The sequence below is a fragment of the Apium graveolens genome, chromosome 2 (genome assembly GCF_009905375.1).
Source record: "Apium graveolens cultivar Ventura chromosome 2, ASM990537v1, whole genome shotgun sequence".
NCBI classification, from domain to species: domain Eukaryota; kingdom Viridiplantae; phylum Streptophyta; class Magnoliopsida; order Apiales; family Apiaceae; genus Apium; species Apium graveolens.
In genome coordinates, this window is record NC_133648.1 from 135,785,523 (window position 1) to 135,857,611 (window position 72,089).

At 34.3% G+C, this 72,089-nt stretch overlaps 1 long non-coding RNA gene across 1 annotated transcript; it reads left to right on the forward strand.

Moving 5' to 3' along the window:
• The first annotated feature begins 16,439 nt into the window (after window positions 1-16,439).
• Window positions 16,440-20,454, forward strand: LOC141706087 (uncharacterized). The gene is made up of 8 exons (XR_012568616.1): window positions 16,440-16,734; window positions 16,817-16,935; window positions 17,023-17,249; window positions 17,340-17,462; window positions 17,961-18,640; window positions 18,733-18,873; window positions 19,828-19,988; window positions 20,293-20,454. It is a non-coding gene; the product is annotated as an uncharacterized LOC141706087 (long non-coding RNA).
• Window positions 20,455-72,089: the final 51,635 nt, after the last annotated feature.

Below are 72,089 nucleotides of genomic sequence, written 5' to 3' on the forward strand. Positions count from 1 at the left end.
ACCATGCCCTTGCCTCAACTGGGTCGGTTGATCCGTGGAACTCAGGGGGCTTAAGGGACTTGAAAGCCCTGAAAGAGTTTGCCACAACATTGTTATTTCCTTGAGGGGGTGGGTTGGGTTGACGTTCCAAGTTCTTCCTTAGTAGTTGCATGAACTATCCTATGGGATCCATGCCTGGGTTTGGTACTGGTTGCTCAACCTCAGTTTCTCCTTCTTCAGCCTCTATCTCAAATCCCTCGACATCATATGTTTCCTCCTCCTCTTCATACAGGGAGTCATCCTGTTTAACATAATCCTCATCTTCCTCTTCACTTTGTTCTTGGTTCCTATCGTCCTGGTTATGGCTTCCCTGGTCCTCAGATGCAAGGTTCGCCCTAGTTCCAATCTTTCTTGGCGGCATGATACTGATAAAATTTTTGGGAAATTCAACGTTAGGTCACAATCATACACAAAATTGTGCCTTGCACAGTTCTATAATGGGGAGAATGTATCTCATAATTCTATTATTTTATGACAGTTCTAATAAGAAGTGCAGTAATAATAATGATAAAAACAGTGATCTCGTATCTAAGGAACTGAACTGAAAGGAAACAAATATATACATAATGCGAGAGATACATAGTTTGATCTGGTCAAAAGTACAACAGTGCTACAGCCATCTGCCCAAAAGTGATACACAAGACTCTATCTGTCTAGTTAGAAAAAGGGATGCTATATACAAGTCAACTATCCCGAAAAATTGGCTCTTACTATGGCCTTGACTAACTAGACAACTAGACTATCCCATCTTCGGTCCTGAATCACACACCGGAACGGGTCAGCTCCCATACCCTTTCCATCGCACGACGAAAGATATAGTCGGCCTGCCGCCTGGAGATCCTACCATGCCTGTCCCCCTGGAGCGATCGGAGTCTCGCTCAGGATGTGAGCTCTATCCCCGTCAGCTCCCTCCTCAAGGATCGGGGTATAGTAGCCCTAGTCTCATAAGCTCGGGCACGCCTACCCGCCCTCTCCGCATCCAACTCCCTCCTGACCTCATCCAGCCGGGCCTCAGCAACAGCCACTCGGGTCCTCAGTACATCCTGAACATAGCCATGACTAACAAAGACTGCCTATGGGCAGGGTCGAGAGGTGGTGAATCCGGAGCCGCTGGGGGTGCCTCCTCGGTCTGCCTAGGCTCGGGAGTATGGGTCTCTGAGCTGTCATCATAGGGGCTCCAAGATAGTGGTGGAGAGGTAGGAGCTCTGACCACCGGGAGTGAGGGTAAAGGGGTACCAGTATACTCCACTATAGCTCCGACACGCTCCTCAGCTACTGGGACCTCATCCGGGTCCTCCTCATCTGAAATAACAATAACCTCTGTCTCTGACTCCTCTGAGGGGTCCTCCTCATCCTCCTCCATCTCAGGCTTCTCCTGATCCTCGGCATCTAGCAGTGCCTCATCATGCTCACGCTCGAACATCTCAGGGTCCTCTATCTCATGTGCCTACACATTAAACGAGCTAAGTTAGTATCATGATACTTATAAGGGTTCCCGTAAGGGTTTTATCTGTCAATGCTACTTTAAGTAGTCTGACTATGAACTTGGCAAGAGTTCTTATTATCTTTGTGAGTTGATTATTATATCGCCGCATCATCACTGAGGTTTATAACACTTGGCTCTGATACCTTTATGTAACACCCGCAGATCCGGGGTCGGGGATCTGGGTCGTCACGGTCTTTCTTTCCACAATATCACTTAACTTAATTAATAATAAATAACCTCATGTTGTGACCCCACACTAACACACACCACAACCCGTTATAGTCTCAGAGATGAAATTGAAATAAGTACAAGTCCTTGAATCCACAATTTAAAAGTTATTACAACCCAAAATGATTACTTGATAAGTTTACAGTTATTTGCCATTATCTGCCACAAGTTATAATTATACAATATTTGGTTCCCAAAAGTAGAATGCCGGATCTACCAATAGATCTACCTTTGCAGCTATAGCAGCTACAACATCAACGGGAAGACGCAGGACGCTTCCCATGCGCTTGCGCTGGGTCTGCTTGAGTCTGGCCATCTTTCCTAACTGTTGTTGTGTGATGAAGAAATGAAGCAAGAGTGAGCATTACAGCTCACAAGATAATATATAGTGTAAACAATAATGCAAGTATCTAAATGGATATCTTACTGGAAACCTTTATCAAGTGTAAGGTAGATACTTACTGGATATAAGCTTAAAGGAAGATGAAGTTACCAATTACTTCTCTATACTTATACCATTTTATAAAGCTACTTGAACTACCATTGTTCAAAGTATTATAGGTTTCAAAAGGTCATCCCATAGATGAGACCACAAGTTAAGACTTGAATAGATTCAATCTTTGATATATTATTGAATGAAATGAAGTTACGAGATACTTTATTCAGTCCCGATATATATATCCACATATATATCTTTTATACATTTCCTGGAAACCTCTGTTATGTAAAGTATGAACAGAGTTTGTAACATCCAATGAATTTTGGAAAGGAAAAGAATTTTGGCATAAACCCGATATTTTGCTGATCAGGCAAAGATACCAATAAGTAACCTTTTCTACTAGTAGATGGACGAATTCCCCACTGGTCATCACCCTGGCCGCAATAAGAACTTATGCTGGACTGCCACTCAGCCACTTACGCATTTGATGGACTCCCACTGAGCCACTTACACTTTCATGGACGCCCACTGGGCCCATGTTGCTTATGCCGACTTAAGTAGATGGACTTACTTCCCGAACGTTGGGTAAGTAATCAAAAATGTTTTCTCAAAACAGCAAACTCGTTGCGAATATAAAATACACCACAGAGCCGGATCCCACAGGTTTTGAGCGAGTATTTAAATCCCCTTCGAAAGGAAGATTTTAAATATAAAATGAGTTTTGGGATCCGCTCTAACTTTAAAAATCATTTTGAAGACTCGAAAACATCTTTAAGAATGTTTGGAGTAATACTGATTTAATGAAATAAATCAGTCCCGATATATTAGAAAATATCTGAATATTATTATTAAATAATATTCCCATAAAGGATAATCTTTATAAAAATAATTTAAGTAGAAGTTTTAAAAAAACTCATACTTGAAATGAATATTAAATAACCAAAGATATACTTATACGAAAGTAATATCTTTATTTGAATAATCAAAAGTGAGTTTGATTATCGACACATTATTCTTTAATAAAATAAAGAATATTAATTAGTAAATAAAGAGAGTCATAAGCCCTCGAATGAATATTCGAAATAATATTCATTAATAAAATAAACGGAGTCATAAGCCCTCGAATGAATATTCAAAATAATATTCAGTAATAAAATAAAGTTATCGAATAAACCTTATTCGATTCATAGTTTTGAAAACTATATCTATATATATATAAATATATATAATATACTCGGGAACATCGACTCCCGGTTTTAGAAAAATGTCCACCTTTGGGTCCCCTATACTAAGGGTATACGCAACTACTGCTTATCTCTAGCATAGGTATTATGCAACTTATAAGCAATTGAATCAACAATATATATCAAGATTACAAAACAGACATGCATATATACCATATCACATGCTCCAATATATCACAAGATTTGCTAATTAACCACCATGCATCTATCACAAGATAATGCATATACATATGTATACATCACAACAACAGTATAACGGGTAGAAAACTTGCCTGAGCGACTGGGGGTGATAAATGGCTTGGGACGAGTCTGGTGACCTATAAACAACATATAAGTTGGAATTAAACCAAAGTCGCTTATGAATCTATACTTTAACCAATTAGACCCTAACGTTCGCTTTTGCGCTTAACGATTCACTTAAGTCGCTCGAGTACCCTCAGCTCCACCATTTTTAATAAATTAACCATTAAGGGTTTAAGGCGATTCTTTCGCGAGTGCCTTACCAACTGTCTAATACAATTTACATAAATGATTCATACTCCAATTAGTCCTTTAAGGTCTTTAACCTATGTTTCAAAGTAAGGCGAAATGCCGTTACTTAAAACGGTCATTTCTCCTAAACCGTATATCGGATTCAAACGAACCACATATCAAAACGAAGCTCGTAACATGAACTATCTAATCATAGTAATGGTCAAAACCTAATAGTGAGTTCTCGGGTCCTGATGTTAAGAACAAAAACAGTCTATAGTAAATCGGACATTACGACGGCTATGTTTACGCGATTACCAATTTTTATTCTACTCCAAATCAACCAAACCAACCACAATTCAACCATTCAACCAAACTCCATCCATACCTCACTACAACAGCCCCAACAACTCAATATTTCTAAATTTATAGTACTTCCCAACATGAACTAAAAGCTTTACTTAAGTTCTTTAACTAATCAACAAGATTTACAACTCCAAACACATCACAAAACCAACACATCTCTAAATACTCAATAATCAATCTTCTCATGAACCATACTAAACACAAAAGCTCTAAATATACAAAAGTAGGGCTAGGATTTGATATTATACCTTCCTTGGTGAGTAAAAGTAACTAAGGAGCTTGGAATCACCCTTGAAAGTCCTTACCCAAGCTTAATCTAAACAAAAACTCAAGAACAAAATTTTAAGTTCTTGAAAAACACTATTCACCCTCTTCTTTCATGAATTTTAGGAAGAGATTGTGAAGGAATTTGAAGCTTAAACTTATAGGATAGCTATATCTATGCATAAGGAATCTTAGATAATTACCTCACTAATTAATGAAGCTTGGAACTTGGATTTTGGTTTTTTTTCTTCTTGAAATGGAAAAGAGGCCGAGAGCTTTTAGCTTGAAATGGGAAGTCAACTTGTGTTTTTGGTGAAATGATTTGTTGGTTGGTTGTTTTTGCTTTTGTTTTAATTATTTACCTTTTAACCATGGTGATTTTTGTGTGGCTTAAAATCAACCATATCTCCTTCCCTTTTGGTCATGCTTAGGTCATCAATCTTATGTCATCTTCCCATGCTTGTCCTCTTCTTATTGGTTTGATGACATCATCCTCACTAACCTCTTTGATTAGCTTCTAATTACTTGGCTAATGACCGCTGATCTATTATACGGTTCGCTTAACTTTCATTTTCGTTTATCGTTTGAGGGATCATACCCGGGATCTTATTACTTGGGTTTTCTTAACCTTTATCAATACATTATATTGCTTTTATGATCCTCTCCTATAATCCTTGAATTTAAATCCTTTTTATCCTGTTACCTTATACTCAATTCTTTTGGTATCTGGTGGATTTTCGGGAAAAATCAAAGTGTTTGAATTTGGATTATGACGATCTTTACATACACTTATATATCATATAGAGTACTAAAAAGATCTTAGAATAACAATAAAAGAACCCCTACATAGTGTGGCATGAAAAGTTTTCTTATTCAGCAATATCAGCAAAAACACTATTCATAAGGGTTACGAAAAAAGTTCAAAATTTTGGGGTTATTACAACGAAGGCCCTATGGATGTTTTTGGTTCCAATCTGGATGGAAATAACCAGCGCATCATTGTGGGGGTGATGCATCCATCGGGCATCCGCTTCTATGAAGGTAATATCCATGGACTCGCCCTTAAATACTTTGGGTGGTCGAGTTTCCACCCTATGGATGTCTGTGAGAGGCCTGAACCGGGCTTCCCTAGCATATCTCACCAAGGCTCGGTTGCTGCATTCCATCCCGGGATCTCCCCCGTAGATTGTTCGGATGCTGCCGTCCCTGACGAATTTATTTTCCTCCAGAGTTTCATTGTTCGACCCCCGCGGGGCTTGCCTTTCTTCTTCCTTTGCTTTGTCATCCTTGTATTTCCTTACTTCCTTAACTACACATTCACCAAGGTATCCTTCTTTCATAAGTGCTTCGATCTCATCCTTTAGTTGGCGACATTCATGTGTGTTATGCCCGGACGATTCATGGTATTCGCAATACTTTTTCTTGTCTCTACTTTTCCAGGATGACAGAGCCTCGGGTTTTCTAAACAACCCTCTGTTTTTGTTTACCTCAAAGATGTGTTCAATTGACGCGGCCAAGGGCATATACCGGCTCGTTCTATAATCATAGTTTGAGGAAGGACTCCATTCCCTCCTCGTGGTCGTGGTATTCACCCGGTTTGAGCTTCGACTACTCCTTCTGTACCTTAGGCTTGGAGATCTGTCTCTCTTCCTTGCTTTGTTTCTTTAACTTACGTGCGCAACTGGTTGTACTTTTGCCAGAGATTGCTCTATGGCTTTGAACAATTCTGCCAAAGCAAAGACGTCTGCTAGTGTAGCTGGGTCCTTTCCTTGCAATTGTTTCCAGAAGTCTGAACCAACCCTTAGTCCTGCGATTAGAAAGCTCTTTAGGGCTTCGTCTGAAGCCCCCCTTACGCTGGTAGATTCTGCATTGAACATCTTAAAGTACGACGTCAAGCTTTCATCCTCCCTTTGCTTAACGTTAGTGATGGTTGTAACAGAGGGATCATATCTTACAGCCGCTTGGAATTTGGTCAAGAAAAGAGTCTTCATTTGATCCCAAGAAGTGATTACTCCCGGCCCAAGCTTTTGAAACCATTGTTGGGCACTTTCTCTGAAAGTCGCTGCCAGGAGCAGACATCGAGCCAAGTCTGGGACTTGATATACGTCCATCTCTATATTGAATCGGCCCAGAAATTCCACGGGGTCTGAGCTTCTGTGGAAACGGAGATCGCTAGTTGTGTTGCGATATCCGGCCGACAACTGTGCCTCTCTTACAGCCGTCAAGAATGGGGAAGGGATTTCAGTTGTGGCCGTCACTATGCCTTCCAGATGGTTAAGTAGCCTTTTCAGATCTCCCACATTGAAGGTCCCCACACCTGGGATAGTTTGCATTTGAGGCTGCGGACCTTGGGGTTGCGGTGGAGGTACCTCTACTTGGTTCCTACCTGGAGGGGCTTGCTGCTGGTTCGTGTTCTGGGCATCTTACGGTATCACAATCACTTCGGGGTTCCGACCTTGATCTCCCCCCTGATTTACTCCTTGACCTCGACCGCGGCCTCAAGCCGTCCTGCGATCATAATTTTCCAAATCTCCGTGATCATCATATTCAGCATAGTTATCGCTGTCTGCTCGATTATACCAGCGGGCATCAATGTGGCCACGATAATTGTCACGACGATACCCATCTAAGTACCTACCTCGGCCTCCGCCTCTTCCCCTCTATTAGGATCTTCTCCATCGGTCGCTTCCATATCCTCGACCATATCGGTCCAGCGATCTGCGGGGAGGAGCTCTCTCATGATCGCGGTGTCGCTCCAGATTTCCCTGGGAATTCAGGGGCACACGCGTTGTATCATGGGGTGTCACATCTCCACGATAAGCTTCTTTTTTCCATTCAAGCAATAACATTCTTAAATCATCATCGCCTAAGCGGATCCCCAAGCGATCCTTTAAAACTGCGAAGCCTCGTTGCCGATTCTCCGGCATGGACTCCGCCTGTCGGCGTTCCTCAAGACTACGTCCAGACCGTTGTGGATGGGCAGCCCCCCGATTATTCATCCGCAGGATTTCTCGACCATCAGCATCTTCTTCCATCATCTCGATGATTGGGGACGTATCATTGGAATAGTCCAGGCATCGCGGGGTTATCGGCATACACCCTCCTCAAGTGTAGCCGTGGCCGGCTGAGGCATCTTTATCAGTCATAGGTGCTTTTCCAGGTGCATGAGTAGCACGGCTGCGACGAAGGCCCCTTCCGTTCTTGCGTCGCTCCACGGTGTTCAACCTTGAATCGAAGCCGTTCAAAGCATCACCCATGCGATACAGTTGTTCCAGCAAGTCAGCGTTGCTGATGAGCACAGGCGGCTGTCCCCCAACGTCCGAAGTGGGACGTTCAGTCATCGGCGGAACGTAAGGTTCATGTTCATAGCCGTGATCAGATTCTTCCTGAGAGTTTCCATCATAAAAACTTCCATCACGATATTGAGACATCCTTCCTCCTAGATGCAGATCTTGATTAGCCCCTCCTTCTAGCGCCAATTTGTTGACAGAGGAATTTGGGAGCAACAAAGTCTGAGGTTCGTAGCCGGAAACAAGATATGTGATGGCGATTCTTCATCGGAAATGTGAACAGTAGTCGGTAGATCCGATGAACAGTATTCATCGGAAAAGATGAACAGTGTTTGGTGGTGGTGATTATTGGGGGCTGAGATTGCTTAGGGTTAGTGGTGGCTCCTTTGCGCTCTCGCTTCCCCCCTTACAATTTGCCTACGTATCCCTATTTATAGGGAATCAAGCCCACGTAGTTCTTGGGGAACAAGAAACCTAACGGGCTTAGATTTCTTATCCCGAGGCCCAGTAGGAAACCCACTGGAAATCGTCTTCTACTAGCTTTAGGAATGTCTGCCGATGAGGCCCAACCATAAAGTCCCAAGGCTCGTCCGCAGGTTCAAGACTTCACGGATAAGGCATCTCCGTGGCCAAGGATAACTCTCCGCTACCAGCTGTTTCCCTAGTCCGTGGACGCAGGTATAGCCGTGGTTCACCCCAAATATTGGACGCATCCTTGTCCCCCGATAAGGAGCCCTTACCGGATTGCAGGACAAGTGATCCCAAGCTTTTGGGTGCAAAGTGCAGGATACTCCAAAGTCTCCCAACGAGGACACCCGTTGACTACAGAGACATAGCTCCCAAAGCACACACCAGATATCACCTCACATCCCCAATGAGGACACTCATTGACTACATGAGGAGGTCTTCAATCATCAGGCATACCCCTGGAGGTCTCTGACCATGGACACCGCCTTTCCTGTAGATGTACTATAGGAAGGAGTTCTTCAATAGAGTACATGCATCAAATAGGTTAGTAATAATAATCTCCATCTTTCATGAATCTTCCAAAAAACCTGGCCAAGTAATCATGTTGATGTCTTCACAAAGTTTCTCTACTTATACATAGGGTGCGCCCTAAGGCTCACTATGGGAAAGAATTTAATCAAGGAATTCCTCACCCTTTCTTCAGTAATTGGGTGCGCCTCCTCACTATGTTCGAGGGCGCGCCTCCCATGCATGGACAACTGCAACTCTCCATCAACCATTCTCATCATGAGGCGCGTCCTGCTTATACATAGGGCGCACCCTCATTCCTTTTATAAAAAGATAATTTTAGATGTTCCTCAATTTTAGGCGTTCCTTCTTCAATTTTGCCTATTTTATCAATCTAAAACCTGAATATTGTTTATACCAATTTTTGGGCATAACAATATAATTTGAGCATATGAGAGCATGCTGTTTCGTTTAATACAGAATCACATCTATATACCACACCATGACACAAATTTTGCAATTTAAGTGTGTTCTTTAGTTATATACATGCTTATATCTGCAATATGCTTATTTTTTCTTTTATAAATTCCCAGGTTTCTATTGTCTTGCTTCTTGCGGGAGTAATGTTGGTGGTAGTAGCTGCTCCAGAGATTGTTGATAAAGGAAACTATTAACAGTTCGTATTTGGTTTCTGTAATAGACTAAAAAATAGACAAAATAAATAGCTGCTGGTTCAAATTTGTTTCTGTCACAGTATTAGTGCATTTAAGATTTAAGAGCTTAATTTAAAATTACTTAATTGTAATGGTCATGAATTTTCTCGAGTTTCAGTTCACCTATCATACAACGATGCATTCTAGTGACCCAAAAAGAATGTAATGTTGAATCCTTACTTTTTTATGCACACATGGCTATCTGCTGGGGAAATTTTTTGAAACTAATTCAAAGCGCAAGTACACGGATGTACGCGAGTGTGGGGAAAATACGAGTCGAACCACAAACAATGTGAATTAAGTTTTCAATTTTTTTTACAAATATGGCTTATAACCTTACAAGTTGAACCACAAAAAATGCGAATTAAGTTTATAATTTTTTTTACAAATATGGCTTATAACCTTACAAATGAATATCTGTTCTCAAAATTTCTCGGAGTGAGCGGGGATCGATCCCAGAATATAGGACAATAGAGGATAAACTCTTATCCAGTTGAGCTATCCAACCATGCTCAATTAAGTTTTCAATTTAATAAACTAACAAAACAATTATACTAGCCCTTAGGATATCACTTTTTAAATAATCTAAGAAACCAAATTTTTCGGCTAAAAATGAACACCATGACAACCATGTATTTTTAACGAACATCATGTCATAAACTTGTAATTTTAATAGAAAATAAACTCCCAAGTATTTAAAGTAGAGACATCCAATAACTCAAAATCAAGTTACGTTCATAATCACAAAGATATTTCACATTCATGTTATCAATTAAAACAACTCTCAAAATCATATGGATCTTGACTATACGAACTCTCAATATAATCTATTTATGTGACTCGCATGAAAATACTCACATGAACATAATATTGAAGATAATGAATAAAACAAACATCTAACAACTAAGACATATACACCATGATATCTGGTTTCTTTAGCCAACTAAATCCGCCCCTTAGAAAGGGTTTAATTGAACATAATGGAGACTATCATGATATAAGAAAATAAAAAATTCATACCAAGAATCGAGACGAACTTAAAATTTTTGTTAATAATAAAATCTTCGATACGAGGGAGAAATAGATAAAGGGAAGTACAAGAAACGAGAGATATGAAGTCTAGTTTAGTTTAAATTTATGTATAATAATATAAATTTTATTTTAAAAAATATAAAAATATGATGGAATAAATGATTTCAAGTTATACTTCGTGCTTGTTTGAGAAATATTAAAACAAGATATGCTGTTTAAATTTGAGCCCCAACGAAACGATTCTTTAATTAAATTCAGCGCATACTTCGTGCTTGTTTGAGAAATATTAAAACAAATAACTTATTATTTAAAATAAATAAGCTAATTATAAGTGATAAGTCGATGAATAGTAATAAGTTAAATAAGTGTTTAGATAATTTTACTTATAAGTCAGAATTTTTTTACTTACATAAACTAAAATAAATAATTTTTAAATACAAATATCTTTAATTAGTGAATTTTAAATTAAAAAAACATGCCCGCAAGGGTTGTCTCAGTTGGTTAAAGAGGGGATAATTATCCTCTTGGTCACAGGTTCGAATCTAACGGGAGGAGAATTTATAATTATGCCTCCTGAGTCAGAGTCTGTCGCTTAAATGCGGTTTACCTTGCTTCACGTGGTTTGAAGGCTATTGCGTGAGCCCGTGAGGTTTACCCAGTGCGCACCTGAAGGGTAGCGGCTGCGGGTTACCCACGATAAAAAAAATTAGATAAATATTTAAAATATAAATTATAAAACTAAAGTTAATAGAAAAAGCAAAAAATCAAAATAAGTCGAGAAAAAATACGTCGTTGTTAACATTAAACTAATCAGCTTATAAGTTATAAATTTGACTTATAAATTGGATCGACAAACTGTCATCGATAAATACTTGCGAGCTTATAAGTCAAAAAGTAACTTAAATAATGTCTACCAAACAGGCCCTTCAACTTTACTAGCTTATTTAATTTTGACTCGCAAAATCTTTGTTAAGTGGTCGATGACTAGTGGGATGCGAAAAGTTAGGCTAGAATAGTTACTCTCATATAGCGCTTGCAGCAGATAAATTATAATATTACTATCATTGCATTGCAACTATATATATGGTACTAATATATTAACTTTATGATCCGTGCGAGTCTTTATTAATATTTTTATATGATTTAAAAAATATAATAAATTTTTTTAAATTAATATTAAATAAGATATAATTGATGAGATTTGGACCATTAATTACTCAAGTTTCAGGTTTAATAATATAAATATTTATTACGGTGGGGGGTTCGAACATGGAAGACCGAATAGTGTAAAATAATAGTATAAATATTTATTGTTGGCGGGATTCGAAACTAGAAACTTGAGTAGTATATATTATTTTAGTATTTGGATCTAACGGTACTGATCCCTTAATTAAAAAGATCCAAAATAAAGATAACCAAATCAACCAAAAAAGAGCATAAAAAATATATCATATTTCAGTTATTATAATATAGTATATTATAGATTACTAATGCACATCATTACAAGAAAATCAGAAATTTTCGTTAACAAAAATCTGTTGGAGACAGTGTGCCAACAGAATTACATTTCTAAACATCCTTACAAAATAGCTGTCTAACCAAATATATTTTTTATTGTAAATTTAAGAATAAAACATCATGCAAGCGAGTACAAACATAGTTCCTTTTTTTGAATAACCATAAAATAACCGACTTGGTAACAAAATATTTTGTTGATAATATTAGCAATCATATGTCAATGAAATTTTCTTCATTAAATTTTATACTATTAACAATCATATGCCAACGAATGAATTATTGCTGCATACTTTACCAACCGATCAGCTGTTACTTCACACATAATCTATCAATTCACTACTAACAACAGTTCAAGTATTCAAGTTTTAATAACAGAATATAAGTGTCTGTAATTTTAATTTTAAATATTTAATAAAAGAAGGCCAAAAAATAACACCATTCCAATAGATAGTATAAAAAGAGTATTGTTTGATAGATAATATTTTCATAAGCAATCATTATCATAAAAGATGGACAAAAGGAGAGCAAATAAGAAATAAGAAAAGACACTTAAATACACTCCAAAGATGCATGTTAATTTTGTAGCTTTGCTTTGGCTAATCCATGATGGAAAGGGCCTGGCCAAGTTGTAGAAAGTAGGAGGAATGTAAAGGTGGGGAGGTTACTTGGACACAAATTTCGGCAATTTTGGACGCGATACCACTTACACGATATAAAATGATATATAAATTTAATTTTTGTGTTAGCTTTTTTAGCACACGACATGAAAATACACAAACACGAAAATTTACGGTCGAGATTTAGTGTGGATTTTGTGTTTATTCTTTGAATACACGACTTGACACGAAGTATACGACATAAATACATAATATAGTTATATATTAATATTCATAATGAATATATATATATATAGAGTCCCACTTAAGGGAGAATTTTTTATATGGAGAATTATGGAGAATCAATCACAGCCATCCATTTTCTTATCAGATTAAGTAATGACACTTTTGTAATTAAAAAACATTTTAAGGCTATTAAGTAACTGTTGTACGGACAACTACAAACACATAGATATACACACAAAACTAGCAGTAGAGTCTGAGCTAAAGACAAACAGAAAGGAGAGAGAAAAAGAGACTATAAAATATCAAAATCAACGTTTACAGATCGATTTGAGCTATTGAATCGAGCTATTGAATCGAAGATTTCATCACAAAAAGGTGTACAATGGTTATTGCAAGGCGATGTTTCGAATAGGTAAGTTTTTTTAATCTTTAATTTAATTTCTGTAGTAAACATGAGATTATTAAGAAGGATTAGAGCTTCTTCATTATATTTTTTGTAAAATATTGACATAAATTTTCGTGCATGTATATTTTGTTTTGTAGATCTGTTGATTCAGTAGTAGATCCTTAGATTTTGATTTTCATTCTATAGTAGAAGCTTTTTTGTGTGTATAAAATTTGTCTGTGTTTAACTTCACTTAAAATCGATATTTAGTAGTTGTGTTCGATTTGGAATTGTTGATTCTGTATTAGATGCAAAAAATATGATGATAATTGTAGTTTACAAGCACTGTATAGTGTTTATCAAGTTTTACTTTAATTAAAAATGATATTTAGTAATTATTTCATTTCAAATCTGTTGATTCAGTAGTAGATCCATAGAAATTAATTTTCATTCTAGAGTAGAAGCTTTTTATTGTGTGTATAAAATTTGCCTGTGTTTAACTTCACTTAAAATCGATATTTAGTAGTTGTGTTTGATTTGGAATTGTTGATTCTGTATTAGATGCAAAAAATATGATGATAATTGTAGTTTACAAGCACTGTATAGTGTTTATCATGTTTTACTTTAATTAAAAATGATATTTAGTAATTATTTCATTTCAAATCTGTTAATTCAGTAGTAGATCCATATAAATTAATTTTCATTCTAGAGTAGAAGCTTTTTGTTATATGTATAGAATTTGCATGTGTTTAACTTCACTTAAAATCGATATTTAGTAGTTGTGTTCGATTTGGAATTGTTGATTCTGTATTAGATGCAAAAAAATATGATGATAATTGTAGTTTACAAGCACTGTATAGTGTTTATCAAGTTTTACTTTAATTAAAAATGATATTTAGTAATTATTTCATTTCAAATCTGATGATTCAGTAGTAGATCCATAGAAATTGATTTTCATTATAGAGTAGAAGCTTTTTGGTGTGTGTATAGAATTTGCATGTGTTTAACTTCACTTAAAATCGATATTTAGTAGTTGTGTTCGATTTGGAATTGTTAATTATGTATTAGATGCAAAAAATATGATGATAATTGTAGTTTACAACCACTGTATTGTGTTTATCAAGTTTGACTTTAATTAAAAATGATATTTAGTAATTTAGTCATATAAAATCTGTTGATTCTGTAGTAGATCCCTAGATTTTGATTTTCATTCTAGAGTAGAAGCTTTTTGTACAGAGTTTCCCTGTCTTTATTCTTACCTAAAATTGATAATTAGTAGTTGTGTTGGATTTGGACTTGTTGATTATATGCAAATAATATAAAGACAATTGTTGTTTAAAAGCATTCTATTGTATTTAACAAGTTTGACTTTAAATACAAATAATATTTAGTAGATCGGTCGATTCAAATCAGTTGATTCTGTATTAGATCCATAGAATTTAATTTTCATTCTAGAGTATAAGCTTTTTGTGGTGTGTACAGTAACTTTAACTAAAATCAATATTTACTAGTTGTGTTATATTATATTTCTTGATTCTGTATTAGATGCAGAAAAAATGATGATCATTGTAGATTAGAAGCATTATATTGTGTTTATCATGTTTGACTTTAAATAAAATTTATATTTAGTAGATCGGTGGATTTAAATACGTTTACTCTGAAGTAGATCCATAAAATTTATGGATTCTGGAAAGGTTGTTGTGCTGCCATGTGTTGTTGTTGCGTCCTGGATGCCTGTTTCTGATCCATGAATATCATCATCTTATATATCATTGATAATTGATTAGCTTCTAGTTAAATTATTTGGTTTTTTTAGTACTGTGTGTGGAGAAGAACTTATCATGGGGAAGCCGGAATGATGAATTTTGTGATATTACCCTGCTTCCATTTTATTTCATTTGTGCTATTTGTTTCATGTTACTTCCTCTACAAAGATAATTCATTCTACCTACGTTCAGCCTCCCAAACAACAAATATGAATGATGAGCATTATGTCTTTGATATAGACACTTTTATGTGTTAGTTGTGATTATTCTATGTTTTGTGATTATAATAAATATCAGGAGTAATTTCATGTTTTGTTGCAGTATTTGGTTTTTAATATAATGCACAACAATAATATTGGACTTCATAAATCTTTAGGCACTCTTTCAAGTGCAAAAGTTAAGGCAAAACATAAAAATTATGTATCCAGGAATGCTACAATGAAAATAAAAATGAGGAACAAGGAAGGACAACTGAGCACAAATGATTTTGATAAATATTTGAGGTAATAAGACAAGAATTATGTAACATTAATTTTAGTTCTGTTGTTGAATTATTTTAATGGTGAAATAAAATTAATGATAATAGTAAATTGTACAGAGGTATATGGGAAACATTACTAAAAGACAAAAAAGAAGGATGTATATTCATTGATCTGTTATGGTTCACAAAATATTCTTCAAAAAATCCTAATTCAAGGAAGGAGGCACTGCGGTGGATCTCAGATAAAAAAATATTTGGAAAGAGATATGTGTTTGTTCCAATGTGTGAAAGGTAAAACATTTCTCAGAGACTAAATACTACAAGAAATAGAATTTTTGAAAATTGATTATATTTTTTTTATCATAGCTACCATTGGAATTTACTCATACTGTGCAACTTGGGTGAGATTATTGAATCAAAAAATAGTCCATGTATTTTGTTATTGGATTCACTCCATGCAAGAGAGCCACATTTGCTTAAACGACAGCTTCAAAGGTATACAACCCTTTGTTTCTTATTTTATTTAAATTTGACATTAAAACAGTTTTTAAGTAGATAAAAATGTAGAGTTTATTGGTTTATGATCTCTGACATAACAAATTTATTGTGTAGTTTTGTGGAGAACATTTTGAAATATGAAGAAAAGGAAGAAATTGATGAAGTAATGATGTATCCGTTTGAGATTCTAAGAGTCCCCCAACAGAATGATGGTTCTAATTGTGGGCACTATGTTCTGTATTACATTTATAAGTTTTTAATGACATGTCCAGAGTATTACAACTACGAAGAAGATTACCCAGGATTTGTAAGCAGCATATATCAAAAAAAATATCTTTATTTTATTTAATTTTCTGCATTGTTTTAAATTTTTATGTTTCAATTTGTTTATAATAGATGAATGAGAGTTGGTTCACTGCTGATGAAGTCAATGAGTTTTCTGTAAATTTACCGTCATGGCATGATACTATGCTGAAAAAACGAGAAGACAAGAATGAAGAATACGAAGATAATGACATTAAAATCATCAATATCATAGAATTTGCATAAAACAACGAGGACAGAGATCAAGAGATAGAATTTAAAAATTCGCTAAATGCTACTTCTTTCAATTTAGAACCAAGCGACGCACTTCGGGCATTATGTGTATATACCCCAGAGAGTTCTCAAAAGAAACAAACACCAATTGTACCACAATGTAAGTATTAATTTAGTTTTTTTATTAATAGCACCATTAATTGAAATTTTTTAGAAACAATTTTCTTCCATTTTCTTAATAGGTAAAGATGATATTAAAGTCAATGAGGACTCGGTGAAAGAGATTAACAAGTCAATTTTCGAGCATGAGGCAAAGAAAATTAGAGTCAAAGTGAGAGCACATCGAACAGATTTTGACGAGGTTAATTTGACACTCTTTTGTAATGATATATTTTTTAACAAAATTTGGTGTTGTATTATAATGTAACTCATACAATCATTATTATAGGATACTGGCGTTGATGCACAGTATTTGACATTACCTAAAGGAGGAGAAAGTCAAATGTTGAGAAAGGAAAAGAAGTTATTGTTAGTGAAGAAATAAAGAATAATGTGGAAGAAAGTACAGATCCATTAAATGAGACTGAAGTTGATCATCCAGATACAATTCAAGATGAGAAACAACCCGAGGAAGAAGACAAATCAATAAAGAATGACAAAGGAATGTTCAGCAAGGTAAATAATATTTCTATTTTTTTCATTTGTCGATTCTTTTGTTCAAGTTGTATAAATCGGTTTAACATTTGTTATTATTATTTTTTCCAGGCACGAAAAAATAAAACAAAGAAAAGAAGATGTAGAACTTCTGTTGGTACAATTGAAAAACGAAGATCACCAAGGCTGATGACAACAATCTCCAAATCAGATACTGATGAAACAAATTATCAAGTAAAAACATATAAATATTTTTTTTTGTTCCTTGTCTTTTTAACAGCTTCAAAGAACAAAAAAAACATAGATAGATAATTTTTTTTTAAATGAAACCTATGATGACATACATATCTTGACAATAGATAGTTATTATAGAAGATAGTTATTTCACATTTTTAAAATTTTGATGATTAATCATTCTAATCTTATATAATGCTTTCTGTTAGGATATAAAAATTTCAATTGCAAGAAAAAAGAAGAAAGAGGCACCAAATGGAAATGATCAATCTGATAGTGATTTTGAAGCAACTGCGGATGTAAACTTGACAAGAGAAACAAGAAGTGAAAATAGAAATAAAAACATCAGAAAAATGTAGCAAAAAAAAGGAAAAATTCTGTCTAGGTAATAACATAGAAATAATTAAATATTAAAAACTAAACGATAAAAACTTTTATCAGTTTGTGTACATTATAATTTTAGTACTGTTTATAATGGTTATATTTGTCTTCTTTCAGGCTGAAAATAGAAAGGCAAAAAAACAAAAATATGAAGAAGTAGACAGAGAAGTAGAACATTTATAAGAAGAGAAGCCAAAGATATTATTGATCAGGGCTTATCTGTCAACGTTTTCCAAAGTTGTAAGTGTACTCTCAAAAGAGCAAAAGGAATGGGTGACAAGTGTTGGTTTTGGTCCACTTTTATCATTTGAGTTGAGAGCCGTACCCCGTGAGATTGCAGTCAACGTTTTATGGTGGTTTGACCACAATAATAATGAAATGATGTTGCCTGAAAATAAACACATTAAGGTGGATGAGGAAGATGTGAATTTGATTCTGGGACTGCCAAGAGGTCAAGAAGTTGTTAAATTTGAGAAAGATAAAGACATATATAATAAATGGAGAGAACAATTCCCTAAGAAGAGGATAACTGAGCTGATGGTGGCTAATGCAATCAGACTCTCCACAGAAGCAGATGAGAAGTTCAAACAAAACTTCATGGTATGACAAATTTGTTCATAAGAACAGATAAGACTGCAAATGTCAGTCAATATGCATTCAGATTCAAGGGAACTTACGAAAATGCAAAAAATTTCAATTGGTGCAAGCCGGTTTTGGAAAATATAAAGGAAGCACATGAATTATGGTGGAAGAATCCGCAAATGCGGTACTATACTGGTTCACTTATCTTCCTTCTTGTAAGTAATCAACTAACCTTTTCTTATGGTTCCGTTACTTACTTTTCTGAATAAAAAATATTGATCTGTTTTTCATTTGTTTTTTATTTCAGTTTTTGTACCTTGATAGAATACAATACTTTCGAATCATTGCCGATAGGACATCACCGCCTTTAATTGGTTGGAAGACTTCCCTCATAGCGAACCGAAGTAAAGCTGAAATGTATGATGACAGTTTTGGAAATGGAATATTGGTAAGTTTATTGTATATGATTAAAAAATTCCTTTGGTAGTATGTTCTAAAATTTTCATGTTAGTATAATACTTATTAAACTCACAGTCTTTGTATAGACCATGACTTGTATTGTTCATTTTGTAGCTTGAAAAATTTAACAAAGAAAAAAGACAAGAGGGAAAAAATCTAGTCCATCAACTGATGAACAAAATGCTCATCCAGATATAGTAAATGCAGAGAAACATAATCAGTCATTTGAAAATGATGAAGGATTGGTCAGTGAAATATATTTCCTGATTTTGTGATGTAATTTCTCAAAAAAAAATTCTTCAAGTTAAATTAAATTGGCTTACATTATTTATTTTGAAGCATTCTAAAGAAAGCAAAGAAGACAAAGAAAACAGTGAACCATCACCTGCTAATGAAGATGCAAATCCAGACACTGAACAATAATTTAAATAGAATGAGAAATAGAATGATGAACAATTATTTGTGAAGGTAAATAATATTTATAGTTTTGTGCATTTCTCAGTTATTTTTTGAGTTCAAGTATAACTATCAAAGTGCTAATTTGTACTTACCTCATATATACTTATTAGAAACATTATGACCTCTTGACAAAATTTGAAAAACATTCCAATTAAAGAGCAATATTACGATGTATTCTAATATGAAAAATTTTTGATTGTTTAATTTTTTGAATCACAAATTATGTACATGTATTTGATGTTAGAGACATTTGGAAAACTCCAAAACAAACAATTAAAGACGTACATTCATGTTCACTTTCTTTTGAAGAAGATAAGCTGAACAATGATATTATGTCTATAGCTAAAAATGTTCAAGAAGAACATAATTCTAATAATTTATGTACTGAACAGGTAAAAAAATTTGATTTTGTTACTCTAGCAACTATTAATATATTTACTCGAATGAGCTAACTTGGCTATGGATTTATGAAATTCTATCACAGTTGGAGATTGATTTTAAGGAATAGGAAGAGGCAAGCATAAAATTCAGAAGCACCTTACTAATGGCAAATGAAATAATACCAAATCATGCAAAGGTGAAGGAGTTTGAAGACACATTTTTGAAGCAATTTAAACCCTCAGAAACGCAGAGTATTGACACAAGGTATTATAATACTTAAATATATTTCACAAAAAAAATTTAATGGACGACTATAAAAAATATAATATATAAATAATGGTTTTACTAAATATGCATTTTGCATATATTTTTTAGTATGTTTTATTAAAAAGTTTTTGTTTGCATAAAACAGAATTGAACAAGAGTGACCGAAATTATCAGAGAATGACTGGAGGACAATTGAAATTTTATCACTTCCTTATTTTGATAGAGCTTATAATAAATTACATGACATTGATGATTTCCTAGGAGAATTAACAATTGGTGGTGAAATTATTGATTTTGTTAGATCTCCTGGAGAGATTTCAAAAAATTTTGAAATGGAAAACTTGTTTGACCAAGAAAGACCAAGGAGGGAGCAGAAGGTAGGGGAATACAATAAATCCCCTTTCAGAGAGCGGGTTATTGACATTGATAGGGTAAGACTAACGAAAACAGAAGAAGAGGTCTGGAATTAGATAAATGCAGATACAGGGAACCCAATATATGTAAATCAAATATCTAAATTTAAATAAAATTATACCATATTTTAGTCCCTAAGTACATTGTATTAAATTTAATGTATTTTTGCAGGCAACCAATCTTTTTCTAGGAGGATGTAATTTGCATGAAACACCAGCTTAAGACTTTAAGGACAAATAATCGAATAGCCAGTGGTGTCATCGACGCTTATGCATCAATACTTAATCAAGATGAGAAATACAGATCTGCTGATTCGCCAAATAGATTTTTCTGCAGCACATTTATAACAGCAAGAAAATTATGATAAGATATTTAATTGAATAATTATGTGTTGTATGTTTAATGCTAAAACAGATTTTGGTCTTTCTAAACAATAATGCCAATTGTGCTTCTAAAAAATGTATTTGGTTGCAGATGTTGACATTGACTAAAAAAATCAGGCAGAAAATGAAATTAATGAAGGAGAGGATGTTATCAAGTTTAACAGGTTCCGTGCTAGATTGGACATGATGCTTGCAAAACATAGCATAAAAATTACAGACCTTGATATGGTAAAACTTATTTTTACTACTTAATACTTGTAAAGCTTTACTATATGTTATAGCTACATTTTAACTTAATGTCATTTTAATGTGCAGATTTTTTTCACAATCGAAAATGAAAATCATTATTATCTCATGTGCTTTAATCTTAAAAGACCATCGATAGAGCTCATTGACAACATAACAAATAAAAACAGAAATACTAATGCTTATGATGGATATCCAGAGAGCCTGGTAAAATTTCTTGACCGAAATATATTAATTTATGTAAAATCTTTTGTTCTAATTAAAATATTTGTTTTTTTTCAGAAAGATCTTTTTGTCAAGTACATGAAGAACATCAGTCCAGTAAGGAGCTCACAATCAAGCAAATTTCCAATCAAATGCCTAAAAATGAAGTGGTGCAGTGATGATAACATAATTGACTCTGATATTTTTGCAATTCATCACATGGAGACATACAAAGGAAATGGCGTAAGGAAATGGGAAAGCAAATTTGGATCTACCAAAGGTATTATGTTAGACTCACTTGTATACATTACACACCCTTTTTGTCTTTGGTTTGATTGATTAGCTTCAGCATCCATCCTTCCACCCTTTAGATTATTTATTTAGTTACATTAATTATCAGATCTCTCTCTCTCTCTCTCATAATATCTCTCCACATATCTCTACTAAAATCTATTAACTATTAGCTTCTACTTTCTTTTCTTTATTTATCTCTCCCCCTTCTCTCTCTCTCCATATACAAAATCTAAAATTCACTGCTTGATTTTTTGATACTGAATCATGCTAGCTAGCTACTAGCTCACAGTTGATGCTTTATAATATAATATAAATGAATGTTTAATATACATAAATTATTGTACTCCTGTTTGTCACGTCTTGCATAATTTAAATGATAAGTTAGCTGGAAACACATTTAGTTTAAATTGAATTTAAGAATAGAAATTTAGGCTAAGTACATAATTTCTGAAATTTTATTATTGATTAGAGATATTTTATTTGGTTGACATTTCAATTAGACATACTAGCTGGAAAGACAACTTCTGAAGGCACATCAAATTTATGCTGCGAAGATTATTTGTTCTACTACAAATGGCTGGAGAAACAAGATGCTTAAGGAGATCCAACAAATATCTCTAAAATTAAATAATGTCATTTAGCTAATGGTTTGAAATGTTGACTTGTATGAACAAGCAATGATGCTATTCCTAAGAAATTTGATACTTATGTGCAGGCATTTTAGTTTTCAATTGCTAAGAAGATTGCTGCTAATGTGCAAGCATTTTAATTTTGTAAAAGCAAAAGGATAATGTGGTATTATATAGAAGATGTGGAAACATGTTTTAGAACTTATTTGAGAATTATTTTATGCACAATAACTCTGTATTTTTTGTTCCCTTAAAATTTTGATCATAATCCTAGATAGTATTATTCTACTATAAAAATTACAAAAATATCAAATCATAAAAACAAATTATGAAAATTAAAATATGTTTAATTCTACAAACATTATACATTAAACGAATACTAGAATACAGGTACATTATAATAGAATTAAAAGGATTTATTATAATAGAATTAACTGCGTCAATGAATATGAGCGAATGGGTACTAGAATTAAAATGTGACATTATAAATGAATTAAACGGATTCAATTACAGAATTAAACGCGTAAATGAAAATGAGTGAATGAGTACTAGAATTAAACGGATTTTAGTCGTAAATGTGACTATGTCGAGAAGAATGTTCTTAAAAGACAAATATTTTAAAAATGACAAAAAATAGCAATCAAAGATGCTCTATTGTGCATCGTTGGCATCTTAACACTGTACCCCGAATCCTAAACCCTAAAACAATAAATTTAATTCAGTTTACTTCTAAAACCCCAAAATGGGATTACTGAACCCTAAAATGTAAACGGATATTAAACAGGGTTATACACCTACGTTTTAAACCATAGAATCAGTTAATTCAATTTACTTCTAAAACCCAAAATGGGATTGGTGAACCCTAAAATATTAACGAATATTAAACAGGGTTATACACGTACGTTTTAAAAGTGTTTGCCGGTTCTTAGGGTTTAAGATCTAGGGTTTAGGGCCTCAAGGCCCTAAAGCCCTAAACCCCAAATCTTAAACCCTAAAATAATAAATTTAATTCAGTTTACTTCTAAAACCCCAAAATGGGATTGTTGAACCCTAAAATGTAACCGAATATTAAACAGGGTTATACACTTACATTTTAAACCATAAAATCAGTTAATTCAATTTACTTCTAAAACCCAAAATGGGATTGGTGAACCTTAAAATATTAACGAATATTAAACAGGGTTATACACGTACGTTTTAAACCCTAAATCAGTTAATTCAATTTACTTCTAAAACCCAAAATGGGATTGGTGAACCCTAAACTGTAGAACAAGGAAAACAATTTCAATACATTTAAGGCAAGAGAACTTGGATAAAATGTAGTTCTACAATGGAATAAATTTTTGATCTTTTGAAAAAATTTATTATACTCTAAACTGATAGACTCTATTAACAATTTAAGTATAGTACTAACAAAATTGTAACATCCGGGAAATATCGTATAATTATTTATATCAATATATGATTATTATATGAATATTATATGAATTTTTGGTGAATTATCTGATGATTGATAATAATATTTGGATGTTTGTATGTAATAAAATGTGAGTATGTTAATTTTAATATGTCGAGAATAAAATATAGATAATTAAGGTATTTTTCTGGTAATTTTTGGAGTGTAAGATGATTTTATAATGAATTATGAACTATTAATTTTTTTCTAGAATAATTATAAAATTATTTTATAAAGCCGGGAATCGTCCGACTTCAACCGTTTTTACATTTTTACAACCCGAAACTCTTCCGAAAACTCCTCCCTAACCTAATCTGGTAATTTCAGACATTTTCCGTGTTTTGACTTTTTCAATCCGGATTACGGTTTGACTCGTGCGTGGCCCGGCGTAAAATTTTCATTACGATAACCATTTTGATAAATCAACAAAACCCGTATTCTCGAGAGACGGGATATTTTTACATAATTTTCGTATATGATGTTTTATGAAAAGCTCGGTTTTGATAATTATCCAATTATGGTATTAAATTATATCATTTTTATAGTTACTTAGCGGCTAAGTAATCTATTTTTGGATCATTTTGTAGTTATTTAGTGGCTAAGCAACTAATTTAACGATCCAAAACGATCCAGAATGAACTAATATTCCATAAATATAAATAGCATATTTCTTATTTCATTTTATTCGTTTATTCATTTACAACCAGTAAAAATACAGTAAATACAGAGAAAACCCTAAAAATCGATACGTTCCTGAGAATCAAACACACAAACGAAGGCGTTACCTAACTCCGATTCGGGCGTGCAACATATCAAAATGAAGCTCTCAAAATCTTCTTTCTGAATCAACCATTTGTTTTTGCCCAGAAATCAAGGTATTTTTCTAGTTTAATTATTTTATTTTGAATTAATTATGGATTAAAATATGAATTTTTGTTCTTGATGTTGTTTGTATAATTTGATGATTCCATCGTGTAGATAATATTTTTCCGGTCAATTTGGTATATTATATGTCGAAAACCGAGTTCAATAACATGCTCAAATTGATGTTTGATTCTCTGTATGAAGAACTAGGGTTTATGTTCTTGAATTTTATTAATTCGAAATTAGGGGTTTTTATCTTGTTGATTCTGGGTTAAATCGAATGTAACTATCGTTTAGATCGTTTAAAAAGCAAATGATTGACATAGGCGAGACGAATTGAGGACCTGTAATACGAGTTCGCCGGAAAACGCCGTTCAACGGCGTCGGAAATTTCAATCTATAAATTGCAGAAATGAACTGCTGGAAACGAGAGGAACATCTCCTGTTAATCTCGTCGAATTCTGGATAAAATTCAGGCTCCCCAGAAAAGCTCGGCGGTCGCCGTTAATGGCGACCGGCCGGCGAACGGCGACGAGCGGGGAAGATAGCAAAAATGCAGGTTGGTACCTGTATTTTTGCTAATCTTGCAAAGCATGGATTTTTGTTTTAAATATTACGAAAATTAGATTTCTGTTTTAAAATATTTTAGAAATGATATTTTTATTATTTTAAAAATCAGAAAATCAGTTATTTAACCATTTTAAATTCAAAAAATTATTTTAATTATTTGTTTATTCAAAAATAAATCGAAATTATTTTATTAATTAATTTTAATTAGTTGTTAATTATTTTAATTACTCGATTAATTTAAAATTAATTGATTAATTAATTTAATTAATTATTAATTAATTTAAATTATTTAAATAATTAGATTTAATTATTTAAAATTGATTGAGAAATTCAAAAAAATAGTTTCGAGCTTTAAAATATTATTTTAAATTATTTTCAAGGCTCGATATATATTATAAAATTATTTTAAAGTCATATTTAGGTATTCAAACCCTATTATTTAATTATTAAATGATTCGGAGACCGTTGTAATTGTGAAAAATGTTCAAAAATTCATAATAAATCAACCGTTCGTCCGTTTAATACGAAACGAACGCCTCTAGACTCATAAAAATGTTATGATTTCAATAAAAATACCTTTCAAGTCTAAATTCTTTAATATCAAAAAGGTGTTTGTTTTATGGATCACTCCGAGTCAATAATTGATCGATAAAATATTCTTTTTGACCCGATTTCAATTCTAAACATATCGAGACCTATCTTTGACGATTCAACTTATTGCTACATGAATTACGTGATTATGTGTTATGTGAATAATATGATTACATGCCCTATGTGTACGTATTATGTGAATAATAAGTCAGCGTGTCTTTTAAACATTATCTGAATGAGATGTGATCCTTATCTATTATTATCAGGAGGGTAGACGATAGGGATAAGTGTATAGACTAGTCAATTATATATTGTCAGTTCATTGAATAGTATTATTTGTGATAGATGCACATAGTGCGACACGTTCAAAGCCAGATAGAAATTGTAGAAGTAAAGCCTGATTGCCTGTGGTACTGAAACGAGTGGATTCAGAATAAAGATAAACCTAAGAGGATAAATGATAAGAAAGGTCAAGTAGCCGTCAAGGGTAATACAGATGCGACATGATTGAGTGATATGGCAGCTAGTTAAAGATCAGAGGATTATCAATTGAGGCAAGTGTTCCTAACTTTTCTCCTAAAATACTGCAAATATTTATTCGCTCCTATTCTAAGTTCAGAATAGTTAACTGTTTTATATTTTGCTGCAATTACTCTTATTATGCAAGTTCTTTTCATTAATGTTCCTATAATTCGATTGCTCTCTTGAGCAAATACCCATTCGTTCGTGTTATTTGCGAACCCTGATTTGGGATGTTTTGAAATCAAAAATGATTTGATATCAAAATACTCTACGGGCTGGACAGTTATTATGAAGACCAGTGATGAGCTGGATCCTATGGGTCAGGGATGGACCGGACCCTTTAGGCCATAGTTGTCTGGGTACCCCATATGTTGGTTTGGTCTATGCAGTTGGGTATAGATCCGCACTGTATCCTGACTGATCAGCAGGTTATAGTGCATATGTTGGTTTCTAGTGTCCATTCTAATTTATTGTTGATCGCCATTAATGGCATTCCTTTCCGAGTAGTTCATAACTACAAACTCACACCAAGATTTAATTCAAAAGGATGAGATATTGAAACGATTACTGTCCTTTTTCGGAAAAAGTGATTTATGATTAAAGGCCAATGAGGGTCAATGTTTTGTTCGCTCAACTATTTAAATATGTAAAAATGTTTTTAAAATCATTCAACAATAGTTTCCAGGAGTGTTCTGATCTGATACTTGGAAACCATTTATGATACTTGCTGGGCATTTTTGGCTCACTCTTGCTTTGTGAACTCTTATTTCTTTCAGTATCAAATGAGGGCAAAGTTAATAGCTTTTAATAGACAACAAAAGTGGTGAGATTCCAGCTGAAGAAATTTGGAGATGTCAAAGTGATCAATACAAGGAAATACAGTAATGAGGTAATGTAATTGTGTCTAGACAATGTAATTTTAGAAGGTTAGATTCTTGTTTCATACTATAACCTGTAAGCGATCCTGAATATGAGGGGTTATCTGTATATTTATTTTAATATACATGTTTTTATTATTATGTAAAGTTGTGTAGTGACACCCAATCCTGACCCCGGATTTGGGGGTGTCACAAAAATGGTGTACAAATATAATCAAATGCAAATTTGGTTCTATCATGGAATAAACCTAAAAGAAAAATTATGCAATATAAAAGCTACTTCTAAGTGTGTTTACTATGTTTTCTATAATATGATTATAGACAAACACAGAGAATATTAAATCATTAAAAGCAATCATTTACATTAAATTTGTAAATCGATAAATCTCCCAAAAATGGTCTTTATACAAATTTTATTAAAGCATCCACAAGACAAACATTCTATCAAAGAACTTGTCTTAATCATCTTAATCGACAAAATAAAAATGAAAAAATACATCAGTAAAAATTGTCACTATCTATTTCCATTAGCTCTTTAATACCGCAACGAGATATTATTCAATTTGATGATTACTCATGTTTGCTGCAAAAGAAAAATATGAAAAAAATTAAAAACTTATAGTCAGCAAAATTATATAAGAAAAATTACATTTGATACCACATATAATGTCCAATTCCACTAACTGTTATTCATGTTATATTATCATATAAATGTGATAAATATTAATTTTATGATTGCAATCTGTATTGAGAAATTAAAAAATGTGTAAGCGCACACTGATGAGGCTTGTAAACAGAAACTTTTACCGATACTTGTGATCTTCTGAGAAAATCATATGAAAGTTCTAATGATAAATGATTTTACAGGTATATTACTTAGTAGTAATAAGAATAAAGGAAATTTTACGTACGGAGCATAAAAAACAAAGACAGATGATATCACAAAAAACAACATAAGAGAAAAAAACAACATAAGAGAAAAAATGGGGAACATGATATACATACCTGAATAACATGATGAAAAAAAATGTAGGAAATAATCTCAAGTATGTTCCAACTCTTTGTTCAACTGGTCATTAAGTTTATTCGGACATTTACATGAATCATGATATGACTTGATATTATAAGTTTTCCATATTACAACTGGTTAACGTGTATGTCCTGAAAAACTGCATGTGCACGGTAATTATTGCTTATTTTACGTGCCCATTAACTCCTCTCTAGCCGTTTATTAACTGTTCACACAGTGCCAGGTGTAAAGTGTATATTATGCTTCAAAAATATAATTGTTGAAGTGAAGAGAGTATATATATGGGAGTTAACAGATTTTATAATCCTTTACTTACTTTTCTATTTTTCATCTCTCTTATTCTCTCTCTCTAATATTCTCTGAAGCGTTTTCTTTCAGGACTTTTAAAAAACACTTTACAAACACTCTCTTTCTCACTTAATTTCTTACAGAGATGGCACCAAAAGACGTAATTTTCAATGGAGCTAAGTTTGTTCCTAACAACTACTCCGCCATTCTTAGCAAGGCTGAAGCTCCATCAGAACTTCACTTCATTCAGGATTTTCTCGCTAATTCTGATATTGGGTATGCTCTGACCCAACCTGATGCAGTCTCTGGAACTCAAGTGCTGGAGAAGTGGAGTATATGATGATGGTGGTGCTCAAGGGTCCCCAAGTATTATCTTTTCAACAGGGGAGGATGAACATGTCGTGACATTGACCACGGTTCGACAAACACTGTAGCTGCCTGAGAACTGCGTTTACTCTACAGTTGAGGAGCCAGTTCTTCAAAATATGATGGCCAGTCTGGGGTATGAAAAGACATTGGCAAAGCTGGATCAATTGAAGAGACCTTACATAAGGAGGGATTGGAGTTTCTTCTTTGACTATATTACCAAGGCTTTTGCAAACAAATGTTCTAACTTCGATGCAATCCCCATATTCAGTCAACAAATCGGGTATCCTCTCATTAATCAAACTGATTTTGATTATGCAAGTGCTGTCTTAGGTTTCATTGGGGATAGGATGACAGAAGACAGAAATACTGTTTATTTTGCTAGATTCTGTCAGCTTATATATAGTTTTTGTTGTGATGATAAGCCTCAATCAGCTACTGAATTAATTCCATCATTCAGACTAGCTAAAAGAGCTTTTAATGACTTATTATCTACTTATAATAAGAAGGCTGTGTTAAGATCCCTCCGAGTTCCTTTATTTGTCAAACAAGCCTTAATAATCTATGATCCAGTTAAATACACTGCATTATATCCTGATATCCAACCATCAGAACCTCAACCATCAGCACCTACCACCTTACACAAACACCTCAGACTTCTCAACCATCAGCACACACAACCAGACCTTCATCTTCTAAACCTTCTAAGAGAACAAAGTCTGTTCCTCAACCTTCATAAAAGAGAAGGAAGATGATTCTCAGAAATGAGTCTGAGAGTGACGAGGAAATAATTGAAGCATGAGTTCATGCATCTGAACCTGTGATAATTGAAGCTGAGAATGTTACTTCTCATAATGAGAAAGCATCTCAAAGTTCTGATACTTTGAAAAGGAAATCTGAAAATTCTGATGTTGCTGAAGCAACTCCTTCATTGGCAAGGAGATTGAAGAAAATGAAGGCTAGGAGGTATTTGGCTAAGGCTATATCAGAAGATACTGAAGAAGCTGAGGAAGGGGATCAGGAATCTCTGATCTCACAAGAACCAATTATCATTGAAGCCCTTCCAGCTCAAGCCAAAGACACTGCTAATGACACAGTTGTTACCCCTCCCGTCTCTCCTATTAAAGCTACAGATGATGCTAAAGAACAAACTGATAATTCTGAAATAGATATTCATAATTTGAATATACCTAAAGTTTTTTATCTGGAAGCTCCATCTACATCAAAGACACCAGCTCTGGAGATAAATTCTGCTGATCAGAATTTAGATGATATTATTCCTGAATCTCCAGTTGCTTCACACACTATTGAGCTATCAGAATAGAATGAGTCTTCCTCAAGTTCTGATGACAGTGTTTCTGTTGAGACTCCAGTACCTACTCTGGGCAAAGAAGAATTGGTGAAGAAGTTTGTTGAAAAGGAAGCATATAGCGCCCTCCAAACCCAGGTCAGAAGTTTGGGGTCCACAAAACATACACAATATATAAACCTGTATAAGAGATAATATTTATAATGACCCTGCTTCAAAAAAAACCACGGATCGAAACAGGTTAAAATATGAAAATAAGACACAACCTTAACTTTTATTACAACGTACCAAATTCCCCTTTAATTTAACTCACAACTGATAATAAAAGTATTCTTACAATTTGACTATCTCTCTACCGCATGAAGCTTCTGCTAGCTCGATCCAGCTCAACTGGAACCTTAGCCCACACTTTGGACGGAGGAACTTCACTATCATTCATATCCTTTTCAACTGTAACATATATAAAAAGATTCGCAAGAGTGAGCTAACTAGCTCAGCAAGTCATGATAACGATAACTGAGGTTAAACAATGATCAAATGAGATGATTCAAAAGAATCAAGTTTCTTTTTAATTAATCATTAGAATTGGATATTCATTTTAAGTTTTAAAAACCCAGGTTAGGCTGCTGATCAGTCACGCACTAACCCCGAGCAAGCACACAACACTACTCTAATTACTGGATCCAAGGCACACATTGGCCTAACTTGACCATTGGTATGGTCTGACCACGAATCTGGTCCACATATATAAAAACTATCCAATACTAAAGCAATTCAATATGATAAACAATATAATTCGATAAAACAAGATCATAATCAATGATGGTTAAACACTTGAATAAAAATATAAGGAAACTCATAGATATCTCAAGGGTATATCAGGGTATGTATAAGAAACGGTTTTCAGATTGTACAAGGGTCAGGTATTAGACCAGTAATGATTTTTCAGGATATGGTTCTTTGATGTTATAAAGAATGATTGGAGTATAAAAGTTTCTGTGTTTTCAAACTATTCTCTTCCAGTGTTTGGTGTTTGGTAGTTATACTTTTGGAGAGTAGTATTATATTTGTATGGTTTGGTGTCTGAGGATCAACAAAGGACGGTTTACAAAGAATAAGGCTTATGGCTCAGGATCAAGAAAATCAGGGTTCAAGCTTAAATAGTTTAAAGCTCTTGTAATGTAAAACATGAGTTATTTTGAATAATAGCGACATGTTATAAAATAGTTCAAAAACATTGGTAATATATATATATATATATATCTCGAAGAAAAGTTCAGAAATACTTGCCTTACAGGGCTTTATAACTATTACTGATCAACTCTGAGCCGACCATGTCGCTCAAGCTTTAACGTCCAACCACTAGATCCCATTGGATTCGACTTCGACACTCAGGTTTTTCTGTTGAAACTCTACTGAGCTCGTCGACTGATTTCTAGGTTATCTTTAGTCCATCATCCACTTTCAGTGTTCCCGACTATAACCTACAGGGTCGAAATACCCTACGTTAGACGTCTAGGTATGCTTGACATATCCTCCGTACTAATTCTTACCCAACGATATACAAACCCAACTCGTAATTATTCATATTAGAATAACACAGACAATAATTAGAGTTCACATTCTCGAAATCGATCCAGCGTTCGTTTTCAGAAAATACGTATACTCGTCATTTTACAAAATTATGGTTACTGTGTTTTGGACAAAATATACAACACAACATACAATCAGGATCTGTATAAAACATACGTATATGTATTTACTTATACTCGCTCGACGTCCCAAAAATCCTCGGATACGCTCCCGTATTTCCGTAGTTCGATTTTCCGGAAATCGGACAGCGTCCCCTTTATTTATCGGACTACCCGTCGAAACATCCATCGACGTCAATTCAATAACGACAATCCAATTCATAACAACCACAATCCCAATCATTAGTTCAACCCAACAATCAACCCAGTCACAATTCGTCAACTAAATTACGTACTCGACTTAATGTAAAATCAAATTCTCGTTTTCAAAGATAATTTCACGAATTTATTTATTCATTTTAAAAATATTAGGACTTAGAATAAACATCATAGTCCACCGTCGGCTCGCCGAGGCTCAACGCCGACGGCGGCAAAATTCGGAGGTAACCGAATCGGGTTTCCAATCACGAATTTCACCGATTAAAATTCGAAATAATTGAATCCATAATTCGCACAATCATAACAAGTCATACAAATATTATGACAATTAAAAATTTAAATTCATCAAATAGGAGCTTCGAACAGCGAACCAAATGCAACAATTAACACAGCAGCAATAACACTGGGCACACGCAAGCCGGCCACCTCGCCGGAGAAACCACGGCGGCGGCCGGAGATCAAGAAAATGAAGGACTGCAAAACGTATAACTTTAGTGACCCACAGAACTCATACCCACGAATATATATACGAAGCAAAACCGCAAGGACAGCCACCACGCTGAAATCAGCGGCAACGGCCAGAGCACCAGAAGCGACCGGAGCACAAGAAGGAAGAAGAAGAAAATGAGGAGAGAAGAAGTGAGGGGCGGAAAAGATTTGAGAGAGAGATCAGAGATTGATTGATTTTTTTCTTCGTACCCCAAATCAATTGTTCTTGAGATATTTTAATTTCCAATTATCCAGAATTAAATCTAGATAATTTTGGTATTTTTCTGGTAATTTTTGGATTATCATATGATTTTATAAGGATTTATAGAATTAATAATGATTATTTTACCTAATTATAAAATTACTTTTTAGAATCAGAAATTGTCTCACTTCAATCGTTTTTGCGTTTTTACAACTCGAAACTCTTCCGAAAACTCCTTCCTAACCTAATCTAATAATTCTGAACACTTTTCATGATTTGACTTTTTCGATCCGGGGTACGGTTTGACCTGTACCAGTCCCGGTGTGAAATTTTCGATACGCAAATCATTTTATTTATTGATAAGAATCCATATTCTCAAAAGGCGAGACATTATTACCTTAATTTCGTATAAAGTATTTTATAGGAAGCTCTATTTTGATAATTATCCAATTCTGGTATTAAAATCGTATCGTCTTTTCAGTTACTTAGCGGCTAAGTAACCTATTTTCGGATCCGACATGTACATATAATTATTGAATTATTGAATTATTAAATGAATAAAATATGTAATGGTTTTGTCAGCTATGTGTCGTTGTGGTATTAATTATTTGTGATTTGTTGAACGCGAAGATTAATTTTATAATTAATTATCGAGCTGTATGCATTTAATTCATTTTAAAGTGATTTTATTGAATATTTATTCCTAAAAATGCTAAAATTGTTTCTAAAATTATTTTTATTGTTTTATAATTTTATTTATTATTTTTAGAGGTTTATAAAATTTAGAAATCAATATTTTATTAATTATTTAAATTGTAAAATCAGTATTTAATTCCAGAGTGCTTCAAAAATCATAAAATTTTATTTTATTAAGTTTGGATTGTTCCGAGAATTTTAAAATTATTTTAGAAATTTTCGGGATTAAAAATCACCCGCGCGTAGATTCGTTTATTTGTTAAATACGGGTACGAGTTACTTTTCAAATATACTTTGAAGATTATGAAATTTTTTTTTTAATAAATTACGAATTAATTGTGATATTTTAAAACTATTTTGGTAATTTTAGGGTAAAGTTTTACCGATAAAATTGTTCGTTATTTTGCAAAACGCGAACAAAATCGGGGACTACAGCAGAAATCAAGACACGTGTTAAGGTTATATGTATTACACTGAAACGTGGCAGTAATAGAAGATTTTTATTAACAAAAATAAAACATAGGCGGAACCATCGCCTTCTTCACCCCTGTTCTTCGCCTCCTTCGTCTCTTGTCTCTCTGTCTCGCCTCCATCTCTCCAGTTCACGTTAATCGACCCTTTTCCTTTTATTTGTCGTTCCTTCCAGTCGATTTCTATCCTTCCCTTTTTGATTCTTCTTATTTTCTTTCCGGTTTCGTCTCCGGTGAGTTCCTCAGCCGGATTATTTCCGGTGATCCTTTTTGGTTCTGTTTCTTTTATGTGGGTATCTAATCATACATATATGTATATATGAGATCTGTGTACGTGTGTGTATATTTGTGTGTGTAACTGTGTGTGTTTTGTGTGCACGGTGGCGCGTGTAGGCGGTTACTGTGTTGTGCGACTCTGTGTTCACTCGTGCCTGGTTCTGTTGGGCCTTGTGTTGGGCTCGTGTTGGGGCCGAATTTGTGCAGTTGGATTTGATTACTATATTTTTTAATATTTATTTCCTTTTTCTGTAGGAAATTAAATGATTACTATTTATGATTAAATATATTCCGTGCGGGAATCATAATAATTTATCGGTGGAATCCGCGTAGAAAACCCGAAATTAATCGGGTACCCGCGAATTTTGTCGCCGTCGTCGATGAGCCTCGGCGAGCCGACAGTGGGCGATCGTGATTTTTATCTAAGTCCTACATTTATTAATTAAATAAATTAGTTCGTGATAATAATTATGAAATGAAAAAGAATAAATTTTGTTTGTAAAATAAATTTCGAAATGAATAAAAATAGTTAATAACTGAATTATATTGGTGATTGGGATTGGCATATGGATTGTGAATTGGATGATTGGTTATTGTTATATTGTGATTGACGTCGATTTGATTTCGACGGGTAGGCCGATAAACAAAGTAGACGCTGCCCGATTTTCGGGAAATTAATTCCGAAATTACGGGAACGTAACCAGTAATTATCGGAGACGTCGAATAATCATATATAATTATATTATATGAACTTAAGTGTAATTGAGACAAAATGATTTACAAATAATCGATTGCGCTGTTTTTCAAAATGACGAATACATGTATTTTCCGAAAATAAATACCGAAACGAGTTTCGAAGATGCAAGCCATAATTGCTATGTGTATTTCAATAATACATATAAATATGAGTTGGGTTGTGAAACCGTATGGGTAGAAATGATAGGGATGTAATGTTGAGCGAGGTGATTATCTAAATTATGGTATTTTAATCCTGTAGGTCCTAGACGGAAAACTCGAGTATCGACGTCGAACTAGGAATGATCTAGTGATTAGACATTGAGATCAACGAAGTTCAATCGAAGGACATGAAGGATAGGATTGTACCCAGAATAGAATAGTGGTTTGACGATAAGGCCAAACGTTCAAGGCAATTCGAAAGCCAACCGATAATAGTGGTTAAAGCTTTTCGAGGCAAGTATCCCTATCATCACTTATTGTTCAAGTGATATTTATTTTAAGTCTTCTTACGCAAGTATTCGTGATTTTCTTTTAAATACTGCAAGTATTCTGGATTTTTCTTTTAAATACTACAAGTATTCCTGATTTTCTGCAATTATTTCTTCGATCTTATTCTAAGTTCAGAATAGTTAACTGTTTTATATTTCGCTGCAATTACTCTGATTATGCACGTTCCTTTCATTATTGTTCTTATAATTCGATTGCTCTCGTGAGCAAATACCCATTATTTCGGGTTATTTGTGAACCCTGAATTGGGATGTTTTGAATTCAAAATGATTTGACATCAAAACACTCTACGGGCTGGATAGTGATATTTTGGGGATTGAGTTTTACTTAATCCTGAGGACCGGGATGACTGGTGCCTCGAGATGGGTTGTAGTGCCTGGGGACCCGACTAGATCTATATATTAAGATATAGATCTGTATTATATTCTGACTGATCAGCAGAGTATAGATGCGAACTAGTGTCCAGTCTAATTTGTTGTTGATCGCCATTAACGACATTCTCTCTAGCATGATTTTTATGATTCCAAAACCGGACAAAACCCTGTTTCAGGAGATGAATCGGGGAATCGCTTGGCATTTTTGGATTTTAGTTAAAGGCTGGTGACAGCCAATGTTTATTCGCTCAACTTACTCAAATGAATAGAATGATTTAAAAATTGTTTTAAGATTTTGTCCGGAAGTTTTCTTTGATATTAATGTTTGAAACTCAAATTATATACTTGCTGGGCATTTTTGGCTCACTCTTGCTTTGTAAATTCTTATTTCTTCCAGAAACAGATAAGGATAAAAGTGAATAGCTTTGATAGACAGCAGAAGTTAGAGAAATTTCTGCTGTGAGAGGTTGAAGGTGTTAGAAGAATATGACAAGAGCATTAGTACAAAGGTATTCCCATGTGTATTTTAGTTGTTGTAAGTTGTAGAAGTTTCGATTCTTGTTTCATACCATAACCTGTAAACGATCCGGATTCAAGGGGTTAATTGATTATTCTTTTATTTTATGTAAAGATTGTTTCGTGACACCAAATCTTGACCCCGGATTTGGGTTGTTACAGTTGGCATCAGAGCTGCAGGTTATTGGTCACTGAAATAAGAATAGGTAAGAGTAGGATAAGAATGATGGATCGTACAGGATAGGAAAAAAACCCAAGGCATACTCAGGTTAAGTTGAGTTGAGTGCGAATTAGGGTTAGCAGATCCGATCTGGAGTTGGTACGATAGGATTGCTGAGAAAGTGTAAGGCGAAGGTCGCAACGCTATAGGTATATTGAATTCTTAGATTCTACAGTAATGAAGAATCGACAGATGGATGGAGATTGGGTATGTTACCCAATTGTTCATGCGGGTTTGAGAAAAATGCGATTGATTCTTGTGAGAACTTGTGAAAGGCATGTTAGGTGAATTTTGGTATGATCTAACTTAGAATTAGGTATTAGGACGAGTTCCACGTCGAAGGCAACTAGTTGATGGAAGCTGATGAAGAACCAACATTACACGTTTCGAAGGCACCGCCGTTGTGAGAAGGATCCTATCACTTATTGGAAGCTGCGCGAAGAATGATATCTACCTTCCTAGATATAGGTAAGACTAGCAAGAAGGTACGACCCTATCTACAGACAGAATGTCGAATCGCATGCGCGGTTGTGAGCATAACAACAAGAACAACGACAAGAATGTCAAAGATAGTACTAAATGTCAGCATTGCGATAGAATTGCGAATAAAATGATTTACGACGACGAATGAAGTTTTTGCGACTAATAAGTGCGAGCGGAGTCCGAGGAAATATGGAAGAGGTACCAAAGTGAAGAGACCCTCATAAGGGCATTCTTTAATTAGACATTTCATTGGTAAATCAGGAAAGTAACAAGTAACTTATATAGTAATGACAACCAAATATTGGACTTTTAAAATTTTAAAAATGCGATTTCGAATGAGATTTTCTTAATCAACTTTCAGAAGATTTTTGTATGAAATGAGTTTTACAAATTGGTTGTCAAATTACTATTTATGTTCTTGTTATTATAAACATAAAATGACCTAAAAAGAAGAATAGAATTAAATTCAGTATTGTTAATTCAAAGGGCCAAGTAGACCCACCAGCAGGGAGAAGGTTTAAGGTTTGTTATGAAAATGAAAGTAAATGTTGTTTAATAAAGTCAATAATTTAATCAACATATTAAAATATTATTTACCCCAATTTATGAAATTATTAAAAATTTAACAAAATTCGTGATTAGAGCGGTTAGAGGGTGATTGAAGAAAAAGAAATAATCTTCAAGATAATTGGAAAAGAATCGTGTCTCTATCAACGAAATTGAGGCGTGGCGTGATCGACGGTTATTCTACATGACATAGAGGAGATCTAAAGCAGTGATTATAAATCTCGGGAGGACGCGATTAAGATCAAATTATTGAAGCATTGGATATGGAGGCATTTCCAGAAGACATTCCGAAGTTATAACGTGACAGTGAATCTCTCATCCGAATGGTCCCTGGAGGCATACGTAAATGGAGCGTGGACGGTGACCCATGGTGATCTACAATGTTATTCTTTTACAAATACAATAGCATGTGTTCTTCTCAAGGTTTGAATATGTATGAGCTTCTTTTGTTGATAAATTATATGAGGCAAAAATGAAAGAAAATTTCTTATATTCCTTCTGAATTGTTTCTCTTCTCCAATTTCTTGATTCCCGATTGAGACAACAGTGTTGTGGTATGACGTTTTGTCGAAATGACGAAGAGTCGGGTGGGACGCCACCTAATCATATGCTGTATGCCATATAGTATGAAAGACTGGCCATCTTGAGTACGAATATGGTTGTCTCATTCTTCACTCATTTTTCTTCCTTCAATTTTCTGATTTACAAATTCTTTCAATCGGATGTTGCATTATTATTCCTTATTCCGTTTTTCAATCAAAATCATATTCACAAACTCTTCTTTTGCACAAAGTCTGATCACTGATGATTTCATAAGAAATGAAATAGTGTGATACGTGGAACCATACAACGAACATAGATACGACTGCAAATCGATAAATGGTGGACATCTACGAGCGAGGAAAAATGGATGCACCGACAAATGTGGACATGGCGAAGATATCAAGTCAGATAGTTGTTTATGTTACGAGGATCTCATCAGTATGGTAGATTGCGTTAACGTAATGCACTTCAAACTAGAGGATTTCGACGCGAAATGAATGGTTAGCGAATCGTACATTAATTACGAAATAAGGAAGTGAAGTTGTGTGCTCAAACGGAGCAAACGAGTATCGGGACGACGATCAAAGATCAAGGAAATTATGAACAATGACTCAGACATGCAATTACGACGTGAAACATCCCTTCGTCACTGGAAGATACTGGTCGTGAAGATTCAAGATGGAAGAAATCTTAAATGTAATCAAACTTCGAACGTGTTCTTCAAGAAATTGTGAAGTTCTCTAATTTGCGTAAATAAGTGATGGTGAATTTAATGCGTATACCCGGGTCAATGATGGAAGTTCGATGCGAAGCCATAAATGGAGATGAAGCAATGGTGACTCGATTGTGAAATTTTTCAAGAAATAATGATCTAACGATTGAGTTTTTACGATATTGTGACGGTAATAATGAAGACCATGCGCAGTTATTAAAAGATAAACCGATTAATAATGGTCAGAAATAAATTAAAAGAATCATGAAATCAAACCTTAAGTTCATTAATAACAATTCGTAATATTCTGAATGGACTGAGAAGGGTATGGTTATATTAATCATTGTTGGTATAAGACCCAATTTCCCAATTAAAAAGATATATGTCATGCCAGTTAATCATACATATGCTGATCAAAAATGATATAATCTGAATTGTGTTGACTGGATGGATGTGACTGATGGGAGTGGACGGATATGATTACAGATGATTTGGTTGATTGATGGTGTCGGCGTGAGTCCGACTGGTAGTCAATGGTGTAGGGGAAGTGCTACCCAAATTTTCAGAAATTACCCTATAGTTAAGGACAAAGAAGTATATTGTCGTTCTCGTCAGTATTCCAAATAATTACGATCTCGGTTCTTGAGAAAGTTGTTATGACCAAACTGACTTTATATAATTGGTCTTTGATTCCAGTTAGCTAGTCAGCATTTGGTTTAGGTGATCAGTTAAAGGAGTTAATTGATCAACTTTACCAACTAATGGTTAGTTAAATGGAGATCGATTCCAATTAGATTGAGTCAAGCTCTAACATGATTTCCAGATCCGAAATTAAAGCGATAAGAAATTTGGAAAAAGTAATGGCGTTAACGTAAATTGAAGGCTTAGTTTAATTAGCGTGATGTTACTGTAATCAGGTGCAAGGTTTGATCCAGAAGAATATGCTCTTTTCGATGAATAAGAAAAACAGGAAGTTATTGGTACATGCTTGTAAGAAGAATATTTTAAGACCTGAAGGTTCAAGATAAATCAAAAGGATTATATCATCTGCAATAGCGTTCCAGGAAGAACTTGGATATATACCCATATCGAATGACGAATTAATGGAAGATTTGAATGTACACTTCTTTTGAACGGCGATTGAATGGAAGTTGCTGTAGAATAATGGAAAGCTCACAAATTCAAGCACCCAATGAAAGATGGATATTGATGAAGTCCGCATGTGAATTCAGGAAAAAGAGATGATGGTTAATGAAGAGAAGTCAAACATGCGATATGTGATACGTCAAGAAAGGCTAAGGAAATAGCTACCGAAGAAATTCGATAACCCTGTTAGTAAGAATTTAAATAGTACAAATAAAAGCCTTCATTCCAGTATGAACTTCAGAAATGACCTATCCAATAATAAATAGAGTAATATTACTAAGAAAAAGAAATTTGTTCTGTATGAAAAAGATAATGAGTAATGAGAACGAAGAACTAATCAAGACAAGAAGTGGATTCAAAAGGATGATAAAGAAATTTTATAAAATAATCCAGAAAATATGCAAGTTGGGAACGTCGGTTGTGCCAGAACTATTAGGAGAATGAGATGGAACGTCGATAGTTGAAAATAGGAGTTCGTTCCAAAAATGCGTGTAAGCAGGGATGATTAAACAAAGGTATTGATGGAGAACTACTAGAAAAGAACATTGCAATGAATGTCATGTCGGAATTCTTTAAAACTAAAGTGAAGTTCCGGAGGTTCGAACAAATGATTTACCAAGGGTACCTCAGGGAAGAAGGTAATAATTTCTCGTCGGTTACTGCACAAAGTCAAGCTGGTGTTAAAAGCCCTGTATCGTCTAACTCAATAGGGATAAAATAATAAGTGAAGGAAAACTTCAGAAATGTGGAATGAAAGAATAATGAAATAAAGAATATTTTGCGTTGTGCACAAAAGCGATCATGGAAAAAAAGAGAGAATGGAGGTAGGAAGTTACGCGTCGATTATCAGAAATTGTAAGTTTGAAGATCAAGTAAACACAATGTACCAGGAATATTGGGATGGTGTGATTGTATTTATTGATAACATCCTCATTCAAGGACTAAAGAAGACCAAGTTGAACGCCTGAAGATATGCTTGCGAAGAATTGGAAAATAGCAGCTGCATTCTTAGCTTCAAAGATATGAATTCTGGGTATGATTGATTATGAGATCCAGTGTGTGGTTACCTACCAAGCAGGAAAAGTCCGTTTAGGAATAGATGTTTCAAATAGAAACAAAAGAGTGAATACCATTAAGATTATTGAGAAATGGTTAAAGAATTGGAAAAGTTAGATATTGAAGAATAGGTTTTGATCCGTCTTCTGGGTTATGTTGATGCTTACTTTGTTGTTGAATATCAAGGGTGGTATTAATACAGATGATTGATGTTGACTTCAGTATGAAACGTTATGAGCATCAAAGTTCGTGTTGATATCTAATTTGATACGACAACAAAATGAGTATTAGTACCAAGAGACCGGGTTTTGAATAAAGTTATGATTCATTTCGTTCCAAATTAATATTTCCTTTCAGATAGAAGCAGATTCTCGCTCGATGAATTTACTTGATAGTGATTGAAAAGAAATAGCTGGATGCTACAAAATGGTGAGTAGATGCAATTGCCAAGATTTTCCTTTCTAGATATAGAACATTCTGAAGCATCAGACGTTATGAGCTCGGGATATCAGGCGCAGATGAATAGAAAATGCAAGGGACCGATTAAAGATTCTCGAATACGATTGGAAACGATCATAGGACAATTTAACCGAACAGAAGGAGACATGATAAGTAGAGTAGAACAGTCAGTGAAAATAGAAATTTCATGAACAGGAAACTATTAGAATCGGAAAGAAAAGAAGGTTAGTATAAATTAAGTTGGTCCTTTGAAATAGTGAGATAGATAGAACGATTGTGAATGAGTTGGTCTTGTTGTCACAGATGTAACGAGTCCATAAGGCATTTATGTGTGTATGACTATGAAGAGTAATTTAGCTCCAAATATGTGAAATAAAAGATTGAGTTAGGGGTTACATGAGCAACTGATAAATCTAATGACGGTAGGAGACCGTTGAAACGTGATTAAAGTAGTGAGTCCTGAGAAGTTTTAAGTAGATACTCGAAATGTAGCAGTGTCTGTTCTTTAGCATGATTCTGAGGACAGAATCCTTTTAAGGGGGGAAGAATGTAACGCCTGGGAAATATTATGTAATTATTTTTATCAATAAATAATTATTATGTGAGTTTTGTGTGAATTTTGGTGAATTATTTGATGATGGATAATAATATTTAGATGTTTATTTCTGATAAAATTGAGATATTTTAATTTTCAATTATCCAGAATTAAATCTAGATAATTTTGGTATTTTTCTGGTAATTTTTGGATTATCATATGATTTTATAAGGATTTATAGAATTAATAATGATTATTTTACCTAATTATAAAATTACTTTTTAGAATCAGAAATTGTCCCACTTCAACCGTTTTTGCATTTTTACAACTCGAAACTCTTCCGAAAACTCCTTCCTAACCTAATCTGATAATTCTAAACACTTTTCATGATTTGACTTTTTCGATCCGGGGTACGGTTTGACCTGTACCAGTCCCGGTGTGAAATTTTAGATACACAAATCATTTTATTTATCGATAAGAATCCATATTCTCAAAAGGCGAGACATTATTACCTTAATTCGTATAAAGTATTTTATAGGAAGCTCTGTTTTGATAATTATCCAATTCTGGTATTAAAATCGTATCGTCTTTTCAGTTACTTAGCGGCTAAGTAACCTATTTTCAGATCCGACATGTACATATAATTATTGAATTATTGAATTATTAAACGAATAAAATATGTAATGGTTTTGTCAGCTATGTGTCGTTGTGGTATTAATTGTTTGTGATTTGTTGAACGAGAAGATTAATTTTATAATTAATTATCGAGCTGTATGCATTTAATTCATTTTAAAGTGATTTTATTGAATATTTATTCCTAAAAATGCTACAATTGTTTCTAAAATTATTTTTATTGTTTTATAATTTTATTTATTATTTTTAGAGGTTTACAAAATTTAGAAATCAATATTTTAATTATTTAATTTTAAATGATTTTCTGACTTCATTAAATTGTAAAATCAGTATTTAATTCCAGAGTGCTTCAAAAATCATAAAATTTTATGTTATTAAGTTTGGATTGTTCCGAGAATTTAAAATTATTTTGGAAATTTTCGGGATTAAAAATCTCCTGCGCGTAGATTCATTTATTTGTTAAATACGGGTACGAGTTACGTTTCAAATATACTTTGAAGATTATGAAAAAAATAAAATATTTTTAATAATTTACAAATTAATTGTGATATTTTAAAACTATTTTGGTAATTTTAGGGTAAATTTTTACCGATAAAATTGTTCGTTATTTTGCAAAACGCGAACAAAATCGGGGACTACAGCAGTAATCAAAACACGTGTTAAGGTTATATGTATTACACTGAAACGTGGCATCAATAGAAGATTTTTATTAACAAAAATAAAACATAGGCGGAACCACCGCCTTCTTCAACCCTATTCTTCACCTCCTTCGTCTCTTGTCTCTCTGTCTCGCCTCCATCTCTCCAGTTCACATTAATCGACCCTTTTCCTTTTATTTTTCGTTCCTTTCACTCGATTTCTCTCCTTCCCTTTTTAATTCTTCTTATTTTCTTTCCGGTTTCGTCTCCGGTGAGTTCCTCAGCCGGATTATTTCCGGTGATCCTTTTTGGCTCCGTTTCTTTTATGTGGGTATCTAATCATGCAGATATGTATATATGAGATCTTTGTACGTGTGTGTATATTTGTGTGTGTAACTGTGTGTGTTTTGTGTGCGCGGTGGCCCGTGTAGGCGGTGACTGTGTTGTGCGACTCTGTGTTCACTCGGGCCTGGTTCTGTTGGGCTCGTGTTGGGGCCGAATTTGTGCAGTTGGATTTGATTACTATAATTTTTAATTTTTATTTCCTTTTTCTGCAGGAAATTAAATGATTACTATTTGTGATTAAATGTATTCCGTGCGGGAATCATAATAATTTATCGGTGGAATCCACGTAGGAAACCCGAAATTAATCGGGTACCCGCGAATTTTGCCGCCGTCGGCGATGAGCCTCGGCAAGCCGACGGTGGACGATGATGATTTTTATCTGAGTCCTACATTTATTAATTAAATAAATTAGTTCGTGATAATAATTATGAAACGAAAACGAATAAAATTAGTTTGTAAAATAAATTTCGAAATGAATAAAAATAGTTAATAACTGAATTGTATTGGTGATTGGGATTGGCGTATAGATTGTGAATTGGATGATTGGTTGTTGTTATATTGTGATTGATGTCGATTTGATTTCGACGGGTAGGCCGATAAACAAAGTAGACGCTGCCCGATTTTCGGGAAATTAATTCCGAAATTATGGGAAAGTAACCTATAATTATCGGAGACGTCGAATAATCATATATAGTTATATTATATGAACTTAAGTGCAATTGAGACCAAATGATTTACAAATAATCGATTGTCCTGTTTTTCAAAATGACAAATACATGTATTTTCCGAAAATAAATACCGAAACGAGTTTCATAGATGCAAGCCATAATTGCTATGTGTATTTCAATAATACATATAAATATGAGTTGGGTTGGGTTGTGAAACCGTATGGGTAGAAATGATAGGGATGTGATGTCGAGCGAGATGATTATCTAAATTATGGTATTTTAATCCTGTAGGTCCTAGACGGAAAACCCGAGTATCGACGTCGAACTAGGAATGATCTAGTGATTAGACATTGAGATCAACGAAGTTCAATCGAAGGACATGAAGGATATGATTGTACCCAGAATAGAATAGTGGTTTGACGATAAGACCAAATGTTCAAGGCAATTCGAATGCCAACCGATAATAGTGGTTAAATCTTTTCGAGGCAAGTATCCCTGTCATCACTTATTGTTCAAGTGATATTTATTTTAAGTCTTCTTACGCAAGTATTCGTGATTTTCTTTTAAATACTGCAAGTATTCTGGATTTTTCTTTTAAATACTACAAGTATTCCTGATTTTCTGCAATTATTTCTTCGATCCTATTCTAAGTTTAGAATAGTTAACTGTTTTATATTTCGCTGCAATTACTCTGATTATGCACGTTCCTTTCATTATTGTTTCTATAATTCGATTGATCTCGTGAGCAAATACCCATTTTTTCGGGTTATTTGCGAACCCTGAATTGGGATGTTTTGAATTCAAAATGATTTGACATCAAAACACTTTACGGGCTGGATAGTGATGTTTTGGGAACTTATCAGAGAACTTCAACATATTCACTATCTTCTGGAAGTAAAATCTGATGTTACAAGAAGATGGTCAGAATATATTTTGAAGGCTATAAGAGATCTATTTAGAATCTCTGATACAAAGACTTCTCATTATAGTCCAATGATTACTGAAGGTGATGGAAGATAAATTCCTATGCTGAAGAATTTTGCTAAGGTGGAAGTTATTCTGAAAGGAAGAGTTATTAAGAAGATTTTTCGGGATTTGTCGTTAACTGGAAATTGAATGGAGCCATAAGTCAAAATATTGTGATATGTCATCACGAGTCAGCATGATCGAGGTGAATCGAGCAGAAATCTTTTATAAGGAAAAACTGTGCTAGCATTTGGTCACGAAAATTGTTGTTAATCTATTATGAGATCTTTGTAATTATTGTTAATGTGTAACTTTTTGGTATAAATAAACCCCCTTAGCCTCATTGTATAGAAAAATCCCACACATCTCACACACCTCTTACATCTCACTCATTTCTTACCTCTCATATCTTGTATTTCTCTTCATCTTTTTCTCCCTCATATCCAAGCTTTTATTATTAATAAAAGCTTCAAGTTCGTCTCAATTCTTGGTATGAATTCTTTTTTTTCTTATATCATGATGTTCTAGATAATGTTCAACTAAGCCTTTTCTAAGGGGTGAATATAGTTATATCTTTCTACTCTAAATCTTTGGGATAATGAAAACTCTTTACATCCTAAGGTTATCAGACTTGGTGATGGACTTGAAAGAACATCTATTCAAGCTCTCAGAACAGCCATTTATCAAATTGGTGATAGTAATCAAGAAGAACTGATGCAGGTCAAAGCACAGTTAGCTGAAGTTCTGAAGAAAGCTGAAGATAATCTGATAAATGATTTTGTTAAGAATCATTATGGATTCAGATTGATTCAGTGATGTTGGTAAAGCTGGATGTTTTGTAAGTTGTAATTAATAGTCTTATTAAACTTTTATTACATTTGAACTTAAAATGTTTTTGACATCATCAAATCTATTAACTTGTACATTCTTGCATAATTTACAAGTTGGGGGAGATTGTTGGATATATTTGAGATGTCATGTCTAATGTGTTTCATGTTTAGTTTTCAGATCTTAACTAATAGGATATCAGAAGATGGATATCAGAACTTAAGTACTGGAGGACTAACAGTTAAGGAAGGAAGCTGATTCACAGGAAAGAAGATCGAGACTAATACAAGAAGAAGATATGCATGGAAAGAGTTAGAGGACTAGAAGAATTATATAAGATATCTGGTTGATATATTTTAGGAGACATAATTTTATTCCATATCAACTAGAAGTTATCTTGTAACTGTGTGTCTATATAAACACAGACATAGGTTTACTCTATAAGAGTTACGATCATCGAGAAGATCATATATTGTAACCTAGTAGCTCTCGTGATATTTGTTCATCACTGAGAGAGAACAGTTCAATTGTAACAGAGTTTATTATATCGAATACATATGTCTTCTGTTACATATGCTTTAAATCGATTTGATTGTATTCTACACTGTATTCAACCCCCTTCTACAGTGTTGTATGACCTAACAAGCTAATCTACCTCAACAGAGAAAATGGACTAGAGATCACCCTTTTGAGCTCATTAGTGGTGATGCATCTTCTAGAGTTCAAACAAGGAAAGCAACTCAAGAAGAATGTCTGTATAGCAGCTTTCTCTCAAAGGAAGAACCAAAGAAGGTAGAAGAAGCTCTGTTGTATCTTGATTGGGTTCTAGCTATGCAAGAGGAGCTAAATCAATTTAAAAGGAACAAGGTATGGAAGCTGGTACCCAAGCCTAAAGGAAAGAATCCAATTGACACCAAGTGGGTATTCAGAAACAAGATGGATGAAAATGGCATAGTTGTTAGGAACAAAGCTAGAATTGTTGCTAAGGGCTATTGTCAACAAGAAGGAATAGATTTTTATGAAACTTTTGATCCTATTGCAAGACTTGAAGCCATCAGAATTTTCTTAGCCCATGCAGCCCATGCCAAATTCAAAGTCTATCAAATGGATGTCAAAAGTGCCTTTCTTAATGGAGAGTTGGAGCAGGAAGTCTATGTCAGCCAGCCTCCTGGTTTTGAAGATCCAAATTTTCCAGAATATGTCTACTATCTTTTGAAAGCACTTTATGGATTGAAGCAAACACCTAGAGCCTGGTATGATACTTTGTCAAAGATTCTCTTAGAAAATCACTTCACAAGAGGTATTGTTGACAAAACTTTATTCTTTAGAAATGTAAATGGCTCTAGTATACTTGTTCAAATTTATGTAGATGATATTATATTTGGCTTTACAGATAAAAAACTTTGCAAAAAGTTTGCCAAATTGATGCAAAGTAAGTATGAAATGAGCATGATGGGAAAACTAACTTACTTTCTTGGTTTACAAGTTAAGCAAGTTAGTGATGGAATACTCATTAGTCAAACCAAAATATATTTATGATCTTTTAAAGAAGTTTGATCTAATGGATTGCACACCTGCAAAAACTCCCATGGTTACTTCAAATAAACTTTAATTAAATATGACTGAAAAGTCTGTGGATATTTCAGGCTATAGAGGCATGGTTGGCTCACTTCCGTACTTAACAGCTAGTAGGCCAGATATAATGTTTTCTATTTGTCTTTATGCTAGATTTCAGGTTGATCCTAGAGCGTCTCATTTAATAGCTATAAAGAGGATTTTCAGATATCTCAAGGGAACACCAAAACTTGGCATTTGATACCCTAGAGATTCTGGTTTTGATCTAACTGGTTATTCAGATACAGACTATGCAGGGTACAAGTTTGATAGAAAAAGCACTATGGGAACCTGTCAATTTCTAGGAAACAAGCTAGTATCCTGGTTCAATAAAAAGTAAAATTCAGTTTCCACTTCTACACCTGAAGCTGAATATATTGCTGCTGGCAGTTATTGTGCACATATATTATGGATGAAAAACCAATTGTTGGACTATGGTCTGCAAGTGGACAAAATTCCTTTTTTCTGTGATAACACAAGTGCAATTGCCATCACTAAAAATCCAGTACAACATTCAAGAACAAAGTAGATAGATATCAAGTACCACTTTATTAGGGAACATGTGATGAATGGTACTGTGGAACTACATTTTGTTCCAAGTGAGAAGTAGCTTACAGATATCTTTACCAAGCCACTTGATGAATCCACCTCTACTAGGTTGGTAAGTGAGTTAGGTATGCTTTATTATTCTTAAATTATTTCTGATAATTTTGCAAGTTATAATGCAACCAGAAATTTAATTGATTTTTTTCTTTTGGATGAAAAATTGGCTAAGTCAAATTTTACATCTCGACGAATGTTCCTTATCCATCGAATTTGATCATCCATCAAAATAGAATAGCTTGGTAAAATTAATTACTTTTATGGGTTATTTTAAACCCAACGGATAATTGCTTTATTCTCATCCGTCGAATTGTCTACATCCTAGCCGTTAAAGTTCTGAACATTATCCATCGGATATACTTACAGTCTGTAAGTATATCACGACGGATAATTGACAGAATTTTGACAGTTTATTTTATTTTAAACGGCTATTTTGGGAAACATTCATTAGTTCTTTAATTTTGACCTTTAATTTTTATCCCATTTTATTTGAGATTACATAAAAGCCTTACTTCAAGTTTATTTTTGCTTTTATCTTTCTCTTCTGCAATTAACTATTATCTTCTCTCTCAAAGCAAAACCCCTTTCTTTCTGCAAATTTCCTTGCTTTAACAATGGCACCACTAGTCAAAATTATGTCTCAGTTAGGTTTCATCTATGAGAAGAACAATTCCGTAGCTCTTATGAACAAAGAATTTCCACCCTCTGAGGATCATCATAAAATGATGTATTTTGTGAAGGGATGTAAGCTCAGTTATACCATGCTGGAATCACCCACAATCTACTATGAAGTTGTGAAGGAGATGTGGACGACTACAGTATATCAGGCAACTGACAAAATCATAACTCTCTCTATTAAAGGTAAGGAATTTTGCATTAACAGTGATACTGTTCAAGCATGCTTTAAAATTCCTGAAAACACTACTACTAAACCACACACAGATGCTGATTTAGTTAACTTACTCAATTCTATTGGCTATGCACTTCCTACCTCTAAGTTAAGTGAGATTAGGAGACTAGGTCTTAGGAAAGAGTGGAGTTTTCTGTGTGATGGAGAGGTGAATGTACCCAAACTTAGTCACACCACAGTTTCCCAACAAACTGTGGTGATTAATAAGGAAATTAGCACATCTCTAGTTTCATCCTCTCAAAACAATGTTACTATTGAAACAAGCTCCCAACCAGGAGCACCGATCAAAAGGGCTAGGGACACAGACTCACCCCAAACTTATACTAGAAAGAAGAAATCTAGAAAACTCGGGGATGCACAGGGATCACACACAGTGTAAACTGCAGCTAAAGACTCAGTCACTGCACCATCTCAAATTCAGTTTGATGTGGCTCCAATAAATGTGGAGTCACAGCCAAAATCTTTGACTATTGAAGCACCAAACACACCAAACTCATCCACACACTCATTAGATGTGGATATGATTCATACATTAATTCCCGATTCTTCTTCTTTAACTCTATTGGAGAAGCCAAAATTCAGTGCAAGTGAGCATCATCTTCTAGATGATTTGTTAGCTCACTTTCCAATTCTTTCAGGAACTGTTGAGACTTCTGTGCCTAAATTATCATCAATCTGCACAGAGTCTACAATAGTTTCAACTCCAAACTCTATCATTTTTTTATTCCGGTGGATATTGTTCATCCGTCAGCCAGTGATTGTATCCCGACGGATGTACCTAACAGCAGTCATCCGTCGACTATCATAACTACTACCCTGATGGATGTTCCTCATCCGTTGGTACTCTCTACACAAGCTAATTTTTCAACTATTGTTACAAGTGTAGATGAGTTAGTAGTTGTACAATCACTTTTAGGTTTGAGGGAAGGAAGTGAACAAAGTAAGAGGCTGAGTTGCTCTCAGGAAAAAGGAGAGGAAATGAGAGAAAATATGCAGTTTATTTCTTTCATCCTGGTAAAAGTGAGTGAGGGGAGTCCCACCTTAGTAGGTGAAGGTGAGGGTGTGAGGGTGGTGAGCCAAGGGGAGCCCTTGATGCAAAAAGAGAGAGAAAATGAGAGAAAAGCAGGTACATGAGAGATAAGGATGGAATCCATTGCTAATGAGTCAATGAATGTTAGTGATGCAGAAAAAGAGAAACTATTTCAGCAAGAATATCAAGTTATAATAGATTCTATCTCTTTGGATGCTGAGACATTTACTCATCTTGTTACAGCATATCAAATTTTGGCTGGACAGGGCAATGAGGAGGCTGAGAAGCTACTCAACTTGGTGCATACTACAACTTCAATAAAGAGGGCTAAAGATGTCATCACAGCCAAGCCAGCCACAGCTAGTGATGATGTTAACTATGGAACTGGTGGTTCTGAAGACCTTTTTAGGGATGAAGATGGTGATGAAGAAGAGTTTATGGACATAGGGGGAGAAGCAGGCCCTAGCTCCAGTTCAAACACTCCATCTTGGGTGTTTTCCAAGGAATGTGATGAGCATCACTTCAAGTCTACCTTCTTCCACATTATTCAACAATCACAAGCAGCTCTTCAAGCCACCACCAATGTTAACACCAAGAAACTTCTACAAGCACATCTCAACTCTCTCCAACTGCACAAAATCCAGTCTCTTCAACATAATCAGGATGTCACTACCATTAAAACTGAAATAGATCAAGTCAAGCAGGCTATTTCTGACAGATTGGATTCTAAGTTTCCAAATACAACCATACTTGACATATAGAGACAACTCAAGAAAAATACTGATCTAACAATAAAGGTAGACTCCCTGGATACAAGACTAAAAGCAGTGGAAGCTTCTCTCACTGCAATTCATTTACATCAAGCCCAGCAAACTCAGTTTCTTCAAAAGTTAGTGGCCGCACAAAATTCTACCTCCACTCAACTTGATGTTAACAAAAAGGGGGATAATGATTCATTTGTCCCAGCTAGTCAAGGAGAGCCAATCAGTGAGGGGGAGAATGTGCTTAAGATCCAAGTCAGTCAAGTAATTGTTCCAGAAATTACTTTTCCTAAGGCACCAATATTGGACAACATTGATCTGATCCAAATAGCAGCTGCTAAGTGAAGGGTTTTTAGCACATAAACGCAACGAAAATGTAAATTTAAATCTTAAAAATCGAAACTCTCCGCAGGATCCATGCGGAAAAACAATATTTAATTCGTATTTCAGTATGTTTACCTTAAGAAGCTTTACATTAATGGAAAGATGGAGGTCTTGAATGATCACCACGTAGCCCGTCGCTGGAACGATCTACGCCTTGAAGGTATCCACAAGAATGATCTCCCAGAGGATGTGTGTACTAGCATGTTCTTGAGGCGGCCTTCTTGCTCTCTCTATCTCTCTTCAAGCTGCTAGGGTTTATGTTTTATCAAATAAAATGTGTAACCCTAATTCTATTAGAAAAAGATATTATATAGGCAAGAGCTAATGGGCCTCCAACCCTAAACTGGATTTTAGAGTTATTATTATAATTAAATTTGAAATTCTAATTATTGTATTATTAAGTCTCACTTAATCATCCAATAACTTAATTTCGGATTTAATATTAAATTCGAATTTCCTATTTATTTAATTAATTAAGTCACACTTAATTAATAACAAATAATTTGAATTACTTACATTTAATTTAAATCCGAATTGAAATTAAATAATCCTCCAATCATTCTTTGTACGACCCTTTAGGTTATTATTACATTGGCAACAATTTTAAATCTAATTTAAAATCATAAACAATGAGCGGCATCTAGTAATACATCATTGTTACCCAAGTAATAATAATTAAATTGGTGATCAATTAAACCTTTCATGAGTAATGTACAATGTAATATAAACCCTTTAGCCCTATATTATAGATCAAACTTGAGGCATGCATTGTGTCATCCTTTGTTAACGTTCAATCCTTCTTTCCTTGATCAATGAGTAAACTATTAAACAAATCATTATTTGAGCACGACCATGCATTTTATAGTCTTACTCAATCAAGAGGCCAATAATATCACTCCTTTGATAAAGGAGGGCTAAATCCAATCTAGATCATTCATATTTCTCATATGATTCATAATGTACCCAATGTCTACTATTATTATTACCCGGTCAAGGATAACTTTCAATAGTATCAAAGTATATTAATTCTCGTATATAAATATAATAATTTTAGGTCAAAGGACTAATACATCATTATCACTGTGAGATTAAATTATGACACTATAAACATGTAGTATCTCACAACGGGTCAATCCAGCACCATGTATTTAATACATGTGCCTGTGTTTTGACTTTAATATCACCATACCTATGATCAATGAGATGTGATCACTAGCCAACAAACACACAAGTATCAATGTATTTATTATCATCCCTTAACAATAATACTTGACTAGGGACCTTTAGGAATATCAATACTATTCTCATAATCTCATTTCTAAGTCACGTACTTAGAGATACAGATTTACATATCATATTCCAAGGACATTTATTAATCTAACATCTTATCACAGAAAATAAAGATATAATAAATTACTAAAGAATAATCCATATAATCATAATTAATAATCCAAATGTTTCATAATATAAACATAATATTGTTGTCTCTAGGGCACAAAAACTAACACTAAGCTGGATTTAAAGACAAATCTCCAGAAGCTTGATGTTACAGCAGTTAAGAAGGAATTGGATGACAAATGGAGGAAGATTGATGAAGAAATCACAAATAAATTTGGTCTAATTGAGAAATCAAACAAGACCTTTCATCACCTCTCTCAAGTCAAGAAAATTACTGTGAATGAAATGAGTCTAGGAAATCTGGAAAAGGGCCAACCTTCATGCATAAAGTCTCCAAAACCCAACATGGTTTTGAAGCCCAAAAAAATTTATCCAAAGTCATCTGATAAAAATCCCTTGGATCTTATATTTGAGACTTCAAAGCCAGATGAAAATAAGCTGTTGGAAAGGTCCATTGCATTCTTCAAAGATCCAACTGACTTAGTACAAAAGAAAAGAATTGCCAAAATCTACAGGAATGGGAAAAAAATCTGTGTGGTGGCTGGACACCCTGATTTTGCAGAAGCTAAAAAGGAAGAAAAACAAAGAATCAAGCAAGAAAAGAAGCAAGCTGCTTTAGAGGCTAAGAATCTCAAACAGAAGAAAGAGCATGCTGCTATAGTAGCCAAACTTCAAGCTGTGAAAACTACAACTGAGATTTCCGAGAAACCACATGTGGTAGCTGAAGATCAAGATGAGAAAATGCACAAGGAACCGCAACAGAAAAAAAAGTTAAGATACAAGCTCCATTCCAAAAGAATGTTGGATTTTGATGATGACAAGATAGAAGACTACTTTCCCAAACAGTCTACAACTTTAACTCAAACATCCAATCCCTCAGTGGTACATGGGGAATTTAAGGTGGATCCTACAAAGAATTTTCATGGTGAGCCTATAGTTCCCAAGAATAAGCCAATAGACTGGGAAAGTTTGCCTATTCCTGAACTCAACTTACCAATATTCAACAAGCTACAGAAGACAAAGACAAGAGCAATCAAGAAGGTCAAGCATGTGAAACTCATAACCAAAGCCTTAACCAAAGCTCAACCAACTGTCAACAAGAGAGATCTGCTATATATCTGTGATATCAAGGAATTCTCAGACATAAATCTTTATATGGATGAATTAAAAGAAGTTAGAGTAATTGATGCTCACAGAAATCTCCCTGGAAGACTAGTGTTCAAATACAAGGGTGGGAAAGAGATCATATGGCCCCTTCACAGGATTCTTCGAGAAAGCTGTTTTGTTTTGATAAAAATCTCCTCATCATTCAAGAAAAATTTTGGGTTCAATGTGACTGCTAAGAGAATGGTACTAAAGAAAATAGAATATCTAAGGAGCATCAAAGCCTCAGATGCACTCCCAAGGACTCTATCAATTCCCTTCACAGGAAATAGAGTGCATTTGAGGCCTCACTGGCTGATGGAATTCATAGATGATAAAGGTGTAAGAAGATTCTTCAGACTAGATGACCAATTGAGTATCTCTAGCAATGAGACTCTATTGGAAATGCAAGAAAAGCTGGATCTATTAAATGCTGAAGAACTTAAATTTCACAGAACACTCCAATATCAAATAGAAGAAAACAACAGGAAGCTTGGGAAGAAATCTAGACAATCAAGGAAATAGAAAACATCTGCCCAGACTAAAGGAGCACCTTGATAATGATTGTGAGAACTCTTTGTACACTTTTCTTTATTCAATTATCAAATAAAATATAACAATTACAAGTTTTATCTACCATAATTATATCTGTACATTTAGGGTGTTTTGTTATCATCAAGTTTCTCTTCATTTATGGCTACAATTCCAGTAGACATAAATTGGGGGAGATTTTTAGGAATATGTTGTGAACTTGATGATAAATTGAACAAAATACCTTAGTAGATTTTAACTTAGTGTTTTTGTAGCTCTCGATGGATGTTTTAAAATAGTCCCGACGGATGACAATTTAACATCCACCGAGAGTGTAGCTTATGTAACAATAAGTACTGTAGCACATTTCTGCAAGCAATAATGTATTAGTTGAGTAGACATTGTAGGATTCTTTAAGTCATGTTGACTACTAGATTGATATGCATAATAGGTTGGCTAATTATAAATATAAGTTGTCTTGTAATTTTGCGCAAGTGAAATAGAATCAAGTGACAGAAAGACTCCCGACGGATGATCTACAAAGGTTCCCGACAGGTAATCAACAAGGCTCCCGACGGATGATTAACACAGTCCCGACGGATGATAATATTCAAAATACCAGTTGACAGTGACAACACAGTCACATGCGTTGGGTGTTTGCTAATGGAATATGGAAGCCTAATTGCAGGATTAAGAGAACAAAGAAGCACTACCATTTCCATGCAAATATGAAGATATTCAAAGATGCTGGATAGAGTAATGTATCAGCATTAAGTTAGACTAGATATAACTTTGTTTTATTGTCTTGTCTCACTATCATGTAACTTGGTAATATATAAACCAAGTGTAGCAAGTAGAACAATAACTGAGTAAGCATAATTTTCAGAGAGATATAAAAAGCTATACATGTTAAGCATTTCTCTGTAATTTTGTAAGTTCTCTTGTAAGCAACTGTGTGCTATTTAAAAATCACAGATTTCTCAACTTTATTATATCTCTGGTGGATAAGTTCAAATCCACCAAAAAGTTTTAAAGCCTTATGTTTTACTGCTTTGTGTTTTGATTTCTATCATTCTTTCATTCCGCACTACTGCAAATCAAACACAGTTATATACTAAGTAAGAACATTCTTAAAATCAGATAAAGTAGCCAGAGTTACATTCAACCCCCCTTCTGTAATTCTTGTTACATTGTTTGGGATTAACACCTAAGTTGAATATTACTGATCATTGTCCTGCTATGAAGGTGTTTATACGTGATGTATTTTCTGATGTCAAGGGTCTTGTTCGTACTAAGCACCGTTTATGCATGTGGCATATTATGGAAAAATATCCAATTAAGGTATTTAAGTGCCATTTATAAGTGATTAAGACAATAATGTTTAGTGATTAATGTGCAATTTATTAGTAATTAAGATAAATGTTTTAGTGAATTTTCCCGTTCCCTTGTGCTTTTCCTTGTATCATTCTTCTTCCTTATTATTTTATGTTTGTCCATCCTTTTATTCTGTGATTTTGAAGTCCATTATTCCACTAATTTATTATTTTAATATGGTTTTTTGTTTTATTTATAGCTTGGTAATTGATTATGCAAAGAGAAAGACTTTATGGAGAAAATGAAAACTTATATCTGGTCATCTATTATAGAAACTGAAGAGTTTGAGAGCGAATGAGAGGCAGTTATAAAGGAATTTCATTTAGAAAATAATAAGTGCTTGCAAGATATGTACGCTCTAAAGGCTTCATGGATTCCTGCATTTTTTAGAAATGAGCTAATGTTTGGGTTGCTAAGAACTACTTCAAGACATGAGAGTGAAAACTCTCTTTTTAGGCAGTTTCACAAACAAGGACATACTTTATTTTAGTTTTGGTTGCGTTTTGAGAGTGTAATGGACAAGCAAAGAAATGAGACAGTTAGACTGGATCATGAGTCAAAGTCAAGTCTTCCTATAATATTGTCAAAATGGTTTATAGAAGATGATGCATCCACTTTATACAAACGTTCTATCTTTTATAAAATTCAGGAAAAAATCCTTGTTTCTTGTTTGGAAATGCAAATTAAGCATATGAGTGAAGAAGTTGATAGTGTTACTCATTTTGAAATCAGGGATGTGAGGGTAAAATATAAACTTTTTAAGGTTAATATCTTTTACTAGTTTGTCACTTTTCACTTTTTATTAGTGATTAATTTTTATTTTTTAATGATTGGATGTGTTTGTTTTAATGGTATAATTAGTGACTGTAATGTGTTCACTATATTTTATGCAGGTTTCTGTTAGTATGAACCATGTCGTGTGTTCTTGCAAAAATTTTTTGATGTGTGGTATTGTTTGCAGACATTTATTTTGTGGTTTAAAGAAAATCAGGGTTACCAAATTTCCAAGAAGCCTTGTTCTTAATCGCTGGATGCAAACTACTGATAGTGGAACTTTATCAAATTTAGATGTGGTAACTATTGATTATTTTAAGATGTAACAAGTATCTTTAAAACTGACCACAATTTGGTTTGATTTTCACCAAGCAGTTGACAAGTCTAGGGTAGAAATGGATAGGCTTGAGCATTTACACATCACTATTAAGAAGTTAAATACAGAGTTAGATGATTATGATGGATATGTTGTTAGTTTTATGAAAAAAGATCATATGGCTGCAATGGTTGGGCAGCAACCTGGAGGAGAAATTAACATTCTTCGACCTAATGTTTGTAAGAAGAAAGGAAACTATTTTAAGAGGCTGATGAGTGATAGGAAAAAAACAATTAACAAATCGAATAAAAGTATTCGTTAATGCGCACTATGTGGCGCAACAACTCTTGATGCCAGAAGATGTTTAAAAATGAAGAAAGCTAGGGTTGAATAAAATTGATCGTGACTACTATTTAGACATTTCAAATTTTTTCTTATATAGATTATTCAACTTTTACAGGATGAGCTTATAGTTTTTGATTGTTATAAAAGTATTTGTATATGTTTGTGACTTTTTCAGCATGATATGATATGCTTTTGTATCATTTTTTTAGCATTATATTTAGAAGAATGCATGATGCTACACAAAATTTATGTCCATTAAATATAAATGTTAAACCATGACATTATATCAATATTTTATTGGAACAATATCCAGAAACTGAAAAAAATATAACATATAAATTTTATACTGTAACAATGTATGTGGCAAAATATTCATAATATTTGAATTTCCAATCATATCATCATCCACCAGTTTTTGAAACTGAAAGTACTAAAACATCAATAATACTGTTATTTAAACATTATTATCATACAGAGATTCCAATAATTTATATTTACAGTTTCAAAATATAGAACATATTACAACTAGTCTTGTACATCTTTGTTCTTCGCAGCTTCATCAAATATACTTGTCAATTGTTTTGCAAATGTCACATTTTTTCTTTTTGAGTTTGTTGTTCCAAATACGCCTTCAAAGGTGGCATAATAGCACCGACACCAAAGACTCCATTAAAGACTTCAATTGCCTATTTTTATTTCAACAGTTCATCATGCCAAACTTTGTAAGATGGGAAGTGCCTCTCTACAAATTTGATTCCCCTGTGGCGTACTCGGTCTACATAGAATAACCACATATACAACAGATTTTTTATAAATAAGGTTATTTCTAAAAATAATAATGTACATAACATATATAAATACAATTGGTACCATCCGAAAGACCATTAATCCCCTGAAGAAGACATAATTGCTTTTGTTCCAACTATTAGTTGCTTTGACCAGATAGGAATTTATGTATTCTTGTTAGGTCCCAATTTGTTTGTAGAAGGGGGGGTTGAATGCAAACAATACCGTTTAATCGAATAAAATGCGGAATAAAAATGTGAAACAAAATTCAAGTTAAATAAAACTTTTATTAAACTTGAAAGGTGTTACAACTACGGTATCAGTTACAAGGGATTAATCTCAAATCAATTATTACAAATCTAGAATAAATTCGACATGAACTTTTTCTATTTTTGCAATTAAAAGATCAAATGCTAAATGCGATTTGAGATTAAGTTCTAGGGATTTTAATCCGCTAGATTGATACACAAGAACAAGATAAATAATTCTAGTGGATTGGATTTAACTTTTCAATCTAGAATTTTGATCTTGAATAAAGCAGGTGAAAAATAAAATGTTGAGCCTTTGTTTTCTGCTGAGTTCTTGACTTGTGTTTTCTGTTGAATTATTGCATGAATAACTTTTGCTGTGTTTTTGTTGTTTAAGTAAACAGAACAATCCAGTTTACTCAGCAAGACTTTCAGCAAGACAATCAAATGAACTGGTATGACAATCCATTTGAACTGGTAGGACTTTCGGTGAGACTATCCTCTTGAACTAGCAAGACAATCCCAATAGCTAGCAAGACAATCAGAATGAACTAGCAAGACTTTCGGTATGACTATCAATTGTCATACCGATTGTCATAGTAGTTCAAATCACATTGTCTTACTGAATTATTAATAGATTTTAATCTAATAATAATTCTGAAAATCCTTAATATTAATTCTGAATTAATTAATCAATTAATCAATTAATTCAATTAATCAATAAATTAATCTTTGCAGATATAATTCATTTTCATAGTTAAATTATTTGACTTAATTAATTAATAGAGAATTAATACTAATCTTGAGCAGCAACCATTCTTCTGAAAATCTTCTGAAAATTACTGTCAATTATGAATCAATTCCACCACTTCAATGTTGACACTCGATGTACTGTCTGGTTCATGAGTGACTAACTTCCGTGACATTTCTTCAAGCCTTGACCTTGATACTCTTGATTTTCTTCAGATTAAATCCTTGTAATTAATTGATACCCTGACGAGATCTCTGTCACTTGATTAAATCCATAATCTTGATTTATATCACTGAGGCTTGATCAATTTCTTGAGCTTCTTCCAGTGAATTAAGTCTTCAAGTCTGTAGATGAATAATGTTTCTTAACCCTTTGACAAATGTTACTTTGTGAGATCTCTCTGACGATAGATCCACTATTTACTTATTACATTCTTATTTGAGTTGAGTTATATCCTCGAATATACAAATAGGCTATGCCATATGCCTTTCAATCTCCCCCTATTTGCTTGTTAGACAATAACAACAAATACCTAGAGGATAACTCAACTAACAAATAAGAAAAAAATATAAACAGTAATGCAAAGTAAATAGCAGAAAAGTTCTGGATTATATTTAACATTTTCCAGATTCTAAAAGAAATTTACAAGTGAATACAAGATAGATGTTCCTCTAGCCTGAACATATACCTACATTAGACTATCTTGATTCATAAAGCTCTAATCATATTACATTGAGTTTTGAGCTAATTGACTTCAGTTGTCTTCTCTTCTGACTTCACCTTCTTCTAAATCTTGAAGCAACTCTTTGTCAAAGACACGATCCTTTTCTGAAGTGAAGCTTGCTGGTCTGACTGGTTGAACTCCAACTGACTTCAGCTTATTCTTGATCTGATTGTACCTTTTAATATTCTTTTCACAATAAGCTTGAATCAAATCAGCAGCTTGAGTCTTCAACATGGATGAGTATCCAGCAGTTCTTAAATGATGTTCCATCCAGACCAGATGCTTAGCTGAGTAGTCTTTAAGAGATTGTACATCTAGCTGACAGATTTGAAGACAATCAGACTTAAAGAATCTCACCTGATGAGGATTGTTGACCACTTGAGGACTAGCCCTGCTGGCAAACTCTTTAAGCCTTTCTCGAAGAACTTCATTCAATTCTGAGCTTCTTTTTACCTTGTTGAGAAGAACCCAAATCTCTGACAAAGAACGATTCTCAAACAGATGAAGTGACACCTTGAAAGATCCTTCACTCTAACAATATACAAAAATGCTCATCTCATTTAGGGATCTATCAAAAGCAGCTGTGATCCTTGAGACTTCAGTCTTGATAGAATTCATGTACATGTCATTGTTAGGATTTGAGATTTCCAGCTTGTCAAGAAGATGTAGGAACTGTCTATCATTGTTAGTGCTCAGCTGAGGCATATCAAGTACTCTCCTAGCTTCATCCCATTTTTCACCGATCTTCAGTCTGACATCTCTTCTCCTTTCTTGAGCCTTAATGTCATGAAGACGTTGCTTTTGAAGAGTTTCTGTTCTTTGTATGTCTTTCCTCATGTCAATGATCTGGGAGACCTTTTTGAGTTCAGCTTCTTTTCTTTTCATCTCTGACTGCTGCTGCTGAAACTCTTTCTCAAAGATAGGATCCACTGTAGCTTCCTCTTCCCATTCTCCAAAATCACTTTCCTCTTCAGCTTCAAATAAACCATCTTTATCTTCCAAGACTGGTTCAGTGGGAATGTCAAAAATATCAAAGTCATCTTGTTCTCCACTGTAATAGACATCATCAGCCTTTCATTTATCCCCAGCAGAGGTATCTTTTTCTTTCCCCTTTCCACTACTCCCTTTCTTCCCCCCCTTAGTTGAGGGATCCTCTACTGACTTTCCCTTAGATCCTCCATGACCTCCATCACCTCCCGAGCCTGAGCCTCCACCAGACGGCCCTTCAAAGTAAGTCCTTTGTTCTTCATTGGGACAGTGAGAATTTTTGATCATGTAGTACAAGTGCTTCATCCCTTCATTCAGATGTTCCAAACCTGTCTCTATCTTCAGAAATCTAGAGGAATCCAGTGAATGATTCATTTCAACCAAATCTTCAAGAGAAGTCATCCTTGTATGTAGAGAGCAGAAGTCAGAAATGTCATCAGCTGATAAAGTTGGAGTTTCCTGAATGGAATTGAGCTTTGGTGTGACAGTGTTCTTGAGATCTGAGATATCATTCCTTATGAGTGCCAGCTGATTATCGACAAAGGTGGAAGAAGAAGACCGTTCAACCACTTGTGCTTTGAATGCTTGAGCTTCAGCTTGACTTTTAGCAAGTTCTTCTTTTAGAGCAGCAATTTGAGCTAACAGGTTTACAGTATCAGTGTCTGTGTGTGCTCTCACCTGAATTTCACTCGTGTTTGGTTCACTCACCTCACGTGCTTGTGTTTCTCTCAATATAATTGCTCGTGAGGAGTCTTCCTGTTGCTGCTCTTCTGTACCTGCAGTTAAAATCACCCTAGCCTCTTTAAGAGAGGTCAGTGGTGGTGCAATGGGAATTCGCGAGTCCCGATCCTCAGTCAAACCTATCATTTCATGTGAAATAGATGTCTGAATTGCTTCAGGGATAGATTGACCGAGTTGCCCTCCACTTTCTCCAGATAAATCTGCGAGTGGAGAATCCCGTGAGGGAGCCAGAGGTGTTTGATCTGGGAGGGGAGAAAATGACTCTATTAAGGGTGGCTGAGAGTCAGATTTTCCTTCAGAAGCATGTGACTGCTCTTCTGCCGTAACTATGGCATGCACTGTAACAGACTCTATGTGCACTCCTCGCTCTGTGTCCTGAGTATCATCTGTGGGTATGTATGGTTCCATTGTGAGTAATGGAATTGTGCTTGACTCAGTACAAGATGCCATGGCCCTATGGCGAATTTTAATAGATTCATCCTGTTGAGAGAATGTCTCTAGTAACTGTTCATTGGCCATTTCAAAGTCCATGTCCTGTTGGGAGGATAAAGATGGGCTTTCAGATGCCTCAGTATAAGTTCTTCTTTTCTTTGGAGGAGGCAGAGCTGAGGGTTCACTCACATTTAACAATGCACTATTTCCTATTAACCTTCTGGGTAACATTTTAGACAGTGGGGGAGAGGTTGAGATAGAATGTGACTCTATGTTTGGCTCTATGACCTGGGATTGAAGCTGTGGTTCTACAACTTCATGGTCAGCCCTATCAACCACTGGGGGTTTTTTTAACAGAAGTAGGAATGGAGTGAGAGGTTGCTGTTCATGACCGGGAAGATTGAAAATAGGTAAAGGAATATAAGTGGCCATGAAAGCAGATACAAGTACTGGAACTTGCATGAATTTAAAGGTTGTGTCTTGGCGGGTGTAAATCTTTTTGCTTACTGGAGGGTGTTCGGTTACTGCAGAGTTAGCAAAAAGGGCTTTGTGTTCAGATGTGAGAAGATGATCTGCTATAAGCATGAGAAAACGAGCATAGTAACATGATACCCTACGATTTGTAGAATGATCACGTAAAGCAGTAGTGAGACGTCTCAAGAGAATGGGAAAAAGTAGTTTTCCAAAATTGATCCTTTGATTGAAAATAACCGCAAGACCAATATACTGCAGAGTGGAAGTGATGTTGTGAAAGTTGGATTTAGTGTAGTTGGCAAACACTTTAGAAAGTGTATCGAAGAAAATATCCCATTCAGACACCAAATTGGATTTTGAAAGTTTGGTTAAATTGATCACCCCCTGATAGTGAATAGCATGGAAAAAGTTTGTGATATCATTTTCAGAGGGTAAATTACAGAAATTGTCCAATGGAAAATTTAACGCCTGATTGATGACTGATTCATCAACTACATACTGTGTGTTTGCCACGGTGAATGAAAAAGATTTTGAATCATCGGCCACAGTAGAGGTTGTGCAAATCAGTCTAAGCAGATCGACATTTAAAATCACATTTGATTTAATAGCAGAGCTAACAATCGAATGGTCATTTAAAAATCTAATCCAAGGCTTAAATTTTTCCACATCACATTTTTCCGGATTAAAATAACCAACCTGATTATGCGCGACAATTTGGAAATTGAGAGCCATTTAAAATAATAATAAGACACACACTTTCAGAATTTTAAGAATAATATTAAGAAAATTCGAATTAATTAAATTAAATTAATTATAATCGAAAAATTTAGAAATGAATGTATCTCGTTAAAATTCCTAACTCACAAACACAGATTTGAAAAACCAAAAGACACAAAACAGAAATTGAAATTAAAAAAAAAAATACCCAAATTCAACACAGACAAACTGATTTTGAAAGGAAAAAAAATTGATTCGAGAAAAAAAAAATTTGAAAAATTTTTGGCAGCACTCCTTTATGTATATACTTGTATGTATATATAACAGGAGTAAATTGCTGAGTAAGAACTCGAGCACAAGAGTAACAATGGAGATCTGTTGGTTCGAAGAGAGAGAGAGAGAGAGAGAGAGACAAGAGAAACTGTTGAAATTTGAAAAACAAAATGAACTGAACTGATGAAAATAAAAAGAACAGACACAAAAACCATTAAGTAGTATAACTGGTATGACAATCCGGGATTGTCATACCGATTGTCATACCGATTGTCATACCAGTATAAAAGAAAAATATATATATTTAAAAGTTTATAACTGGCAAGACAATTGATAGTCATACCGATTGTCTTGCCAGTATAAAACTATACTGAAAAACACTAAAATGACAATTATATACTGAAATGACTTTCAGCAAGACAATTTCAATTGTCTTGCCGATTGTCATTCTGGAAATAAAACGTTTACAAACGGAATTAATATGTATATATGTGCATATATATAAGTACTGAAATGATTTTCAGCAAGACAATTTTAATTGTCTTGCCGATTGTCATTTCAGTAGAAAGACAATCAAATATGTACAGAAAATATGGAAAACTGAAATAAAGTCTTATATTAATAGTAGAAATTCAGAAAATATTTACAAAGTTAAAATAATTAAAATATTTTAGAGATAATAATATTTTCAGTCCAAAAATAGATTTCTTTTGAATTTTAACAAATTAAATTCATAGAAAAATATTTTTAGAGAAAATAAAATATTCTGAGACATTAAAATTAACAATTTGAGTAAATAAATAAGATAAGATAATAAAAATTCCATAGAAATAAGCAAGACATATGATAAAATGATAACATAAATTTGCAAATGAATTTTTCATTTATGAAAAATTCATTTGTAAATTCATTCAAGAACAGATCTCAGATATTAACTAAATTAATCACTAAAACTATTCAACATGCCCAATTTACCAACTAATCTGGTAAATGTGGATTCATCAAGTGGTTTAGTGAAAATATCTGCTATTTGTTCTTCTGTTGGAACAAAAAATAGTTCAACAGTACCACTCATGACGTGCTCTCTAATAAAATGATACCTGATGTCAATGTGCTTTGTCCTCGAGTGCTGCATAGGGTTGTTGGTGATGGCTATTGCACTTGTATTGTCACATAAAATAGGAATTTTGTTTAATACAGAGCCATAGTCTCGTAGCTGGTTCCTAATCCACAAGATCTGAGCACAGCAGCTTCCAGCAGCAATATATTCAGCCTCAGCCGTTGAGTTGGAAACTGTTTGTTGTTTCTTGCTGTACCATGAGACTAGCCTGCTTCCTAGGAATTGACAACTCCCTGAGGTGCTTTTCCTATCAACAACACTTCCTACGTAATCTGAATCTGTATATCCAACAAGGTTAAAACCAGATTCTTTAGGGTACCAAATACTTAGATTTGGTGTTCCCTTAAGATATCTTAAGATTCGTTTAACAGCAACGAGATGAATATCTCTAGGATCCGCTTGGAACCTTGCACATAAGCATGTAGTATACATAATATCTGGTCTACTTGCAGTAAGATAGAGTAACGAGCCAATCATACCTCTGTAGCTTGTGACATCTACCTTAATGGAGTTTTCACATGGTCCAAGCTTGACAACTGTAGTTGATGGAGTCCTTGCTGATGCAGAATCCTCTAGATTGTACTTTTTGAGGAGTTCCTTGAGATACTTGGATTGACAAATAAATATTCCATCTAACCTTTGATTTACTTGTAATCCAAGAAAGAACTTCAGCTCTCCCTTCATGCTCATTTCAAACTTGCTGTGCATTAACTTAGCAAATCTCTTACAGAGATTATCATTAGTAGACCCAAATATTATATCATCCACATAGACTTGGACTAATATAGTATCATTCTTATGTTTTTTAGAAAAGAGAGTTTTGTCTATGACACCTCTAATAAAGCTATTTTCAATAAGAAATTCAGAGAGAGTGTCATACCATTTTCTTGGAGATTGTTTGAGCCCATAGATAGCCTTGAAAAGAAAGAAGACAAAATCCAAATGATCTGGATCTTCAAAACTAGGAGGTTGCTCTACATATACCTCTTCATCCAACTCTCCATTCAGAAAGGCGCTCTTGACATCCATTTGATAAACTTTAAAGTTTGAGAATGCTACAAATGCCAGAAATATCCTGATGGCCTCAAGTCTAGCCACTGGAGCATAGGTTTCATCATAATCAATGCCTTCAGCTTGAGAATACCCTTTTGCTACCAGTCTTGCCTTGTTTCTTGTAACTACACCATCTTCATCTAGTTTATTCCTGAATACCCACCTAGTACCAACAGCTTTCTTGTGTGTAGGTCTAGGTACAAGTTTCCAGACTTGTTGACTTTCAAACTGATTGAGTTCATCTTGCATAGCAATCACCCAATCTGGATCAGTTAGTGCTTCTTCAATCTTCTTAGGTTCCATCTCAGAAAGAAATCCTGAGAACAGACACTCATTTTGAGTAGCACGTCTAGTTCTGACTCTAACATCTGGATCACCAATAATCAACTCAAAAGGATGAGCTTTATTCCAGACAGTCTGTCTTGGTAGATTTGATCTTGATGATTCGCCTTGAAACTCATTTGGATGTTGTGTCCTACTAGATGATCCTTCAGCATCTCCCCCTGAGTTGTTGCCATGTTGACTTGAAGATTCTCCATCAGTAGCAGTGGTATCTCCATTGTTGCCAAAGTTTCCATCACTATTACCTTGAGTATCATCAAGATTAACAGGTTCTTCACCAGCAACAACCTCAGGTTCTTGACCATGTTCTGATTCTGAATCTGACATATCATCAAACTTCAGTTTCTCAGAAGGATCTTCAGTTTGGATACTAGGGAGTTTAGTGTCATCAAATGTAACATTGACACTTTCAGTTACTTTGTGTTGATCTATGATATACACTCTGTATGATCTTCTTCCATATCCAACAAAAATACCCTCATATGCCTTTGCCTCGAATTTACCACGACGCTCATCTCCATCGTTGAGCACGAAGCATCTGGCACCAAATACATGAAAGTATTTGATAGAAGGTTTCTGTTCATTCAAAATCTCATAAGGAGTTTTCATGAAGTCTTTGTTGATTAGAGTTCGATTCTGAGTATAACATGCAGTATTGACAGCTTCAGCCCTAAAGTACATTGGAAGACCTGATTCACTTAACATCGTTCTTGCAGCTTCAATCAATGTACGATTCTTCCTTTCTACCACTCCATTTTGCTGAGGGGTTCTAGGAGCTGAAAATTGTCTGGTAATCTCTTTGTCTGTACAGAATCCATTGAGAAGTGAATTCTTGAATTCTGTTCCATTATCTGACCTTATTGCTCTAACAGGGACGTTAGAATCTAACTCAATCATCTTGATATGATCAATCACAACTTGTGGTGTTTCATCCTTAGAGTGAAGAAATAAAACCCACGTATACTTGGAATAGTCATCAACTATCACAAGACAGTAACACTTCTTTGACATCGAAAGGTTATTAACTGGTCCAAATAAATCCATGTGCAATAATTGCAGAACACCAGTTATGGAAGATGTGTCAGTGCCTCTGTGACTTGCTTTCTTTGACTTTCCTTTCTGGCAAGCCTCACATAGTCCTTCTGGAGAGAATTCCAGCTGAGGCAGACCTCTTACCAATTCTCTTTTTACAAGAGAATTCATTGTTTTGAAATTGAGATGAGAAAGTCTCTTGTGCCATAGCCAACTCTCATCTGACGATGCCTTTGCATAGAAGCAATTGACTTTAGGATTGCTCCCAGAGTTCATGTCAGCTACGAACAGATTTCCTTTCCGGATTCCCATTAAGGAGGGTTTTTCACTTTTCTTGTGCAGAATCTGACACTTCAGCTTGTCGAATAAAACATTGTAGTCGTTGTCACAGAACTGACTAATGCTAAGCAGATTGTGTTCAAGTCCTTGCACAACATACACATTTTCAATGATAACATTTCCAGCTAGCAAACAGCCATATCCCTCCGTTAAACCTTTGCTGTTATCTCCAAAGGTAACCACTGGGCCAGCTTTCTCAACCACATTTGATAGCAGGGCTCTATCTCCGGTCATATGTCTTGACGATCCGCTGTCAAGAATCCACACTACCGGTTGTACCTGTTTAATGCCCTGCAATACAAATGGATTAGACCTTCTTCGGAACCCAAGCTTAGCTGGGTCCGGCATACTTGTAAAATTGGCCTTTATCAGGCAAAACAATATTCTTAATTTTAATATTCTCAACGTTCTCAATGACTGAACATTTGACCTTGTGAACAGCCTTGACAAATTTCTGTTTAGGCTTAGGCACAAATGTCTCCTTTCTAGCTTTAGGAGGACTAGCAGTCTTAGACCTATCATGCTTTCTATTATTCACATGTTGACGAGGAGTAGTCTTATCATTAGAAACATGCTTACCATTAAAATAAGCAAACATCAGATTAAAAGCACAAGACATACAATCAGGAACACCACATGCTTTATGAGAGGGATTAACAATAGGCAACTTATGCATGGTAGACATGGCATTTGTGTTATCCAACTCATGTGTGTCTGAGTTAGTCTCAGTTGCTTTCACAACCTTGACTGAAACTTTTGACACACTTGACTTGGAGACAGCTTTCTCATTAGCATTATCTTCAGCACGGATTTCTTCTTGAATAATAAAAGAGGTCTCATCAAATGGTTTAGCAATTGATTCTTTATAGAGGGGTTCATCAACACCCTTAAGCACATGTGGTACTTCCCTGCCTTTAGCACAGACATGAGGAGGGGAGTTTATGCCTAATTTTCCAATAGCGGCATTGTAATCATAACCTATACCAGATGTTTGATTAACAGCTTGCTTATTGTAAAACTCTTTGGACTTCGAACAAGAATTAAAGTAAGCTTTAACTTTAGCCTCAAGACCGGTGATCTTGTCTTTGAGAATAGTTTCAAGTTGTCTATAACAGTCAACTCTATTCTCTAGAAAAGATACTTGTCCTTTTAATTTATCTTGATAAAGTGCACAAGTCTTAATTCATTGACCTCTTTCTCAAGGTCTTTGATTTGTTGATTTAACAATTCATTATCACGACGAGCACAATCTAAGGAACCTCCTAGATGATAAACTAATTCAGCATCAGTAAATTTTACCTCTTTTCTTGACGATGAGGTGTTTGCATCACTAGCCATGAGAGCAAGATTCCCAACTTCTTCATCTTCACTGTCAGTATCATCCCAGCTTCTTCCCTTTGCCAGATAAGCCCTTTCAGATTTACTCTTTTGATTAAAATCGTAAGAGTTCTTCCTTGCTTGTTTTGGCTTCCTGAATTCTGTGGCAAAGTGTCCCAACTCATTGCAGTTGAAGTATCGAATGGTGCTTCGATCAACCATCCCTGTTTTATACCCACCACTGCTGGTGTTAGAGGATGAAGATCCACCTTTCTGGAATCTGTTGTAGTTGGACTTGTACTTGAACTTGGGATTCCTTTTGAATCTAACATTTGAGAATCTCTTGACAATCAGGGCCATTGACTCATCCTCCAATTGCTCCAGTTCTTCCAAGGAATAATAATCATCTCCTGATTGATTTGTAGTAGGAGGATCAAATTCTGCTACTATCACATTATCTTCAACCTTGGAAGACTGTACCATTCTTTCTGACTGTTGAGATTGTTGTTGATATTGTGGTTGTTGTTGTTGTTCATCAGCTACTAGAGCAGTAGACGTGCTAACCACTCTTCCTTTCCCGTAAACTTCATTCTGCTGAATCTGCTCCAACTCATAAGTCTTTAACACACCATAGAGCCTTTCCAAAGAAATCTCACTCAGATCTCTTGCTTCTCTTATGGCAGTGATTCTATGTTCGAGATGAGTTGGCAGTGTTAAAAGGAACTTTTTGTTGATCTCCCTGATGGAATAGTATTTACCATTAATGTTCAGGTTGTTGATCAATGCATTGTACCTCTCAAACACTTCAGTGATTCCTTCCCCTGGATTGGATTTAAAGTATTCATACTCAGAGGTTAGGATTTCTAGCTTGTTCTCCCTAACTTCCTCTGTGCCTTCATTAATAATCTCAATAGTTTCCCAGATATGTTTGGAATCTTTACAATTCATCACATGTCTATTCATCAAGGGATTAAGGGAATCTACTAAAATTAATTGAAGGCTAGCATCCAGGGAGGCTTCTTCTATTTCAGCAGGAGAGAAATCCTCAAGATCTTTCACATAAGTTCTCGCTTTGGTGATCACCACATCATTTTCTATTACCTCTGGTTCAATAACCATAGGAATTTTTGGACCCTTATTTAACACTTGCAAATATTTGGGATTAGCCACTTGTAAAAACTGTAGCATCTTCTTCTTCCACATAACATAATTTTCTTTATCGAAAAGTGGAATTTTAACGGTTCCAACTTTTTGTGTAGTCATTATGAATTTTTTTTGAGTGAATAAAAAATTCAAGAAGTGAAAGAAACACAAAAGTCTAGGATCTAGATTTGTACGTTAATCATAAGGCTCTGATACCAATTGTTAGGTCCCAATTTGTTTGTAGAAGGGGGGGTTGAATGCAAACAATACCATTTAATCGAATAAAATGCGGAATAAAAATGTGAAACAAAATTCAAGTTAAATAAAACTTTTATTAAACTTGAAAGGTGTTACAACTACGGTATCGGTTACAAGGGATTAATCTTAAATCAATTATTACAAATCTAGAATAAATTCGACATGAACTTTTTCTATTTTTGCAATTAAAAGATCAAATGCTAAATGCGATTTGAGATTAAGTTCTAGGGATTTTAATCCGCTAGATTGATACACAAGAACAAGATAAATAATTCTAGTGGATTGGATTTAACTTTTCAATCTAGAATTTTGATCTTGAATAAAGCAGATGAAAAATAAAATGTTGAGCCTTTGTTTTCTGCTGAGTTCTTGACTTGTGTTTTCTGTTGAATTATTGCATGAATATCTTCTGCTGTGTTTTTGTTGTTTAAGTAAACAGAACAATCCAGTTTACTCAGCAAGACTTTCGGCAAGACGATCAAATGAACTGGTATGACAATCCATTTGAACTGGTAGGACTTTCGGTGAGACTATCCTCTTGAACTAGCAAGACAATCCCAATAGCTAGCAAGACAATCAGAATGAACTAGCAAGACTTTCGGTATGACTATCAATTGTCATATCGATTGTCATAGTAGTTCAAATCACATTGTCTTACTGAATTATTAATAGATTTTAATCTAATAATAATTCTGAAAATCCTTAATATTAATTCTGAATTAATTAATCAATTAATCAATTAATTTAATTAATCAATAAATTAATCTTTGCAGATATAATTTATTTTCATAGTTAAATTATTTGACTTAATTAATTAATAGAGAATTAATACTAATCTTGAGCAGCAACCATTCTTCTGAAAATCTTCTGAAAATTACTGTCAATTATGAATCAATTCCACCACTTCAATGTTGACACTCGATGTACTGTCTGGTTCATGAGTGACTAACTTCCGTGACGTTTCTTCAAGCCTTGACTTTGATACTCTTGATTTTCTTCAGATTAAATCCTTGTAATTAATTGATACCCTGACGAGATCTCTGTCACTTGATTAAATCCACAATCTTGATTTATATCACTGAGGCTTGATCAATTTCTTGAGCTTCTTCCAGTGAATTAAGTCTTCAAGTCTGTAGATGAATAATGTTTCTTAACCCTTTGACAGATGTTACTTTGTGAGATCTCTCTGACGATAGATCCACTATTTACTTATTACATTCTTATTTGAGTTGAGTTATATCCTCGAATATACAAATAGGCTATGCCATATGCCTTTCAATTCTACCCAATTAAACTTGTACAAATTTTCAAGATTGCTATCCAACTTAAGAAGTTGTTTCTCAATGTATGCATGTGTCGGTGTTCCAAACATGACATTTGACAAAACTATAAGAAAGTTCAGTTTGAAATTCTTAGTCAGCCCTTGTCCATTCATTAGGTCGACCACCATTCCAGTAGTAATTTGTTCCCTTTTGGTACTTTTCTCCTGATACCAACATGATATACTCTCCTCTATATGGGATTCCTAACACATTAAAATAACTTCCTCAGTGATTTGTATGTTTCCATGTTTAAGCCTAATAGAAACATTGTTATGGTCGAATATCTAAAAGATTTTACATGTAAGCTTTGATGGCAACGACTCCAAATAGAAATCTACTAGATGCTCAAATCTGGAATGTATAACATATTCCTATTGTTCTTCTGAGAGGTAGTATACCATTTGGTTGAACCGTCTTGGAGAATTCCTGATTTTTAAATCTCCATTTTTTTATTGTTATGTACAGCAACCTCAATCCGGTTGATATTTTTAAAATAAAAAAAAATTGAGAGACTATAAAAGTAAACATAAGAACTTACTTTTATTATTCATATGATTTACTTCAGTGTCTAGTTTTGCATTTTTTTTCTTTGGAATTCTCAAATTTGCCATTTTTCTCTTTGGTTCCTCATCTTCACCTTCAATATTATCTTGATTACAAAATTTAATAATTTAAGATCTAGTAATTAATATCTATAATTTTTCTATGTACAATATAGTGATTACTATGTGTAATTTAATGATTACTATGTACAATTTAGTGAATGACATATGTAATATAGTGATTTTTTTTTACCTTTTTCACTATCCTCCTCTTCCACTTATTCATTTTTGGT